Below are 53,350 nucleotides of genomic sequence, written 5' to 3'. Positions count from 1 at the left end.
ACGTTCTTAGGTCTTTGAAGCATGAGTTCAACCTTTACCTTCTGAAATAAGTCATCTCTTAAAGGTTAACCAGAATCACCCAGCCCGATGGGTTTTTCCTCAATCACCACCACTGTTCATTTTTTAATGCTGTTCTTGATCACCCCTTTTTCATGAAACTCTTCTTGGCTTCTGTATCATGTTCTGGGATCTCCCTGTTTTCCTGACCTTGTTAGTTCCCTTTTCATTTACTTACCCCCCTCATACCCATTCCTCTTCTGGATCTGTATTTTCTCTTAGCAGATGCATCTGCTGTCATGATTTCATCACCTTCGTGTGTGTTTTGTAACTGAATTTTTCATGGATTCCTGTTCACATTTCTAACCAGCCACTGATTTCTATGTGAAAATTCTTTTTTTTTTTTTAAGATTTATTATGCATACAAGAGTTGGAGTACAGACAAGAGGTGTGGGGGGTGAGAGGATTCACTGGAGACAGAGTGGGAAACAGAACAGGCAGGCTGACTGAAATACACTGCTGAGAGGAGCAGCAAGCAAGTCAGGAGAGGTTTGCTGTGCCATGTGGGTAGCTCCCTGGCCAGGGATCAAACTTGTGCTGCAGAGGCTGCGGATAGCTTCATAGGTTGCGCCACCAGGGAGGCTACTATGTGAAAATTCTTATCAGTTCTTTGTGCACATGTGATCAGGCTCCAAACACACCTGCCACTCTTCTTGTGTAAATCCCTGATTCTAAGCAGCCAACTTAGAAATTTCATCTTTAAAACAATCTCATCTTTATCACTTAGTTCATTTTGTATGACTTCCTCATATGCCCTTTCTTGCTTTCCAAATTCTCATCATTCGTTAAGGCACAGTTGATATTCCTTCTCTAAATCTTTCTTGATCCCAGGTTTACTATAAATTCTACATTATGAATTCCTGAAGGCAGAAGTCATGAGGTAGACAACACTGTATTTCTCACTTTGGTAATCTCTACCTCCTCTTCCCCAAATCCCAACACTTAGTAAAATTTCAGAAATGCTTCTTAAGTACATAAAGGAAAGGGAAAATGAAGGCAGGATTTCAAATATTTAGGGAGATAGAGAAGAAAATGTAATCTTGACACAGTTCTTGGTTCTACAGGTAGTAATGCACATAGGCATAATATAACTGTTCTTATTAGAGCCTTTAGAACTGACCTGTAAGGGGAAAAGCTGAAAATTCAAATATAAACATATAACAGATTGAAAATATTACGTATAAACATATAACAGATTGAAAATCCTACTGCTTTAAAAGTGAAGATCTGGACCTCCCCGGTGGCGCAGCAGTTGAGCGCTGGGTTGCGAAGCTGCCCACAGCCTCTGCAGCACCTGTTCAATCCCTGGCTGCTCCCCGGCCACTGGAGGAGGGTCCCACATGGCACGCAGACCTCTCCTGCCGCCCGCTGCTCCCCTCAGCAGTCCTTCTGCCTGTTCTGTTCCCCGCTCTGGCTCTGGTGAATTCTCTCACCCTCCCGTGTTTCTGACTGTACCCAGTGCTTGCATAAATAAATAAATAAATAAATAAATAAATAAATAAATAAATAAATAAATAAATAAATCTTAAAAAAAAAGTGAAGATCTGGTAGAAAGAAGATGGGTGTGCAAGTGGGGAGGGTGGGTGAGGGTTGGTTCCCCCAGAATCTTGATTTACATGGCATGGGCTCTGTGCCACCTTCCTGAGCTGTGACCTTAGTCAAACTATTCCCCATCCCTCCTAATGCCCTAGTTTTCTCATCTATAAATTACAAGTGGTTGCTAATAACGGTTGTTATTGTTATTATATTATTATTATCATAGGGTTGCTATAAAGATTAAGATAGTTTTTGTAAAATGCTTAGAACAGTGTCTGGTTCTTAATAAATACGTGATAGAATATAGTCATTAATATTTTACATGTTTGAGCATGAAGAGATACTACATAAAGTCAATGGAATCAGAAACCAAAGTTTACGTGTATTGTATAAAGATTAAAAGGTAACAGAGGAATTTAAACAAAAGGCATAATTAAAAAAAAAAAAACTTGGAGGAGCTGGGGAAATTGAGGGAAGTAGAAATGACCTAAAACCAGAGAGCTGGTGGACACTATTTTAAGGTAGTGGTGCAAAATGTCACTTAGAATTCAGGAACTAACCATCAGAAAATTAAACAAAACCTTTTGAATAATTGTTTCTGGGTAGTATGACAGGTGTGGGCAGGAATAGGAAAGGTTCTGTTGCTTTTTGCTGTAACTCTTCTTACTACTAGACTTTTCACATAATCGACGATTATAATTATGATTCTTAAAATGTGTAGAAACATTCACACACATGCACATACTCGAATTTCCATGACACAAGGTGCTTCCACCAGGAGCAAGAGTTGCTTCCCTCCCTGGTAGCAACAAATATGGTACTTAGCCAAAATGTATATGCAATGAATATCTGTTAAATGAACAGCATTTCCACAATATCTAAGTAAATAATATGATATCTTATGATTGATACATACGTCAGCTAAAAATTTAACTTCTGTCAAATAGATCAATCCTGTGTATCTTTATGTTTTTCATTAAATTGCCAAACATGTGCTTCCTTATTCTCTAAAAATAATGCTCAGTGTTCTGAACACTTCAAGGAAAATGAACATTGAAAATGACATATTCCTCAGTACAGAAAAAGTGATAGTGGAAAATTCTCAGATTTACTTTGCTACCATATGTATACATCAGGGAAATACTAATTTCCCACAAATATTGTATCAAATGATAAACACAAGTCAGAGTTCAGGTTAAAAAAAGGTAGAAAGGATTAAGTTTATTTTTTATAAAATACAATTATAAGGCAAAACATGATAGGTCAATTATATAATTTACAAACCCTTTGAAGGATCAAACACTTTGAAAGGAAATTCTGTTTTGCATTGAACTGTCCTGTGTGGTGGTTTGGATTTGGGCCTCTTGAAAATACAAGTTCAATAGTAATTTCTTTTGAATACAGGAAGACTTGAGAGGTTAAACAATCTTTTTTTTTTTTGTCACAGTGACTTGCTTATTTAAGTTATAAAATTTTTTTTATCAGAGATCCAATTTGGGAAAATATATGTGTATTTGTTGGGAATCTTATTGATAGATATATGAAAACCTAAGAAGTAGTTTGAGACATTCGGGAATTGAGCAGAGAGCTAAGAAATTAAGAAAAATCCTGGACTAAGGTGAATATTTTATTTTAGCTTTTGACCTTTTGTGCATTCTCTTTGTGGGACTCTTTTTATGGTGTTTGAATCAATAATTAACAGGAACACCTGGAGTGCTGGTAGCCTAGCCCTTGAGAAAATACCAGGTTCTTCCCCCTTGAACTAATACTGATCTGCTTCACCCTTCCTGTATCTTCTAATTCAGTGAAGTTCTTATGCCAATAAATGGAGATGTGTCTGAATATTCTTAGACAGGGGAAAATCACTCAAGACTACATTTTGTAGAAAATTTTCTATTTAAAAAATGTGATTAACTTCAAAGCATCTAGCCATGACAGGTTTGGAGGGAGGCCCAGTTCCTCCATTTCTCATGTCTCCACTGATATAATGAAGGCAATAGTACCAAAGCATAGTTATTTAAGTACCCAAATTAGATTTAGTAATGGAATCCAGTGAGTTCTGACCCTTTGTCCTCAACTTCACATATTAGAAATCCAAGCCTACTTCTAAATCTGATTATCTTAGGTCTGGGTTGTACATTAGATAAACTTGTCTAATTACTTTTTGGATTGTGTAATTTACCACAGGATATGTTTGCATAGTTTACTCTACGACAAATGATTCTCTGCATTTACCTCTATCACCACTAGATGAAGCTCCTGCTGCTTTTGCTCTGTTCTCAAGAGAATGTGTTGTTGGGCTTTTAGATGACATTGCTGTGGAATTTAAAATCCTTAACAAGGGTATCTTGAAGTAACTCTGCTCTTAATGTAAGGTGACCATTTTGCTAATTTCAATAAAATTCAAAGATGTGCTAAAGTTCATTTAATGGCCTTAAGATTAATCCATGACTTCTCTAGTTAAGCATTTATTTAAAAAGATAGGCCCATCATTTTCTGCTCTACACAAACTAGTTTTATACCAAGTATTGGCTTCAGGGAGGCACAAAGAAAGGACATCAGTGGAGAAAGCCTCTAGTTCCTCTTAGATATAAGGTACAACTAGCTTACTCAACATATTTTCAAGAGTATAACCATGAACCTAGGCACTTTTATTTAGTTTATAGAGGTATTAGGCAACAGGTAAATCCAGAATTTCCACAGTAGAGCATCACAGGAACAGCATTCTGGCTGGAAGAAGGACTGGGAGTGGGCTTGTTTCATAGCTACATTTGCATATAAAGAACACAGTCAAGTGATTCTCTACGCAATTCAGGGAAAGAACTGAAGGAGATGGTGAACGTTGGCTTAGGGAGGGCTAACATGATTGTGGCAAAAACTCTGACATCTGAACATAATGCCATGGAGTTATCATTAAGTGGTCAGACATCTAGCTGATTGAAATTGTTCTGGTAAATGAAATTGTTCTGGTAAATGACCAGAAAATGTTCTGGTCAGACATCTAGCTGATTGAAATTGTTCTGGTAAGGGCCAGGAACGGACACAGTGCAGGTTTTCTAGGATCCAGCAGACTGGGCAAAGGAGGAATCGGAGTCTTCAGTAGTTCTTCAGGTTTCCATTGGGATCACCAGGCAAATGGCAGGCAGGGGTGCTGGGGGGCTGGGAGGCTGGCAGTCCTCCCAGCCCCCAGCAAATCCTCACTCTATCTGGGCTCACTGGCGTTCCCTCTGCTTCTCTGTTCCTCTGTTCGTTCTGCTGCTTCTCGGCTTCTTCATCGGCTTCTGTTCGTTCTTGGCTTCTGCTGGTGTCCCCGTGACGCCACCCCCAAAAGCAGTCTCAACCCAGGTGAATCCCATCCACCCATGCCCACACCCTACTCTAGGTGTCCGCCATCAGGCATGCATCCAGGACCGCAAGGATCCATCATCTATCCTGATGGCAGGAGGGCAGAAAAGCCTGACATTCTCTTTACCCTACAATGAGTGTCCAGATGAAAGGTCTAGGAAGACCCTTTCTGAGGCTTAGGGAAGTCTCCTGGAGGCAGGAGCAGGGTAAGCTGCTTCCACTTACAATGGCATACTATGCCTTTGGAACAATCCTCTCACTGAGGACAACTACAAAAATGGAGGAAAAGAAATCTTTAAAGCACAAAAGACTAAAATGATAGTAAAGACCATTGATATTCTAGAAAGAACGGACATTCAAGAGGCATTTAAGGATGCATTTGTACCAGGCATTTGCAAGTTTGAAAAGAGAAATTGAAAGGCTAAGGAAACTTTGGACAGTCTTACAAAACAAGAGGCAAACTGAGTTTTAAGTTCTGATGAAAGTAATGAGAGAGATAAAAGCAGCTGTAACATTCAAGAGCTGACCTGGCTCTCCTGTCAGGCCTTGGTGTTCTATTGAACATAAAACAATTTCACAGAACATAACTATCAGACACCACCACTCTGGGACATTAATGGATGAAAACAACAACAACAACAAAACAAGATGAATCCTTAGTTATGTCTAAACACAGGCAAAACATAAACATGATGGAAGTCACAAATATGACCAAGCAATCCTACTCTCTTGTCTATATGAGTTACTGCTGCCCTTTAACAAGTTTAGACTTCTTCCTTAATAAGATACCCAACCATGGAATTAGCCTTATTTTCACAGAACATCTAACCCAAAAGTCCTGTTTCATTAAGCTCTCTCTCAAACCACCTAGCATACCCTATAACAAATCCTTTCCTTCTGAGATGCCCCATGCTTATCCATGGAATTCGTCCTTCCTTTGGGCATTTAGTAAAAATTCTAACTTATAAAAAAAAAATCACTACTTACCTGCTTACCAAACTGGCTGATGGATATCTTAAATGCTATGTGTTGTGAAGCAACCAGGTGTAGAGCAGTCAGAGGGGCTGGGGAGCCAGATACTGGCAGGCCTTGTAGCCCCCAGTGAATCTTTACTTTGGGGGCTCTCTCTGGCATTCTTTTGTGGTCCTTCCTCTCTACAGTCACTTGTCCTCTCATAAAAGTTCTGCTGTAATTTTTCCACTGACTTTATAGCCTCAGTCTCCTGGCTCAGTTGTGCCCACTTACGTATGCCCACACCATACTCCAGGTGTCCACCATTAAGCATGTGTAAGCTGAGCCCTTACTCCCAAATGCTTCCTGCATTCAAGGTCACAGGTGACAGCCATAGAGGCCAGGGTGTAAAAACCTGAGCATCTCACCCTATGCTATGATTTGTGCTGGGACAGTTACAGATACTTGGCATCAGTTTGCTCCTTCTGGATCTTGCTTTTAAGATTTGTTAGGCAGTGGGCCTCCCTGGTGGCCTAGGGGTTGTCACCTACTGTCACCACTACAGCGTGAGTTCAATCCAGCCAGAGAGCTACCCACATGGCACAGCAGACCTCTCCTGTCTCGCCCGCTGCTCCCCTCAGCAGTGTATCTCAGTCAATCCACCTGTTCTGCTCCCCCCTCTGTCTCTGGTGAATCCCCTTACCCCTGCACCTCTGGCCTATACCCCAGTTCTTTTATGCAAAAATAACTTTAAAAATTTTTTAAATAAAAAAAATAAGATTTGTCAGGCAAGACTAAGATAGTAATTTAGAGCTAATTGCTCCTCACTATTGAGACAAAAGCTCTCTGGGTACTTTACCTGTTTGCCCATTTATCTTGAGATTTCCAGTCTGACTGGTAGAGGCAACTACTATTTCTGCTCCTGGTGGACATCACATGCCTCATTCTTCGCTCAGGCTTTTTCTACATCTGCATGTGCTTGATCAGTGATAAGTGGGTTCTTCCAAAGCTTTCTCTCACTCTCCTGCTCCCTCTTTACTCACCCTTCCTTCTCCTTCTTCCTCTCCCTTTCTTTTTTTGTCTTTCTCTACGCTCTTTCTTCCCCCCCTCGCCCTCTCTCTACAGCTCTGTCCCCTCAGGTATTAATTCTGTGAACTCTAATTTCCTTGTTCCCTGGACTCTCAAAGGGAGGCAGGACAGAAAGCCTCAGCACCCCCTTCCTGCATAGCAGGTCTCTCTCAAGGCAATTGTAGCAGCAAGAAGGGCACAGGGCAGGATCTCTATGATTCGAGCATATGGGGTAAAGGGAGAGAGTCCTGCAGCCCTTGGTAGCTTTTTCAGGCTTTTATTGAGTTTACCAGGTACTGGGCAGGCAGGGGAGGAAGGTGGAGGGAGGGTGCTGGGGGAGGGCCCCCGGGGAGGCTGGCAGGCCTTCCAGCCCCCAGGAAGTCTTCTCTCTTTCTGGGCTCTCCGGTGTTCTCTCCTCTTGTGGGCTTGTTCTCTCGCTTGTTCTGGTCTTCTGGTGTCTTTGGCCCTGCTGGCAACCCCGTGATGCCACCCTTATAATCACAGTCTCAGCCCAGGTGTACCCACCTACATATGCCCAAACCCTACTCCAGGTGCCGGTCCTTAGGCATGCATTCAGGACAGCAGATCCACCATCAATCCTAATGGAGGGCAGAAAAGCCTGACAATCATTTACCTTACCCTACAGCAATAAACTGGAATAGCCTCCGCATTGAACTTCTATTTCCTGCTCTTCCATAATCCCTCCCTTCAGTTGCCTTGCAAACTATCTTCTGTCCATTTTTTTTAATTGTGTCAAGCTAGAGGATAAATCCGAGGCCTTACACTATCTTAATCAGACATGAAAGTTCTTATAGATATTTGAGCTAACTCTTTAAGTGGTAGGGAGTAAAACAATACAGATTTTCTTCAATAAGTTGGTTTTATCAATTACTTTCAAAATAATTGACAAAGTCAGAATCATTCTGGTTTATTTTGTAACCATGTTTCTTGTTTGAAATGTGCCGTTAGTTATTTGGGCAATCTTTAATGGGAAAATGACAGAAGCATCAGACATTTTCAATTGGTTATTAAACAAAAAATTTAAATGTGGTACAATTTCAGTTGTCTAACAATTGCTTAGCAGTCTTCTCCACCTTAATAGTGTAAGAGTTTTATCATTATGGTCTTCTGTTTTTCTTTTTTAGTAAATGTTGTGGAAGGCATACTAAAGATACCAATTTTTTAAACTGATTTGAAGTTCTGCTTTATGCTGTTTTAATTTTCTACCGAATGAGTTTAAAAGAAGCTACAGAATGCCTTTACTATCTGAAATTTTTCCTTGCCCTCCACCAACACCTCCTATATTTTACTTAGGCCCTGTTTAAAATTTTTATTTTTAATTGAAAGAATTTAAACCATATTATAGAGTCTGTATTTTCCTGGAAAATGAACAGTAGTGTAGCAATGATTCTGTGAAGTGCTTTCAATGGATTTTTTGCGAGCCTTTGAAAAGAAATGGAAGGCATAGATGAGGAAGCAGTTACTAAAACTGTAAGTTGGCTGGGTATTCAGAGGATGGCGTTGAACACTAATAAAGGCTCCTCTTTTAATAGGAGGAAATTCGGCAGCCCTGGTAGCAAAAAGGGAGACTGGATTCAGTAATGTCTCATTTGTCAGCAGGCCATCTGTCATTTAATTCTTCCTGGACTCTCACCACCTGCAACACAGACAGCATTTGGAAATCATTTTTCAGGCATCTGAGTGCCTGACAGTATTCAACTAGCTTGTTTGCTAATTTCTCATCTTGCAACATATTAGAAGGAATAATCTTAAAGGTGGAAGCTGGGTGAAGATTGGGTAGCTGAAGATAACAACAGAAAGTAAATTAAAAAATTTGATGATAACAGTGTAAGAGTTGGAATAAATTTGGTGTAGTACCCACAAATTCAACATGGGCAACATGGGGTTATTTATTACAGCTCACTTGCCTCACAGCAGCGCTTTATGAGAAAATAGCGTAATCACCCATTGTTATTATGAAGGTAACTGAGGCATGTAAACAACTTTGAACAATGCTTACAAACTGTTTTTCACATGTTCTATCAAGTTGATTCTGAGATTGACAATAATACTCTGAAATAATTAAGGAAGTATTAATGACTCTAATTTGGAAATGAGGAAGTGACTTATTTTAAGAAGATAACTCAGGTCCAGTTCTCGTGATTCCAGGTCCAGTAATAATAATAATAATAACTTGAGTCATTAAGATTTAAATCTGTTGAGAATACCCTAAGGGGATAGAACTATTTGTAAAATATTTGGGAAAGATTTCCATTAGTAAAAATGTTAACAAGTTTTGACAAATGAGTACTTTTCACCTCTAGAAAATTCCTTCTTTCTCACCTGTGTTTTGAGGGCCTATATGCTGTACAACTCTGAGAGGTGCTGGGAAGAGGTAGAGGCATAGTGTTTGCCCGTTGCCTTAAGGAGTTAATAATTTAAGAATGAATTTGGAGCACAAACATGTTAGCATAAGTTAAGGGCCAAGAGAACTATCTCAACAGGTACCTAAAGTTAGGTACTAGAAAAGTGATTGCCTGTGCTGGGTCAGTTGATACCAGTGGCACTGACAAAGATGTGTTGCAATATATTCTGTGCACTTGTATTGCACAGAACCATTGAAGATGAAGAGATACTGAACTCATCTAAAAATGGAAAGTACCTTAATTTGCCTGAAATAGAATAAATGAGAGGAATCCAAAAAGCAGAAAACCCCAACAAATATTGAAAATGCATTCAACCATTCTGTATTTACTGAGGGTCTCTTATGTGCTAGCCTCTGCTCTGGGCTCTGGGCACACAATGGCAAGCAAAGAAGACAAACTCCCTGCTTACAAGGAGCTTATGTTCCAGTGGGGAAACAAATCAAGCAAATATGCAAATAGAGACACAGAACAGTATCAAGAATTGATAAGAAGGAAAATACAACAGGCTAAGAGTATAGTCACAGGGTAGAAGCTGGTAGCAGGGCTGGATTCCACAAAGAGAGCTAATATTTTAGATGGAGTTAATAAAGAGAGGCTGTCTCAGCAACAGAAAGTTCAGAAGTGTGTGATGAAGTAAAAGATTGAACCATATGGATTTCCTAAGCAACAAACACCCCAAAGCCTATTCTCTCATCAGGAAGCAAAAGCATTAAAAGCCACTTTGGGTGAGACAGAGTTTAAATAAAACACTGATCAGTCACCAGGACACCATTCAACTTTCTCTTCTAGGATTCTGTAGCTCAACATGATTGCACTGTTTCCTCACTCTTCATCATCACTTGTGAGTACTGAGAGCACACATACACACACACACACACACACGTGTGTGTGTGTGTGTGTGTGTGTGTGCTGGGCCCTGTAACATGGGTGGCACAGCACTAACCCGTTTCCTTTACTTCCTTCATCCCTTCCCTTCCCTGCTGCAGAATTTGATTTCCAAGAATTTTCCTGTGCTACCTCCTCCTTTTCATCCACTTTCTCCCACTTACCTGTTTCCAGTCACCCCACCCCCCCACACACAGTGCCCCTCTTTACTACATGAAATTCCATGCAGCCTTGGTCTTCCAGTTCTCCTTGATTTCTCCCCCTCTATTTTTATTTATTTATTTATTTATTTTTAAAGATTTATTTATTTTTTATTTATACAAGCACTGGGTACAGTCAGAAGCGCAAGAGGGTGAGAGAATTCACCAGAGCCAGAGCGGGGAGCAGAGCAGGCAGAAGGACCGAAGTACACTGCTGAGGGGAGCAGCGGGCGGCAGGAGAGGTCTGCGCGCCATGCGGGACCCTCCTCCGGTGGCCGGGGAGCAGCCGGGGATCGAACCGGCGCTGCAGAGGCTGCGGGCAGCTTCGCAACCCAGCGCTCAACCGCTGTGCCACCGGGGAGGCCCTCCCCCTCTATTTTATCAAAGTGTTCATTAAGGTCAAAATGATAAAATATAAAAAAAGATAAAAATAAGGCTTGAGAATTAACTAGGACCAAGTCACGCTAGTACTTGAATATTTGGCAAAGCACAGATTACAAAATCGAATGCATAGCAGGACGCAGTAGTTCATACAGGTATATGAAGAGGGTCTGTAAGACAGGAAGACCCAAGCTTATTGTCTTTTACCCAAGCATAATTTCTGTGTGGGTGCTCTGCCCTCTACACTACGGTTTAAACAAAACAACCAAAAAGAGGATAAGGTTGTTCATGTGGCTCAAGGGCTCTCAGCTGCTGCTGTGGTCTCTACATGGAGACCTGCCTTTTTGCATAAATAGTGGGATACCTTGGAGGAGTTTTGAGCAGGGGGGGGGTGGCATGATCTGTAGGGAAAAGGGTGACTTTCTTGACATCATCACCCACTGCAGGGGTGACCTGGAGAACAAAGAGAGGCTCATTTGAAGGCCATTGTATGGAGAGAAGAGACCTGGACTACCTCACTGAGAGTAGGGATTTTTTTTTAAAGTTAGGTAGAATAATATTAAAAAGAAAGAGTCAAGAGAACTTGGTAATCACCTAGAGGAGGTTAGAATCAGAATAATTGCCTTATGCCATCATAGATAATGAAGGAAAGCTTGAAAGAAAGTAAAAACAGAAGCATGTGTCTGGGGAAAGAAAACATTGTTTGAATAGCTGGCAGCACCTCCAGGTAAAGGTAACCCATCCAGCTGTTGAAATTGCAGCAGCAGAATGCTGCAAGGAGAGGTCAGGGGAGAGAAATGTGGGATAAGTGAGGAGAGAAGCGATAGCTCTGCCCTTGAACATACTGTCTGAGGGGAAGAGTATAGAGAGAGAAGCGAGAGGTTCCTCTTTTTGGAAGTCTCACAACCTAGATTGATGAGGAAGAAGAGGCCCCACTCACACTGACAGACAAAAAGAGATAAAGAGGAGGGTGGGATACAGTTTATTTATGCCCCAGATGCAAGAGGTTGCAGCCCTGGAAAAGTCTAGAATAATTACCTCAGATCAAGGCCACAGATGCCAACAGGTAGGTCATGGATATCCTGGGGTTGCCATTTCAGGAGTGGATGAACAGAAAGATCAGATTTCATGGCAATAAGGACACATGAACTCAAGATTGTTCTTAAAATAACTTGGCACTAAAAAACACTAACAAGGTTCTGTAGACTTTACACTTGGGGATAAGCAGGTGGGGAGTTAAGTTAGCAGGAAGGCAGCCACTAAGATGCCGCAGCTGCACCTAGCATCCTACCCTCTGAAACTACTTATTTGGTGTTTTGTTTTGTTTTTTGCTTTTTTTGGATGAAAACTTTTGTCTTAAGTCCTGTGTATACTTTTATGATAATGAGCAAGATGAATGAGTTAGTGCTATAATCAGGAAGTATGCAACCTTCTGAGCTTCACCAGAACAGAAAGTGAAAGCAAAAATAAATTTCCCTCCACTCTGCAACAGCGTGGACTAAGGTAACGTGCACATGTTTCTCTTGGGTTTGTCTTAAAATCAGACTTTCCCAGTGAAAATAATGATGTGAACTGAAGGTATTGAGCTGTTATGTTGAGGAGGTCTTGTGATGAAGGAGGGGGGCAGGGGTGAACATGGTTCTACTGTATCGTGTGCAATTTAGGGTGGGACTTGATTTCTTTTTGCTTCACTGACTCACTTTTTTTTTTGGAGATCTTTTTGCCTTTCTCAAATGTTTGTTGCAATGTTCATATCTTCAGTCCCTGGGTGTTTTGTTCACTGCAGTGCTATTGAAGGTACAGTGCAGTATAGTAGAGCTTCCACTACATCATGGCTCACAGAGCTGTTTTTGAATTAGCCCCAATTCTTTTTTTTTTAAGCTGTTTGCGTAGCAATTTACTGCTTAAAAAAAAAAAAGATTTATGTATTTATACATACAAGAACTGGGGTGTAAGCCAGAGGTGCGGGGTGGGTGGTGGTGGTGGTGGTGGTGGTGGTGGTGGTGAGAGGATTCACCAGAGAGAGTGGGGAGCAGAACAGGCAGACTGACTGAAATACACTGCTGAAGGGAGCAGCCATGGAGACAGGAGAGGTCCACTTAGCCATATGGTTTGCTCCCTGGCAGGCTGGGCATCTAACTCCTGCTGCAGAGGCTGACAGCACTGTCTTTAACCCCTGTGCCACCAGGGAAGCCCTCAGTCATGATTCTGATTCAAACTTTCTTCTTTCTGGAAACTAAAGATTTGTACTACCTGGACTTTAAAGTCTTTGCTAGTTCTAAAGTTAAATACTTTCTTTATTCCTTTAACAATATCTATTGCTCTGCATTAATGTTTAATATTGAAAAATTAAAGTAATTGTATAATTAATTCTGAAGAATCTGTTAATGATTAAAAAAGAAAAAGAGTCATGCATGAGTTTTAGTTGGAACAGAAAAGAGGTAAGTAGATTCAGAGTTGAATCATATAACTTAACTATATTGTTTGGCCTAATTTTACATGTTTTGCAGCTTTACCCTTGTAATAAAAAAAAAATTGTCTTAAGAGACAGTGAGTTCAATTTGATTTAATTGTGTTTTCAAAAGTAGCCCAAGATGAAAAAGACCAAAACAATTTAAAAAATATTCTCAGTTAGAATATTATAAAATCAAATTTTATTTCCATGTCTTTTGATATATTGGAGGCAAACCGAGAGTAAATGCCTAACTTGACAACCATCCTTTATACCAGCAGTTATAAAATTAAGGCCCTTCAGATAATATTATTCGATGTAATATTATTTATTAAATTAAGGCCATTCAGGTAATATTATTCAATGTAGTTATAAGTGATAATATCTTGCATCCAAATAGTATAGAAAATTCTTTATGACTCTTTAAAACAAGACAGACACACCCATGCAGTTTTCCTTTAGGTGTGCAGGCATGCTCTTAACATGATGTAGCCAAATGTTGAAAACAACCCACATACACTGAATTTACTCACCTGCCTTCTGTTCATTGCACAGCAATGCAGAGGGGATCCTTTCAATGCAATTTTAAGGCAGAGTCCTTTTATTTGAGCTTTGAAGGATTTTTATTCATAACAATCAGATGGTAGCTCACTTTCACTTTTTTTTTAAAGATTTATTTATTTATTTATACAAGCACTGGGTACAGTTAGAAGCGCGGAAGGGTGAGAGAATTCACCAGAGCCAGAGCAGGGAGCAGAACAGGCAGAAGGACCGAAATACACTGCTGAGGGGTGCAGCGGGTGGCAGGAGAGGTCTGCGCGCCATGCGGGATCCTCCTCCGGTGGCCAGGGAGCAGCCGGGATCGAACCAGTGCTGCAGAGGCTGCAGGCAGCTTGGCAACCCAGTGCTCAACCGCTGCGCCACCGGGGAGGCCCAACTTTCTCATTTCTTATGTGAACATTGGGTGTGATTCTGACAGAGGGCAGGTTTTCTTAATTTACATGTATCCTTTTATTTTTAACATTTTTATTTATGAATTGGAATCTTTTTCTTCATGCTGGAATATTTTTTTTTTTTCCTTCCAGGTTTAATCCATTCACTGAAACTTATCCTTTGTGACTTAACTGGAGCTAATAGAGTGTGATGGACAAGATTAAGCCTGGATGTTAACTTGTGTTCTACAGAAGACATTTAGCATTCCATTTTCCTGCAATGGTTAATTCACACAGAAAACTAATATTTAATGTTTACATCGGATTTTACTACTCAACAATCATCTTGCCCCAAATATGCCTTTGTTCTCAGCTCTCGATGTTGCCTAATGATCAGCCCAGTAAGAACCCTGGGCCTTTCCATGTATCCACCAATGGAGAACAATTTCCTTGGCATGAGCTAAGGCTCCCAAGAGTGGTCTTTCCCCTACACTATGAGCTTTATGTCCACCCAAACCTCACCACCCTGGACTTTGTTGCCTCTGAGCAGATTGAAGTGTTGGTCAGAGACATCACTCAATTTATCATCTTGCATAGCAAAGATCTTGAAATCACAAAGGCCACCCTTCATTCAGAGGAAGATGTGAGATACAAGAAACCAGGAAAACCACTAGATGTTTTGAGTTACCCTGCTCATCAACAGATTGCACTGCTGGTTCCAGAGAAACTTATGGCTGATATGAGATATTTTGTGACTATTGACTTCCAGGCCAAGTTAGCTGAAGGCTTTGAAGGGTTTTATAAAAGCACCTATAGAACTCTTGGTGGTGAAACAAGGTAAGATATTGTTCCAGTTGTTTAGATTCTTGTAATACTTTCTTTCTGGGTTACAACTCTGCTAGGAGCAGGCTTCAGTGGTCACTTACAAAAACCCAATAAACTCTAGAACCTTGAAAGAGAAGCTCTACCATCCCTTAAGGAAATCACAGTAAAGTTGGGGAGGTAGGATGCAAAGGAATAAACAGCCAAAGGGTAAATAACCAGGAGGAGAAACCAATAATTGTCTGAGAAAAGACATACATTTTTGTGCTGGAAAAGAAGGTCTGTGAAGAAAGAGTTGAAATGGGGAAGGCATCTCAGTGGAGGTAAGTCTGATCTGGGACCAGAAGGAAATGTAAGTGAGATCTGGGCTGAGAGGAAATGAAAACATGTGCTTTGAAATGGCATACCTTTGATTCAGAAAACAGGAACAAGTCTGTATGAAGAATTGAAAACTGTGCTCTCTCCAGCCAGTTCAAGTTTATTGAGCACATGTTGTGTGGCAGGCACTGTTCTGAGCACTGAAGGTACAGTGGTGAGATATAGTGGGAAAATAAGTTAAATGGACAAGGTAAGCAATAAATGCTGTGAAGGAAATAAAACAAGGTGTTGAGCTCAAGAATAAGTATAGCAGGGGATTGGTACTCATTTAGCTGAATGGTCAAAGGAAGTCCTTTCCAAGGAGGCACATTTAAACTAAGACCTACCTAAATTTTATTTTAAAGGAGACAATCATGATTACATCTTTGGAAAAGTGTCTCCAGAAAAGGGAGCAACAAAATGCAAAGGTTGGAAGGTGTGATTGATTGAGAATAGAAAGAAGGCTGGCGTGGCTTGAGGAGAGTGACAAGGGAAATAAAGAGTAGAAAAGGGTCAGATCATGCAATAACTTAGGGCCTCTTGTAAAGAATTTAGGTCTTTACTCTAGTGGTGTATAAAAATCTAGTGTCTACTGAGGGTGCTTTATTAAAAGGAAAAATAGGGCCTCCCCTGGTGGTGCAGCGGTTGAGTGCTGGGCTGCGAGGCTGCCCGCAGCCTCTGCAGCGCCGGTTCCTTCCCCGCCAGCGAGGGTCCCACAAAAAAAAAAAAAAAGGAAAAACAGAAGAAAGTATCCATTTAGGAGTCCATCTCAGTAATTCAGGCAAGCAATGATCATGGCTTGGGCCGGGTTAGTGCAATGCTTATGGAGTGAAGTGATTGAATTTGGCATGTGTTCTGGATCATGAAACAGACAGAATTTGATTACATATTGGTAATGTGAGGAGAGAGAAGGAGAGGAATCAAACATGCGTTCTCATTAAGGGTCTATTCTATAAGAGAAGAGGTGTCTGACTTCAGGGCTTTCCCACCTTTTATCAGGTGTTTTCAAGTGTCAGTTAAAAGAACCCAAATACAATAGTTTAACCGTGTAGGGGGCTATTTTTCTTATGCATCAAGAAATTCAGAAGTAGGACAACTCAGGTTTGTTACAATGCTCCTTAGCATTAGCAGATCCCAGGCTTCATCTTTCTGCTCAACACCCTTTGCATATATATAGCTTTCTTCTTAATACATGATGATTTCTGCCTCTCTCAGCACTCGGTTTACATCCCTCACAGGAATAAGAGGGAATGCCAAAAAGAAAAGGCAAAAAGATATATTCCAGTTGAGTCTACCTCCTTTGATTAAGTTTCCCTACCCAGTAAGTTCAACTAGGCCAGAAAGATAGGCTACACTACATTGTAAGAGAGTCTGAAGCAGTGATTCTTCTATGTGGACAGATGCCTGTCCAGATTCTGTGAGATCTGAGAAAGGGGAACGGATATTGGTAGGCAACTTTAGCAGTGTCTGCTGCATGCTACTATTCTCCTCCCACCTTAGATACTTACTGCCCATTGGGGGGTCACAGGCCCACCCTACAGCCCTTGGCAGTCTACTTTGGACAGTCCCTTGCTGAGTTCATTCATTACCCTCCCTTTGGGGATGTTCTTGCTCTCTGCAGCCTCAGTTCTCAGGGTCAGCACAGATTGGATAGGAAACTTATTAAGACCTTCGCTAAGTCACCTTGTAACCAGTGGTGACTTCTTGCATTTTTTCAAGTGATAAAGTCTCCTTCCCAAGGAAATAATCTTTAGAATATCATTTTGGGAGGCATGAGAAACTACAGGGGGAGATTTTTTTTGGAATAAGAGCTGGAAGACTTTCCAGAGTGCTTCCCAAATTAGCCACAGGCCATTTTTCACTCTTAAGATTAGTCAGCTCTCTTCATACCCAGTCACCTGGTAAGTCTAGCATGTAGGATGATTCACAGGACAATGTCAAGTGAATCTTGTGAATCTCTCTCACATACACATACATTATATACATATATACACACTATATATATATATACACACACACATATACATGCACACACTACCTTAATCTAAAATACAAACATAATTCAGTTAATAATAGTTCTTTGAGAAGCAGGTCATTGTTTTGTGTGCAGAGCTAAAATTACTTGTGTAAGTAGCAAAGAAAATCTTAAAAATGTTTGGTTTTGGGCCTCCCCGGTGGCGCAGCGGTTGAGCGCTGGGTTGCGAAGCTGCCCGCGGCCTCTGCGACGCCGGTTCGATCCCCGGCTGCTCCCCGGCCACCGGAGGAGGATCCCACATGGCGCGCAGACCTCTCCTACTGCCCGCTGCTCCCCTCAGCAGTGTACTTCAGTCCTTCTGCCTGCTCTGCTCCCCACTCTGGCTCTGGTGAATTCTCTCACCCTCCCGTGCTTCTGACTGTACCCAGTGCATGTATAAACAAAACAAACAAACAAATATAATAAATAAATAAATAAATAAATAAATAAATTAAATAAAATAAAAAAAAGAATGGCTGAGCCTTTAAAAAAAAAATGTTTGGTTTTTCCAAAGACTTACTATAATCAAAATTTTAAAGTCGTAAAAGTTATTCCATACCCTTGGAATTCCTTTACATTTGTACTACCTGCTTCCAGATCCAAATAAACCCCCCATAAGTCCCAAGCAAATCATTTAGCTCTTTAGTCTCTTTTCTCCGGTCTCTATTATAGAAAGAAAGTAAAACTGAGCAAAAATTTCTTGATAGTTCTTTTTCCCTTTTGACCCTTCTCATCCTTTTTCTGACCTTCAGCCTTTCTATTTTTCCCTTCTTCTCCAAGCAAAATCTGCTTCCCAGATTTACTTCTTAATTGAAGTTTTAAGTCCAGAGAATAAATGAGTAATTTTACATTTTTGTGCATTATCAAAGTGATGAAGTATAGAGATTTGCCAGAGTACCTATCTACCTGCATATTTTAAAGCCTGGAGCTGCCTTGAAGAGAAGAGAGAGCTATTAGTGTTTGGTCCCCCACAAAAACCAGGGGCTGAGAATGGTACCAGGGTAAGAGTCAAGAGTGAAGCCCTGCCTCCTCCAGTAGGGAGAACCTTAAAGGTGTCATTTCCAGTCCAGAACTTCAAGGATCAAGGTGAAGTAGACACCTGGTCTGACTTCTTCTTTTTCCCTGCTCTTCTTCCCTTACTCCCTTACTGATTTCTCTTGGCAACATGTTCTAAATCAATCAGTGTCTGCTCCCTGGGGGCACAACTTAAGACATCACTCATATGTGTAATTTTTGAATGTCTGGTTGAGACCCTCTGGTTTAGAGATGGCACTAACTGATAATTCATGATCAATTTTGAGGTCAAAGGGACTGGGCATGCTTATCTTAATTTACTGGCTAAGGTTACTAGTAATTTACTGGCTAAGGTTACTAGTAAGATAACCAAGTTCCCTGCGCCTCAACATCTTTGTCTGCAGAGAATCAAAAGAGAGTTGCCCTCTAAGTTATTAATGTTTGGCAACTATGAAATACAATTTTCCCTTCATACTTCCATAGAGAGTCTGGGTTCTTTAAGATTATAGTTTGAGCAATAAAATATATTACCTACAAGTAATATTCCAAAGGCACAAGTTCATTTTTTCTTTGGTTTTGTTTTGTTTTTGCTTGTATATTCTGACCAGGGATTGGGATGGGGTTGCATTTTTTTACAGAACAATTGCAGTAACAGATTTTGAGCCAACCGAAGCACGAATGGCTTTCCCTTGCTTTGATGAACCATTGTTCAAAGCCAACTTTTCAATCAAGATAAGAAGAGAGAGCAGACACATTGCACTATCCAACATGCCAAAGGTATTGCTAAATTGGGGAATCACCTTTAAGTTGAGCTTTGGTCTTTGTCGTGGTATTTTTTAATATTTCTTCTGTTTTCAGGATGTAAGCCATTAATTTGTTTTATCCATCTATATAATATATAATAATCCCCATCCATCTATATTTTAACATGAGGTTTTGTTATACAAGAATGTGACTTATATTTTTGTCTGTTTTTATGGAAACAGTGTTCTTTTAAGTCAGGGTTACTGGGCCAGCAATGAAATTCAGAATCACCTAGAGCAACACTTCTCAAACTATAATACTCACAATGAATCAAGCCAGGATCTTGTTAAAATTCACATTCTGATTCAGTAGTTCTTGGGGTGAGCTAACAATCCTGCCTTTCTAACAAGCTCCCAGGTGCTGCCACTGCTGCCAACTCAGGGAATGAAATGGAAAGTTCCTTGAGGGTCCAGTCTGGTGCACACTCTGGGAAATTTTGATCAGGACTCTACAATGAAATTTAGAAATCCTTCTTTTAAGTTCCACAGGTGCTTCTTAAATTTATTTATAAAAATTATTTATTGTGGTTATACATTTTTTAGTTGAAAGAGACCTTTGAAACACTTGGTTCGTATTTGTAATTCAAAAATGCAGAAACCCTCAAAGACGTGGCAGAACCTGAGCTTTATTTGATATTCACTAGTGATGCACTTGCCATTTGTGCTGTTGAGCACAATGTAAAATATTTCCCCCATTGCTGCTTGGAAAGTAGGACAAAAATAGAGGCTCTCCTGAGTCTTCATAAGCCAGCAGGTGGCCCTATCCTATTGTCCTCATTGCCTCAGCAGTGACCCCTCCATGGAGGAAAGGGAGAATTGAGCTGAAATACTAGACACTGAATTTCCCCAGATGTTTGTTTAATGCTGGGAAAGGTATTTGCTTTGAAATACAGGCAGAGCAGATCAAGGGAAAAAGGAACAAGAGTCCCTGTGACGCATACGCCAGTTTTTCCGTGATTGTACAGACAGCAATTTTATTAGCCCTCTCGTTTTCAGGTAAAATGATCTCCTGACTTAACTCCAGGTCTTTTTTTTTTCCTAACTAAATGTGAATTTAAAGGCAATTTAGTTTCTTTCCTTGCAGCTTTTTATTAATATAATTTTTCATATGATAATCTTGGAGGGTAATGTGAAAATTTCATTGGTAAAGATTTTTAATTAAACTGATGCAAACACAAGTTACCATTTCATTTTTGTATTAGAATTGAAAATTTCTAATTTCAGAAACCTCCAAACACTTTTTATATTTAGGGAAAAGCAAGTGAATACTTCAGAAATATTTTATACAATCCCTGAATCTTTGCATTGCCTTGTTGACCAGTTCTCTGGATCATACTTTTTCCCCAGCAAATACTGGGTTAACTTTCTGCTTCTCATTGACATACCCTACCCAGGCTTTCATGGTTAGCCAAAAAGGCAGCACTGGAGTAAATATGTAATCATACTCCCTGGATAATAATCATAGCACATCAGATGGGTTATGGACTCATGGGGGGAAGCAACACACACTCAGTTCTCAATGTCTAGTTAAGAATGCAACATTTAAGGGCAGTGCAGTAGCCACCCAAGCACTGGTAAAGGCAGCCTATCTTCTGGGCATGTTTTTGCTCCCTTCATTCCTTAAGGGAACTCACACCTGCTGGGGTGACACTTGTGATGCAAGCACAGTCCTGCCAGCCTTGAGAAAACAGCTAAATCTTTGTCTTGCAACAAATGTTTTATACTTGGAGCTTACATCACCATCCTGAAAAAATGTATACTAATACCCCATACGTTTCCATTTAAGGCAGTGTTAATCCACATGGATCACTCCAGATCGCTATACAAAATGCAGTGTCCATCTTTATGGGGGTGGGGGAATTAGAGGGAATTTCCATCTGTCTCCTAGCCATCTCCACCACCAGTTGTCTAGTGTCATAGATTGTTGTGTCCGCATAGTCCAAGTCTTCCTCCTCCTGTCACCCTCCACACACTTGACTAAGTGGTTTTGTTGCTGAGTTTGGTCAGAAGAAAATCACAATGCTCTTTCCTCAGCATTCACCACAAGCACTCTCCTCTGCTGGAATATGTGCCCATGTAACTCTGATTGAATCAGACTCCTAAAAAAAAGGATTTTGCAGTTGGTAAAATTAATTTGCTAAACAGGCATAAAAATTACAGCCCTCTATATACTCCTTATCTTTATTAGAGTATTCAGTCAGTATCTTCTGCTTTATCAGAACTTAGGAATTGTTTTCTTTAAATAGAATTCTGTAGAATTAAAATCTGTCAAATTTAATTTGATTTTAATTTAATTCTATAGAATCTAATAGCACAAAAATGTGCCACTTGGCAGTTTATGGTCATGCTTCAAGCTGTTTTCCCTCACCAAAGCAAACTAATCTTTTTCAAACACAAAACACACTCAATAAGCTTGCATAGCACTGTCACAATAAGCTTGGTTAGCACTGTCACACACACCTGAAATGTGTGTGGGGGGGTGGGGAGAGGGGTGGCAATGCAGGACGAATGATGTAGTCTAAGAGTTGTTACCAATTTGAAGAAAGTGATATGTTCAGAATAATTTATATATATATATATATATATATATATATATATATATATTAGTAAGACTATTGTACCATGGTGGAGACCACCCATAGGAAGAACCATCCAGAGTAAATAAAGGCACAACTTAGTGATGACACAGTGAATTTGATGGCTAAAACTGACTAGTCTGTAGGTTTAAAGCCTTTTGCTTCCTCAGTAGATAGGAGAAGCTTAAATTACTAATGACCTCCTTGGCCTGACCGCTCTCATTGCTGAATCAATGAAGCAAAGATAAAATAAGACTATGACTCAAGCAGTCACACAGCGAGTGAAGAATGAGCAATGCCTTTGCAGTCACACGCTTACATCCTGTCTTGGTTCTGCCATGGAACTAGCCGTGTGACTTGGGGCAATTGAGTTAGCATTACTGAAACTGTTCCTCACCTGTGAAATAACACCTACCTCATACACAAATAATAAGAGGATTAAATATAATGCAAAGCATCTAGCACTGGGTTGTTTCTTGTTTCCTTCTGCAACAGAGATCACTGTTTATTGTATAACAAAGAGAAAGGGACCGTTCTCCTGAACTTTTACTTAGAAGCATGGAAATTGAATTTATGCCAGTGTCAATAATAATTACATTCCTAGAAAGAAGAAACATCCAAAATGTTTTTATGCTTTAAAGTGATAAAATAAGATTTATCATTTTGGGATCCCAAAGCACTGCATTGTGTTTTTAAGGAAATTCAGGGACAAAGTAAGGAGGGAAGGCTACAATGTGTGAAAAGCCATTAATCTCTTATTAGAGCATTCAGTCTCCTGGGAGTGCCAGATTTTCCTCTAATTTATCTGTCTTAAGTCATTGGTGTAGTTGTGAAATATTCCAATTTTTAATTTCTATTCTTTCCCTTCTTGTATATAGGTTAAGACAATTGAACTTGAAGGAGGCCTCTTGGAAGATCATTTTGAAACTACTGTAAAAATGAGTACATACCTTGTAGCCTACATAGTTTGTGATTTCAACTCTGTGAGTGGCACAAGCTCTTCAGGGGTTAAGGTGAGACTGAGTTCTAATTTCAAACACGTGCAAAAGGGCCTCCCTCGTGGCGCAAATGGTTAAGATGCAACCTATGAAGCTATCTACAGCCATTGCAGCACGAGATCGATCCCCAGTCAGGGAGCCACCCACGTGGCGCGGCAGATCTCTCCTGTAATTTTCATGTAATATATGGTCAATATACCTCTACTGACTCGCCCACTGCTCACCTCAGCAGTGTATTTCAGTCAATCTGCCTGTTCTGTTCCCCACTCTGTCTCTGGTGAGTCCTCTCACCCTCCACAACTCTGGCCTGTACCCCAGCTCTTGTATGCATAAATAAAACAATTGTTAAAAAAAAAAGTGCAGAAAAGGACAGTGGACTCCTCTATTTTCTTCAAGCTTTTTTGCTTACTATAAGAGCATCATGCTTATTTTACAAAATAGAGATAGGCAAAAAATAAAATAATCACCATCACCAAAATATAGCTTCTGATATTAGTGTAAACCTTCCACCTATCTTCTATGTTTCAATATAAGAGGCTATATACAGTAACAGTAACAATATATACTAAATGTATATATTGTTTTGCTCAATTTTCATTAAATTATGCCACTATTTTTAGTATATTATAATTGCATGATACTATATTACATGGAAGTACCATAAGGATTTTTTAATCAGCATCTTATTTAAAACAATCTTATTTTCTCTAATTTGTTCTCTATAAGTTTTTCCTCAATGACAGGAGATCATCATAATTTTTAGATGTTTGCAAATGGCACTCAATGATTATTAAATGTCAGTAGAAACACTGAAGATAAAAAAGAATTCCTTCTTCCGAGGAACCAAACAATAAATATAAAATCATATTCAAAGAACTATAAAATAATGCTTATAAAAATAATTCTAAAATAGCTGTTGGCATTTTAGGCTACAGAGAATTGACATATTCCTGTGGATATGCAGATATATATATATGTGTATGTGTGAGTGTGTATATATTCATATATACACACATATATATTATGAGCTTTGCATAATAAATGCATTAGGAGCTTTACATATATATTATGATCTTGGCACTCCATAAATATTGAGGCACTCCTGCACTTGGCTATTTATGTGCATAGATAAGGTCTATAACTATACATGAGTGATTTAGAGGACGTTACCTAATCTCCTTGTGTTTCCATTGTTTCAACTCTAAAATGAAGATGGTAACACCTACTTCATAGGACTGGTGAGAAGATTAAGTTAGACTTTACATGTAAGCATTTAGCACAGTACCTGATAAACCACTGAAATATATATTCTTATTTTACATGTTCTATGGCTCTTTGGCTAATTCAGGGCATGAAAATGGGTCATGAAATGAAAATACTTGAACCAAGAAATTTGGCATCTAATGGTTTTTTTCCCACATTGTGGCTAGTTACTTGGGGTGGGAGAGGGTCACTGTATAATTCAGTAAATTCTTGAAGGTTCCCCACATCATGGACTTACATTATATTTGAATTTGTGTTGGTGGTCATACTTTTGGAAAGCTAGTTCTCAAGTATTAGGATATATCAGTGATGGGTTCAAGGGCACGCCTGGTATAATGAGTTCATATAACTGGAAATTTATCAATCAGCACCTAGGCAATAGATTCTAATAGAAGGTGGAGGGCCAGTTGTAATTTTCCAAACACACGTATGATTTCATACTTTACTTATGCTTAATGGTATCTAATAATTTCTTGAAAAGTGCCATCTGCCTTTCTTGGATGAGGGTTGTTAGAAATAGAATTATGCTGTCATAGAGCTGTCACTTAAGACTATTTCTGATCAATATTTCTCAGGTGTCCATCTATGCATCCCCAGACAAATGGGATCAAACGCACTACGCTTTGGAAGCATCACTGAAGCTACTTGACTTTTATGAAAATTACTTTGATATCAACTATGCACTCCCCAAGCTAGGTAGGTTCAAATTCCACATCATTTCCTTTATTTTTACTTCTAGACTTGCTTTGCTTTCTTCCCTCTCTATATGTGATTTAAATGAAGATTGAAAGGTAAGCCGAGGACACAATCATTTATAGCTCAGAATGGTTTTAAGTGCAGAAAATAGAGTATTTATATGAAACCTGAATAGTGAAATTCTTTTTTTTCTATTATTTTATCGGATTGATATTAAAATAGCAGCATTGCCTGCTAGGTTTAATTGGATGTGTTTTCTGGAGCACGTATTTTTTCGATACCATATTTGTATAGACCAGCAATCTTTTACATAAGTATATATAAAAAAGGATTATATAAACTGCTGAAAATTATTCCTTTATATGTTATTAAGAATGCATTGAGAATGGAAATTAAGCCAGGGAATATAAGACTCTAAGTATTTTTGTGGAAAACAGATAACATGAATATGGCAGTGGTAGATCTTTGTAAGAGAAGATACAAATAGCCTATCTTGGTTTTAATTTTATATCCCAAAAAATAAAAGTTGTGATTTTTAGAATGTTGCAGAACATATAAAAAGCATGACAAGCTTCATAATTTATGTAGATTAGTTTTTATAGTTTCTGACAATCAAAAACCTTTTTTTTCCTTTGGACTTTAGGACATACTCCTTATCATATCATTCCTTTCCTTTCCTCCCAACTTCCATACAGCTTTTCTTAGAAAAATTAAAAAGGACCATTGAAAGACATCCCCAAGGGCCTTATTCATACAATTCCTGAGTCTCACCATATTATTATAGTGTAGATTCTATAAACCCCTTAGTACAGATTTACTTAATTCAGTTTACCCATAATCTACTGCTTTCCTCTATGTCAAAAGTCAAGGAAAAAAATCAATCAACAGCTATCAACTATGCTATATTGCTCATGAAAAATGCAACCTTGAAGATAATATGAAATGTATTTGAAAACTAAGAAGAGAAAAAACTAACTTAAGAAAAAATAGAATAAAAACAAGCACCTCTAGTGGTATGGGCCTCTAGTATAAAATTATCAATGCAATTTAGAAAGGAGTCATTCCCACATTTGAAGTGTTAATGAATATGAATCTTTAATATTGTTTATTTATTTTTTGACCATATTATAAATAATTGACTTTATTCACTAGACTTAACCAGTATTAATTCCAGGCAAAGTGATTACAAACCAAATGCATTGTTTCATTACAAACTTGGAAAAACTTACCTTCCTTTTTAGCCAAATAGTACTTCTTACACAATGACCTTGCAGAATAAGAAAAATGAATTTCAAGATTAAATATTAGTCATAAAATTTCTAACCTATATGAAGTCTTTGCAAAAAGTTATACATACACACAGAGATATAATGTAAATATACCTTATACCTGAGTTGCTCAAAGGTGATTAAATTTTACTTCCCCCTCCCCAGACTTTGTTAAGAAGTAAAGATCAATACTGAAAAGAAAATTGAAACCAGAAAGTATTAATGCCCATGGCTTTCCCCCTCTACTGTCCTAGGACACCTGTTCAAAAAACAGGCCATATATGCTTGAAATATTAATTCAAATATTCATTAATTGAGTCAATATCAATTAATTGAATTAAAAATTAATTCAAATATTTTTGGAGATTCCTCCTCAAAGGCATCTTTTTGTTTTGTTGTGTTGTGTTTTTTTAATTGTTATTTTTAATCCCTGATCCCTTATTTTCCCACCTATATTCCTCCTATAAGTGAAACCATCCAATATTTTTCTTTTTGCTTCTGACTTTTTTCATGGAGCATAATCCCTTCTAGCTCCATCCATGTTGCTACAAATGGCATTAGTTTATCTTTTTGATTGCTTAATAGTATTCTGTTGTGTATATATACCATCTTCTTGATCCAGTCATCTATTTTTGGGCATTTGGGTTGTCTCCAAGTCTTACCTATTGTAAATAGTGCTGCAATAAACATAGGGGTGCAGGTATCCTTTTGAATTATTGTTTTTGTGTCCTTTGGATAGATCCCTAGGAGTGGAATTGCTGGGTCATATGTTCCATTTTTAGTAGGCTGAGGAAACTCCACAGAGCTTTCCATAGTGGCTGGACCAGTTTGCACTCCCACCAGCAGTGTAGGAGAATTCGTTTGTTACCACATCCTCACCAACATTTGTTGTTGCTAGTTTTTTTAATATGTGCCCTTCTTACTGGTATAAGGTGATATCTCATTATGGTTTTGATTTGCATTTCCCTGATTATGAGGGACGTTAAACATTTTTTCATATGTCTGTTGGACATTTGCATTTCCTCTTTGGAGAAGTGTCTTTTGAGTTCTTCTGCCCATTTTTTGACTGGATTGTTTACTTTGTTTTAACTGATAGTCATGTGAGCTTTTTGTATATCTTTGTGATCGATCCCTTATCAGTTGTGTGGAGTGCAAAAATTTTCTCCCAATTAGTAGGGTGTCTCTTTGTTTTGGTTAATGTCTCTCTAAAAGTCATCTTTTAAAAATATAAAAATCCTTTGTCTTTCTTTTTTGTAGAAATTAGTTCATCATCTTATGATGAATATCAAACATTTTATAAATTATTTGATACCTTCTGTCTTTAAAGTTTTTAGCAGTACTTATATAAAGTACAACATGAATATTTTAGAATAAATTATTTTCTTAGCAGTGATACACACAGGCTATTTTCAGAGTTCAGTACTTTTAGAAAAAAAATGATTGGGGTCTCCCTGGTGGCCTAGGGGTTAGTCTCAGTGCTATTACCTATACAGCCTGAGTTTAATCCCCAACCAGGGAGCTAACCCACATATGGTATAGCAGACCTCTCCTGTCTCACCCACTGCTCCCGCAGTGGTGTATTTTAGTAGATCTGCCTATTTTCCTCCCCACCCTGCCTCTGGTGAATCCTCTCATCCCCCCGCCCCGCACCTCTGACCTACACTCCAGCTATTCTATGCATAAATAAATCTTAAAAAAAAAAAAGATTGAATGTCTATATGTTACTTCAGCTACAACAAAAACTGCACTTATAGAATTTATTCTCCTTGGTAATGGGTACTGTTTATTTTCAATACAGCCACAAAATAACATGCCAATGTTAAGAGATTCTTGGTGTTTTTGGAAAGTCTGCTTTCGTATATTAAAAGATATTTGAGGAGGAAGCAAGGCCCACTCCTGGCATGGATGCCACATGATCAAGTGTCATTGTTCCTTTTTTTTAGATCTAATTGCCATTCCTGACTTTGGATCCGGAGCCATGGAAAATTGGGGGCTCATCACATATCGAGAGACATCACTGCTCTTTGATCCCAAAACCTCTTCTGCTTCTGATAAACTGTGGGTCACCAGAGTCATAGCCCATGAACTAGCGCACCAGGTAACTGACACCTACGGCATTCTCTTAATATCATTCCAAGAGACCATTGTCCGATACCGCTAACCTTTATGAAACAATGTGTAGTCATGTCATCTCACTTCTAGAGGGAATCTTAGGGATTAGCATACTAAATACAATATATGAAGTAACGGAAGGCGCAATGTCTAGACTATATGACATTTTATCAGAAGAGAATTTTATCACACTAGAAGTGGCCACTACATCCTTTAAAACTCTTTAAAGCAAAACCTTCAAATACCTCTTGGAAAGAAGGGTGGACTATAACTCTGCAGATATGTAAGTTCAGCTTTGGAAACTCAAATAGAAATTTCTATTTAAAATATTTCTCCTTACACCTCCTACGGCTAGAAGTTCAGGGAAAAATTAATCTCCCTTCAGTTAGGAAGAGTGAGTAAATGGCCATAATGAAGTACTTCAAGACCCAGTAGTCACAGGCTGCTGACCCGGCAAACATAATCTCTCTAAACTTCAATGTCTTCATCTGTAAAATTACATTAACAATAGCTCTTGCTTCTAAAAACTGTTGTGAGGATCAGAAATAAGTGTTTGTGCCTGTCATATAGTAGGCACTCAAAAATGTTAGTTATTAATAATGACACCCACTACTATTACCATTTCTGCAGAAGATTTCTAAGACCCCTCCACACTGTATTACATACAAATAGGAAATTGTAAAACTAGCTCTATGGATATCAGAGTCTATTTCCTCTCTACTTTGTTTCTGAAAATTCCCAGTAATGCTCTGACTTATTAAAAGCACTAGAAATTCTCCTTTACCATGTGGTAAAATATTCCATTGAAGAAAATAGTAAAAATCTCCTATTTTTTAACTTTCAACTTTATCATTACTATATTAATTAGTTCCTCTTTAAAAAAAAAAGTACCGACCTAAGCACCCAATTACATTGGAGCCATACTTAGAACTATACTTTGAGAACGTTGAGCAGCTTCCTTTGGTTTAGAATCTACCTGCTGGCCCTTTTTAGGGGGATTGATCATTAGTCACTGGGGACTCTAAAACACTTAAGAGAGTCTGGGGATTCATAATCTTGCTACCCAATGTTTGTAGGGAAATGATAGGAGAGATGTGGCTCTGACAATCCATGCTCCCTCTGGGTCTTCCATTAATAGCTTCTCTTTCATGAATATTTCAAAGTCTAGGACTGAAGTAGCCAGCAACTTCGAAATTTTTGCTCTGACTATTTTGGCATACCACTGGTCTCCATATAACTATGTCACTCCTCTGTGTAAAACACTGGTAAAGATGTCCAAGGTCAACTTGGTGAACATCAGAACATCAGGATTCATAGGTTGGCATACAAGTCCCCCATGACCTGGCCCTTCTCCACTGCTCCCGCCTCATCTCTTACTAACACCCTAAGCTTTAATCATGCTGGCCTGCCTGCCACTTACTGAACATGCTAGGTTGTGCCATCCTTTGTGTCTTTTTCTTTTTAAAGATTTATTTATTTGTTTATTTGTTTGTTTGTTTGTTTATGCATAGAACAATTGGCGTGTAGACCAGAGGTGCGGGGTGGGGGCAATGTGAGAGGAGCCATCAGAGACAGAGCAGGAAGCATAATAGATGGATCCACTGAAATACACTGCTGAGGGAAGACGTGGGTTGACTCCCTGGCTGGGGATCAAACTCAAGGCACAGCACAGTGATAGTGTGATAGCACTGAGACTTAACCCCCTGAGCCACCAGAGAGGACTCTCCTTTGTGTCTTTGTTTTAGCTATTGGATCTGCATAGAGCACACCTCACTTCCAACATTCCTGGAGGACCCCTTGCAAGGCTCAGGGAAATAATAATTTTCTGATTTTCCTATACACTATGACATTGAGCTGATTCTTTACTCCTGGAATCCCCTTTGTACAGGCAATGATCACAGTGTCAGTAGTGCTTATTGCAAGTATTTGTCTATTGGTTTACCTCCATCATTTGTATTGAGGCAATGACTGAATTATATACATCTTTGTATTTCTGATATATAGTATGGTACCAGGATCATTGTATGTTCTCAGTAGATATTTAATGAATGAATGAAAAAATAAGTCTTACTAAAGTGAGTAGAATCATCTCAGCCTATGCTTCTCAAACTCATCGCTTCTCATATCGAGTAAACATTTGTCCCTTCTCTCAGATGCCCTTGAGAAGATTGGCACCAACTTGTGCAATGAGCTAAGGGTTGCCAGAAAAGGAATAGTGCTTAACCAACTTCTAGAAATGACATATCTAGTGTTTTCTGCCTTCTAAGTGTAGCGAGGCTCTTCTGAATCTTAGAATCTTACTGTTTTAAGTTTTCTATCCTGGCAATTGCAATCCTAAAATAGATGAACTAGAGGCACAATATTGGGCACATAGACTAAGTAAACAAACAAAATATTAAAGTACATGAAAATAACTTAGTATTTCATTTGTATTACAAATCAAATATAGGTCATGGGTAAATTTCTGTTCAGATTATCTTTATGCATACTTTAAACTTTAATTATGATATTTAAAATGTCAGCACTTAGGGGCCTCCCCGGTGGCGCAGCAATTGAGCGCTGGGTTGCGAAGCTGCCTGCAGCCTCTACAACACCAGTTTGATCTCCGGCTGTTCCCCGGCCACCGAAGGAGGGTCCCACATGGCTCACAGACCTCTCCTGCCGCCCGCTGCTCCCCTCAGCAGTGTATTTTGGTCCTTCTGCCTGCTCTGCTCCCCGCTCTGGCTCTGGTGAATTCTCTCACCCTCCTGTGTTTCTGACTGTACCCAGTGCTTGTATAAATAAATAAATAAACAAACAAACAAATAAATAAATAAATCTTAAATAAATAAATAAATAAATAAAATAAAAGTATAAAAATCAGCACTTAATTCTCTGTAGTGGCCAAGTTCAATCCTGAAAGTAAGTTAGGAAAAGGTTAACACTGTTTGCCCATCAGTAATAATATGTAACAACAATAATGTGTCCTAAATGTGTCTTAAATGAATTCTTATGATTCTCTTAAAAACACCTGCTATTCAATATAAAAGGTTGACTTACCCAACAGTGTATTTTGGTTCATATTCTCCTTAAATCCAAAAATCAAGGATAAAGTAAGATTATCTGAATTGTTTCTAATGCACAAGAAATAAAAAACACTCCAAAAATATTTCATTTCTTCCTTAATATTAAATCTAATAACTAGGAAACACTGGGAGGAAAGATGAAATTGTAATATTGGGAGCAATAAGGATACAAAAGAAAGAAAAGTGAAGCAAGCAGAAGTGGCAAGAAGAGAAGGCAGGGAATCATTTCAAGAATTTTTGCAGAAAGGGGGGCCTCCCTGGTGATGCAATATGTAACTGAGTTTTTACCTTCTAGTGGTTTGGCAATCTGGTTACAATGGAATGGTGGAATGATCTTTGGCTCAACGAGGGTTTCGCAAAGCACATGGAACTTATCTCTGTTGGTGCTACATATCCAGAGCTACAGTTTGTAAGTTCAGAATTTCATACATCATACCATAAGTCCTAAGGAATCATTAATTTCCAATTACAATTTTCAATGAGTGCTAGAGAAAAAACAATATACTGTTGTCTTTGAACCTGTGGTGTTTTGTTTGATTAAGATTCATACTTGTAATGGCTTGTCAAGGCTGCCCTGACAAAGCACCAAAGATTTGGGGGCCTAAGCAATGGAAATTTATTTTCTCTTAGTTTTGGAGAAGTCCAAGATCAAGTTGTTGGTAGGTTTGGTTTCTCCTGAGGCTTTACTCCTTAACTAACAGATGGTGTCTGTGTCCTTACACGGTCTTTGTGCCAATAAACCCTGGTGCCTCCCTAAAGGTCTAAATTTCCTTTTCTAATAAGTCAGGTTGGATTAGGGTCAACCCTAATGCATTCATTTTAATGCAACCCCTCTTTACAGGGCCTGTCTCCAAAAACAGTCCTATTCTGCGGTACTGTGATCTGGGTACCTCAGACTCAAGTGTGAATTTGATATGTGGGGACATAAAGAGCAGTAAGCATAAGTCCTTCAGCCAAAAACTGGTGGGCAGAAAGCTCAAATAGTACAAATATATAGCTGTGTATAGGGGTGAAAGAAAAGAATATCACCATCTACATACATCGTTATATGCATCTATAATACACCTGTATGGCATCAGACAAGGTAAATGCCCATGACTATAGATCTATGCTCAGTTCTTGGCATTTAACTTCCACTGAGCGTGATTTCAAGCTTATTCCTTTAGCATTTCCAGAGGGCTTGTTTATATCCCCAAAATGTGTAAAAGATTTCTTCAAACTTATCTTTTCTAATAAGCATAATGAGGTCTGAACGCCACATATCAAGGCAGTTAACAAAGGTTAATTAGGTCTTTGGGGTGAACATGTATTGAATACAGTATAAACAGACATGGACTCAAAGTCAGTATCTTCTTATTTGCTACATGCTGAATCCAAGTTTATTTACACAGTTTCACATATTTTCACTTGTAAAATGTATATAATGTACCCCCTTGCATGGTGTCGAAGAATTGGTGATGATGGTTGTAAGATGGGAGCCATTAAAAGCCATTAAAAGTTTATTTCTGTAACGGGCTTGGTACATGGCAAATATTCATCCAATATCCGAGTGAATGTTGGATTCAAACCTTTATGAAGTAGAGAATTGGTGACAGGGAAATATATAAAGGGAAAGAAATGTCGTGCAAGACTATTGATTGAATATTTACTTCTAAGAATATCTTACTAAGCCAGCATGTTTTCTGTGGTTTTGAGGGTATCAAATGGAATTGAAAATTTTTTCTCTCCTGTTTAGGATGACTATTTTTTGGATGTGTGTTTTGAAGTAATTAGCAGAGATGCATTAAATTCATCCCGTCCTGTCTCCAATCAAGCAGAAACTCCTACTCAAATACATGAAATGTTTGATGCTGTTTCCTATAACAAGGTAGTGAATGCTATAACTAAAGGAAGCTCTACTTCACTAGCAATAAAATGTTGACCAATAAAGTCAATAGTTTAAGAAGTTGTTTCCAGGTTACTGCTACATATTTCCCTTATTGTTTTACTTGCTGATCATTTTTCACATATTACACATGTTCTATAAAATTTAAGCTTTCTCTAAATAAGGGAAAAAGAAAAAGACAAATTATAATAAAGGAAAAATCACAATCAACAAGCAACTATAAACCAGAGACATACTATGGGGAGGGAGGAGGAGAGATTAGGATCAAAATAAGGGGGGTGGGAATTATATGGGGAATATAACCAAGATGAAAATGCATACATTGTGCAAAAGTGAAAAATGATGTTAAAAATATATAAAATAAAATAAATCACATCATGCTATGTTTTCCTTATCTTCTTGCTTGTGTGTATATGTATTTTTGTTTTATAGGGAGCTTGTATTTTGAATATGCTCAAGGATTTTCTGACTGAGGAGAAATTTCAGAGAGGAATTGTTTACTACTTAAAGAAGTTCAGCTATAGAAATGCTAAGAACAATGATTTGTGGAGCAGTCTGTCAAATGTAAGTCATAAAATGGGTTACAGTAGACTGTTGTTAAACCTAAAAAGTCACAGACCAATTATGAAGGTTTATGAATAATCACATAGTCAGTCAACTGATACTTATTCCTCTTGCCACATTGCCAGGGTACCTAGAAAACAGCACCTTTCTTTGTCCCCTGGCACCACACTAAACCAGAATGCGACCCTGAGTTAGCCACAGGAGATGAACATTTGGTCTCCTTTTCTTTGGCTCCCCTTCCATAGTTAATTCAACACTATTATCTGCTCTTTTACCAAAATCTTTAATGACTTTGTAATTCTTACCATATAATACCTAATCATCTCTGCCTAAAATTTAAGGTTGAGCTCTTCTGGCTCAATTTTCCAACATTGTCCTCTGCTGAGTGAAACACATCTTGTTCCCCATAGAAAGAAATCCTGCTCAAGCCCTGTTTTATCATACATTTGTTTCTAGAGCCTTTATTACCTGAAGCACTCTTTCTTCTTTGCAGCAATTCAGCTTCTATCCATCTTTCCAGATCTAGCTATTTTACCTCCTCCTTACAGACTGCTTCAGACTTCACCAGTCTGTGTGGGTGCTGGTGGGGATCTTGTGGGAGATAACAAGGCCTTTGTAGGTCTGGACGAACACTTGTGGGGTCCCAGAGAAGTCCTCAATGTCTCTGCTGGCTTGGGTAGGGGCCAGTGGTGTTTCATGAAGGCTCGGATTGCTCTGGCACCCTCTGCAGCATGGGTACAGGGTTTCACCAGTCTGAGTGGTTACTCATAGGATCTCATAGAAAGTTAGGAAGTGTCTGCCAGTCTGGGTGCATGCTGGAAGGGTCTTGTGGAAGGTTACTAGGTCTCTGGCCCTTCTGGCACCCTCCCTGATGTGCGTCCAGGCTTTCACCAGAATGGATAGGCACTGGTGTGGTCTTGCAGAAGCTCACAAGGCCTTTTCTGGTCTGAGCAGGGACAATAGGGTTCTTTAAGGCCAACTGTGAATGCCCCTATGTTAGTCTTTATCATGTTTATAACCTTATGGTAGGCATTATCATACCATTTTTTTTTACAAATGGGAAAACTAATACTAAGGGAAAAATTTGCTCATACTAAATGAGTGTGGAGTCATTAGTTAAAACCTGTATTCTGATTTTAAGTCCAGTATTCATTCCTTCGGTTGCATCACAGCTTCTCCTATTTATCAGGAAAGTCTCCCATCTAACCTTCTCCTATAGTGCTAAATTATTGTTGATCCCTGATGCCAAATAAAACTGTGGTATAAAACTGATAAATTCTTGAAGATATTTTACTCACCATTGTGTCTCATATCATTAATTTTCAGACGTATCAATAGCAACTTGAGAATCAGAAGAATTATTTGTTATTTTTTACAATATCATTTAACAGCACTTAGGGAGCCTTAGTGAGTATATATGTCATATTTTTCATTTATAGTTAGAGCACCAGCTCCTGGTTATTCAAAGGTCAGTTGCCAATTTGTGGATTAACTTAGGTCACATTTCAATTCCATTCATTTCAAGATGTATTGTTCACTTGCTATATACTACTGTGGTAGTCATTGAGAATACCCAAGTAAGGTGTTGCCCCCACTGCCAAGGAGTTTACGATGTGCTGGGGAAGGTTAGTAGGAGACAGAGTTGTCTACATGCTAATGAGGGGCATAAGTAACATGAGCAATGAAAAAACAGAGTAGGATCTTTTCTAGGGGAAAAGGAAGAAATAAAAGGAAAATTCAACAAAGTAAATCATCTCTAAGACAGTAAATCCATTTCTTTAGGAAGTGTAAATATTTTTTTATTTTTTTAAAGATTTTATTTATTTTTATACAAGAGCTGGGGTACAGGCCAGAGGCATGGGAGGATGAGAGGATTCACCAGAGACAGAGTGGGGAGCAGAACAGGCAGACTGAGGAAATACACTGCTGAGGGGAGCAGCAGGCGAGACAGGAAAGGCCTGATGCACCATGTGGGATTTTCGCCAGCCGGCCGGGATCGAACCCACACTGCAGAGGTTGTGGACAGCTTCACAGTGTGGCACTGAACCCGCTGCACCACGGGGGAGGCCCAGCAGTGTAAATATTTTTGATGAAAAGTTAATTCATCCCAATCTGGTTATGATCAGAGAATTCATGAGAATGAAAAGGCCTCTTCACAGTGACCCTAGGAAGTACCCCCAAAGCTACTCATATATATAAAACAAGAAGAGTAACTTTGGGTTATTTTCTAGGCTCACTGGGAAGATGCCTTTTATTTTCTCAAATTGCTAAGCTTGTTTCCATATCTAGATGAATTGAATTTTCATATAGTTACGCTAATAAATGGCTGCACTTAAGTCTAATATTCATATTCAGCCAACTATCAGTGCCTAATGATAGTGCTCATTTTACTCTTGTTTTTATAGAGTTGTTTAGAAGGCGATTTGACATCTGGTGGATTTTGTTATTCTGATTCCAAGACAACAAGCAACACAGTAAGTATAAAGGGACTTACAGAGTAGAGGAACCCGGGCATGTCACCAGATCCCATGTAAGTGTGGCATGTAAAGAAGCTCAGCTGTCCCTTTAAATAACTGGAGAGGAAGAGGGACTCCACAATTTTCCTTGAAACAGAGCTGCCTAGAGAAGGAAGGTTAGGGCCATTCAGTGGATGATGTTGTTACTATTATATTTTTATTGCTATAACTCAGCTTTCCCACAGCCCAATGCCAGCTAAAAATATCTCAGCTCAAAATTCTTCTGAGTGGTTCCTGCTGCATTGGCATTCTCTAGGCTTGAAAAGTGCCAAACCAAACATGTTGTTAGGTTTGGAAACAGAGTGAATGGCTTTCTTAAGCCTTTGTCTTTTTGTTTCTCTCTGGGATATAATTGAAATACTTTAGGAAAAGGACAAAAAAATCATTTAAAAAAAGACAAACTTAAAGAAAAAGAGTTATAAGTTGTGGCTTTTAGAGGAATATTCAGCACCGCCCACTGACCAGAAATCCAAACTCTAAGTTAGGAAGCTAAAGGTGTTATTTTCCAGTCATTGTACCTCTAGTGATATAATATTGCTCTGCTGAAATATGTAAAGCTTCCCCAAAGACATTTCCTTCCTCAGTCCCCAGGATTCCACAGTTGTTAAAATGGAGAGGTTTTTTTTTCTTTTGTTTTAAGGATCAGAAGGGAGCCTCTAGTCAAGCTCTTCCTGTTGGGTTAATGGTTCCTGCCATGTGCTAACACTCAAGCTCTCACACCCTCCTTCAGGTACTTTGCAGAGAGCAGCCCTGGGGTCAGCCTGAGTTCTCCTTTCTTCCTCCCCAAGCCTAAGGAGGTCAAAGTTTCTGCTCTTTGATTTCTCTCTTCTGTCACTTGTCATTTCAGCTCAGTTTTTTAGGAGAACATGTGGAGGTCAAAGAGATGATGACTACCTGGACTCTCCAGAAAGGAATCCCCGTGGTGGTGGTTAAACAAGAAGGCACTTTCCTCCAAATACAACAGGAGCGCTTCCTGAAGGGGGTTTTCAAAGAGGACCCTGAATGGGGGGCCCTGCAGGAAAGGTGACCAATTTTCTTCTCTCATTTAGTTTCCCTCCTCTTGATTTGCTCATTATTTAACTAGTTTTCTATTAGCTTCTCTGGCAACTTGGTGGGATACCATTTCTACATCGAACTCCAAGGTCTGCATCTATCTTGATCTAAGCTAAGTCTTTAACAGATTTGAAGAGTTTCAGGAGGTACAGATTGCATTGTTCAGCAGCCCTAGTTTTAGTAATTCTACTGCTGCCTTTTGAGCGCTGGTGCTAATGCAGAGGGTGATTGGTTACATTTCTTTTATAATTTACCCTGACTCTTCACTATGACATTTCTTGGCTCTAAAAAGTGACAGGTCCATATCTAGGAAGTGTTATGACATCTAAACATCTTATCACAAGAGAAAAGATATTCCCTGTGTGATAAAGACCTCCTGTTGCCTTTTGTTATTCAGTAGTAGACTAAAAATATAATGTCTTCAAACATATGATGTTCTTGGTAATGATGAAAACAAATCCAATTAATCATACTGTCAACTTATTTACCAACCCAACCTGAGAAAACTTGTTAAAGGCTTTCCTGAAATCGAGAAACACTACATTGTTCATATTTCTCTCATCTTTTATTAGTCCTATCAGTAAGATAAATGAGGCTATTTAAAATGTAATAATGCAAGTAAATCGGTGCTAGTTCTTATGATTATTTTTCCTTAGAAAGACAGGATCTAGTGTCTAATGACAATTCTAGAATTTTTCTGAGAAGCACAAAGCAAATTCAAGGTCTGTGTTTCCATTTATTTCACCAGGTACCTATTTCCAATCTAACAGCAGCTCTTACACCATTTTCTATGCACACACCCTTCTATTTTTCTATAGGTCCTTTTGAAGTTTGAACCTCAGAGAACTCAGACAATTTGTAACTTGGCAACTCAGCCTGGAAAATTTAATATTTGATTCATTACTGGCAAAGCAGGACTTACCATTTTGAAACTTACCAAAATGTCACAAGAGAGTTGACTAGTATGCAAGGCCCAGAATAACAAATTTGTGTCATAATGATCTTTTTCCTCTATCTGCTCTGATCTGTTTTGATTGCTATTATAAAATTATTACCCTCTGATTCATATCTGTCCAAACTCATGAAATGCTACCGACCCTGTCTTTATTCCTAGGTATGTTTATCCGGAAAAATCCCTTTCCTTCTAGAGTCAAGATTCCATGCAGGAATCTCAATCCATTATGTTTGTAAGGGCAGGAATGACCACAGTGCAGGTTTTCTGATCCCATGCAGACTGGGTAAAGGAGGAGTCAGAGTCCTCAGTAGTTTCGCAGGTTTTTTATTTGGGGTTCACCAGGCATATGGCAGGCAGGGGTGCTGGCTGGGGGGCTGCTTCTCGGCTTCTCTTTCGGCTTCGGCTTCGGCTTCTGCTGCTGCTGCTGCTGCTGGCGTCCCTGTGACGCCACCCTTAAAAAGCACAGTCTTAGCACAGCTGAATCCCATCTACCTATGCCCACACCCTATTCCAGGTGCCCGCCATCAGGCATGCATTCAGGACAAGGATCCATCATCTATACTGATGGCGGGAGGGCAGAAAAGCCTGACATTTTCTTTACCCTACAATGTTATAGCAATATCTATGTTTCTATTTTTACTTTTTTGTATAAATACTTCAATTGCTTTGTTCATTATCTGAGCTCTGTGGATTAGCAGATTATTTCTGCTGACGCTTTATGATAGAGAGTTCATGTACATTGTTTACTTCATTAATTTATATTTTTCCAGAGAATTAATGGGTGCTTCCTCAATTACTTTTCCTTCTGGTTTATATCTGTTCGTGTTATCAGGGACATGATTTTACCTGTGCAGGCTTATTACAGTTAATATGGACTGATGTAATAGAAGTGAATTTTAGAAGCTACTAGAAAGTTAGAATAAAAGGGCCATTTTCTGCTTACCATAGTAGGACAATTGAAAAAAGATGGAGGCAGTTTCACCTAATCCATTCTGCTTTTCTGTTCCCTGAATTTGGCCGACCTGAAGATCTCAGTCTGTAGTATTGTTAACTGCTTACTCATAGTCACTCACAGTTGCGGGGTGGATGTGTGTTGTTTTACTGAACAAAAGGGTAAGTGGGAAATTATACTGAAGTAAGAGCCTTACCTCTTAAGCTTTTCCTACCACTTTGGTTTAGTTATTTGAATTAGTATTAGGCTGTCAGTTTTTGGAAATGTGAAAGGAAGATTATATGTTTTGTTTTGTTTTTTATTTTACTTAGAAGAAAACAGAATTTGTTGTGGTATGAGATTTGGAGATCAGATGGCCCAAGTAATTGTGACAGTTCAACTAGATATATATTGCTGGACCTTCATCATCATCATGGAAGAATTTTGCATACTCAAGGATCTGTTAGTCTAAGCTATAAAATTTATAAGGCTATGTCTGACATTGTGACGTATAACTATTCATTTAATCTGTAATGTTCTTCCTAACACAGTTATCTATGGCATATCCCATTGACCTACTCCACCAGTGCCTCTGATGAGATTCACAGACATGTTCTTAAATCAAAGACAGGTAATGATCTAATTAGCCGAATAGGTGTTTTCCAATGTTGAAATTAAACATGTTCTGGACTACTTGGAGGAAAGATAGTGTAAGTCAGTCTAATAATAAAAGATTAAAATCTTCTAATAATTGAAAGAGTAAAAGATTTGGGAAGTTCTCATTTATCCATACACAACTACTAAAAGAATCCTACAGCTGGAAAGCCTGGATTTTTCATTCAGTGGGAATTTATGTCCTTCTAGCATTTAGATACAGGTTTGTACTTATATCAAGAAATGATGGCATACTATCTTATGTCTTCTTATGTTTTTTAATACTTACAATCCAGCTCTTACACCACAAGGGAAAAAAAGTATAGTGAAACAACATGTACATTGGAATTGATTCAAATCCTCACTCTATCATCCATTGGATGTAAAGAAAATTTCTGAATTCTTCCTGAACTTCCATTTTCTTCTCTTATGTTGACTGGGGACTACATCTCATAGTGTTATTGAAAGAATATGATAATTATAATTTTTTTTACCACTTTGTATAGTGTCTGTTGTATTGAAAAGGCATAATGTAATACTTCCCTAAAATTTGAGAGGGTTTTCATCAGAATGTCATGTCCTCCCTATAGTCTTTAATTTCACCTAAATAAAGACTGAATAAATGAGTCATTTCCATATACATATTTTTGTAACCAATAACTAAACCATGAGCTAAGGCTGCAGTAAGTCAGATCAAATTCCTGTCATGCTCATCATCTGACTTACTGAACTCATGCATACCTCTTAGAACCTATACACTGTTTTTGAGAACAAATTTAACTATCCTTTCCTATAAGTTTATTTATTCATTTAATAAAACCATCTTTCTCCAAAGAAACCACCCAATGGACTATTAAAATTAATAGCATGATTCTTCTAAAACTTTGTCTTCCTATAGATTTATCAGTAATAGTTTAGAAACTAAAGGTTTGGTAGATGTTCCTAGTTTGTCTGCTGATAATGAAATGTCTCTGTCGACTTTCTCTTCTTAGATATTCTGGATTTACCTGAAAAGACCAGTTGGGTGAAATTCAATGTGGATGCAAATGGCTACTACATTGTTCACTATGAGGGTCATGGATGGGACCAGCTCATTATACAGTTGAATCAGAACCATACACTTTTCAGACCGAAGGACAGAGTAGGTCTGATTCATGATGCATTTCAGCTAGTAAGGTAATACAAAATTTAATCTGATTTCATTAGGAAATAACTAATCCATAACAAGATATGCTGGATTTCAAAATCAAATCTTCTGGGTTGGTCATGCATATGATATGGATCTGAATGGAGGTAAAATACTGGTCACTAGGCCAAAGTGTACACACTGATAAGGTATTTTGGACCATGTAGTGTTTTAAAATTTAATCCAACCTTTTAAAAGGTAGAAAATTTACATAAACATTCTAACTGCTGGGGTCTCTTTAAACATGAGAAGATTTGGAAATTGTAAGTCTTCTTTTCCACAGGGAAACTGAAGGGTGCTGTGAGCAGAGTCCCCTTTAAGCCAGGCCTGCTCTCTCATGCACCTGCGTCCCAAATTGTTCACAAAAGTGACCCATTTCACTTACTTAGGGTGAACTCCCTAGCCATTTAAAAAAAAAAAAACTTTTGATGTCAAATTTAAAATTTGTTTATACTAGTAGCTTGCTGTTTTACCAAAAATCTATGTAATCTGTCAAACCAAAAGTATAAATACAATCTTAACCTTTTCATTTTCAATGAGTTATTAGCCTAGTGCATAGCCCATTCATTATTTTGTTCACATGAGAAATCAATAGGAAATGGATAGGAAATGAAAGAGGAATTGGCTGCTTATATTTGTTCTCCTTTGGCCTTTCCTGAGAGACAAATATTTCCCTTTCTTTTTCACTTATCATCAACAGAAAATTATGCAGAATAAATCAGGTCACAAACTTACCAATGTGGGGGAGGGAATTGGGGTTAAGGTAGAATATTATGTATCGTAAGATTTCCTATTCTGAGAATTATTGTAATGTACTAATTTTTATTCACTGTGATATGTATTTCCTTTCAGATGCTTATTTAATGAGTGAAAGTAACTAGTAGGACATCTCTCAGGCAAAGCTTCTCTGTAATGCAAAATTTCCTTGTTAGAAAAAGGAGAGGAGAAAGGAGAGGACTGAGATCTTAATCCTCAGTCTCATAGGTCTCAGGAACATCTTGGTGGCAAAGCACATCAGAAACCAGGATTAAGAATAACACTCTTCTATGCATGAGTGGTACATGGTAGACTAGAGAAGTAGGCTATTGTTAGTTGATGGAGTTTTGTCTGCTTAAAAGACAAACTCTGAGTACATTACAGAGTAAGTAAATTAAAAATATAAGACTAGGAAGAATGAAGAATCAGTTTCAGGTTCCCCTCACTATCCAAAAGTAGGGTGTTCCCTGTGAAAATGTTTGTAAGTAGAACTGGTGCAAAGTGAAAAAGCAGTTGCTATTCACTTACATGGAATTTTTTTTCAAAGAAGTTTTTCTCTTTTTTTTTTTTTGGTTAATTTTTATTTATGCATACAAGAACTGGAGTGTAGGCCATAGGTTTGGGGTTGGGAGGGCAGTGAAAGGATTCACCAGAGACAGAGTGGGGAGCAGAACAGGCAGATCTACTGAAATACACTGCTGAGGGGAGCAACGGGCCATTCACGAGAGGTCTGCTGCGCCATGTGGGTTGCTCCCTGACTGGGGATAGAGCTCCTTTCGCAGTGGCTGGAGATAACTTGATAACGCTGAGACTTTAACATCTGGGCCACCAAGGAGGATCTGGAATTTTTCTTTATAGTTCCCAGCCCCTAAAATAGCATATCAAATCATACTAAATAGCACACAATCTAAGATAACACTAACATACAGTTAAAACGAGAGTGATAAATGCACAAACTGTATAAAGTAGTTCTGGGGAAGGAGCTTGGCATTCTCACTGTGCTGGGTACATGCAGCCTCTATAGTGACTGCTACAAGGTAAATGAAGACTTTTCACTTTTTGGCTTTTGTTGTAAGAGGGAAAAAAAATCCTCTTGACTTTCTTTCAGTTGCTTAAAAAGGTACTAATGTAGGTCTTTCATTAAGTGAAGTGGTATATTTCAACCTTTAAAAAGTAGGGACTACCTATAGTTGAAAGTTTTTGGTTTTTGTTTTGCTATTTCTAGCTTATAAATTTATGGGTAGTCTATAATTAAATGAAAGAAGCCCTATGATTATTGATACAACAGTGAAAAACCATCTTTTCTTTACTTTGCACAAGTTAATGAATCTAAGGTACAAAATTTCATTTAAAACAGATGAATTCAAGTATTACCTCTTCAATTACTTAACTGTTTGAAGCCTATTTTTTTTATTCTTTTAAATTCCAGTAATGATAATATATATCATTACAGGGTTGTTTTGAGGATTGCTAAGATAATGTGGATAAACCACTAAGTATTGTACCTGGTCAATAAATTTCAATTGTTAGTGTTACTAGTATTACATAATAAACATTGTCTTAAAAATCTCATGTTGAGTAGGAAGGTGAGACAACATAGAAAACTGCATTTCAAATAATGAGAAGCTGCAAAAAAGCAGAATGTGACTTTGTATATTACTATGTTTGCAATTACAGTGGAAAAAAAAATAAGTTAGTGTTGGGGGAAAAAGCAGAAATATTCCAAAGGCTATTAGTGAATGTGTAGGGTAGTGAAATGATGATTCTTTCCTTCCTTTTCTCTGATTTCCAATTGTTTTGTAATTTGTTTATATTATTTTTACATTAAAAGTAACTTCATAAGAAAAAAAAGTAACTGCATAAGGAAACAATTTAAAACTCTCATATTAGATTTAAATATGTTTACCTGCTTCTCTTCCTCCATAATACATGTTTCTTTCCTGCCGAAGTTGTGAAATATCTACTTAAGAGTTAAAGGAAGTAATCAGTGGTCACATATGGTTTGGAGACAAAATTTGACCCAGGCATAGATATTTATTTTAATTTGGTTTTCATACTTTTAAAATATAAGACTTGGATTTTATCTGAGTTGAGCAGAATTAAAATGACAAGTTTAATTTTATTACAGAAAAATTGTTTTCTTTAGTAAATCTTAACTTTATTTAGTACCACATCTTAAGTTGATTGCTTAGGAATATGGCTTCTTATTTTTCCTTCACAAAATGCCACTTAGCTGAGACTGTATTCAAATAAGTAGATATAGATTTTTTTTCTTTTGGGCTGAAATGTATGTTTACACATGTGTTTAATCTTTAAACAAACATTCACATAACATTTTGTACATTGATTGAAGCATAGGGGCAGGTGGTAAGAAGCTGTATTTTAAACAATAGCTATTGTATATAAAAAGAAGAGTCCTTTTTTAAAATGAATATTATGATTAAATTTTTTCCAAGTTGACAAATATAAAGGTTTCTAATAATAGTACTGGTTTTAGTTAGAAATAAATTAGGCTGGGCAAAAAGAAAAAACAGGATTAACATGAATTTTGTGAGTTAAAATATTTTAAAATTGTGAACCTCAAATATAATATACAATTTCTTCCTGTTGCTGATCCACTAATGTATCAACTGTATCATATTTTATACATAACCAATGTGGGAAGGAATAATGACATGTTATGGATTTCTTCCTTAAAATATAGCAGGCTATGGAATCATAGAGCACCTGGTCCTGTCCTTGGTATTCACATGAAATTTTTGAAAAATTTCCATAAGTCTGTTTTAAAGTAGTACTACATTGTGACCAAGAAGCATAAATTCACAATATAAGTTGGTTCTTTTTAATTTCACTTCTTTCTAATCTCAGTCCCTCTTTAAAAAAGAATTAAAATATTTTATTTATTTATTTGTAATTGAAGTAATATTTGTATTACCCCCATCATGTTAAAATATTTTAAAACCCATAGGAATTATGACATTATGTTCATGAAAAATTCAACAGAGACATCATTTGTTCTGGAATCTGTTTCCATATTAAACTATTACACTTCACCTGGGAATTTGTTGCTGGCGTGAATGGCTTAGATATCCTGTAGGACCCAGGCGCTCTCTTGTGAAGGCCACTAGACAAAACCAATGCAATGGTTTATTTTCTCTCTAGAAAGACCCTAACACTTTGCTATTCTGAATAATAGCTTTGTTGTTTGTTCTTCTTATTAAAAGAAAATGTAGAGAAGGCATATAATTTTAAATCTTGATAGGAGGGAAATACTTGTTTTGTCCTTCCAACAATAATGGCTGCTTCCTTTAGGCTCCAGGAGTGACATCAAAAAAGAAAAATCCTGGCACCTGTCCTTAAAGTTCCAAATCCACTTGGAGAACTAATTCAAAACCACAAATGAAACAATTAGAGAATGACATATGTGAAAATTTTACTTTTATTTGGTACTAAATGATATCAGCTCACATTTCATTTATAGATCTCTTACTGTGCGTCACTTTTATTAATTTATTAATTCTTAGAGCAATAGAAGATACTATTATCCTAATTGCATAGGGGGAGCAACTGAGGCACAGAAAGGTTAGGTGGTTTTTCTGAGATCACACAGCTAGTCAGTGGTAAAACAAGGATTTAAACCAATTGACCTGGAAATAATGAACTGTTCTTGGTATTGCTTCAATATTAATAATCTTATTATATTTCAATATTAATAAAATGAAAAACTGTAAGGTAAGTACAAACTTCTGACATATGTTTACAATTCAGTGCAGGAAGGTTGACATTAGACAAAGCCCTTGACCTGACTCGCTACCTCCAACATGAAAGAAGTGTTCCTGCACTTCTCAAAGGACTGGGATACTTAGAGTTGTTTTACCACATGACAGAGAGACGGAATATTTCAGATGTCACTGAAAATCTCAAGGTTTGTGTTACTTTCAGAAAATTCATAAAGTAAATACACATTCTGGAGGATCAGTGAGACTTGGTTTGTTTTGATTGAACTCTTGGGGTGAACTGTTTGAGGAGCTGAGGATACTGGCTGATGGCACAGTTAATATCCCTGCACCTAATGTCTGAGTCCCCTGGCTCCTTGTCATCTCCATCTTTAGAGCGAGGTGCCAGAATCTGGAGCAAAATATCCCTCCTGAGGTGATTTTATCTTTATCAATTGGTATTGCCCTCTGAAAGGAAATTTAATCATATGTTTTAATGCAGAAACTAACTCTTTAAGTATGGTGGGTGGGGGGCAGAAAGAGAGCTATTAAGATAAATAGTTCTGTTCACGTACACAGTTTAGAGTTCAGCCCTTTCAGTTGGATGAATAAGAGCTGTGGTAACTAAATTTAGCCTCTCTGCAAACCATCCTGTGCTTTCTGCAGCATTACCTTCTCCGGTATTTTAAGCCCGTGATTGACACGCAAAGCTGGAGCGATGAGGGCTCCATCTGGGACAGGACACTTCGTTCGACTCTCTTGAACCTGGCCTGTTACCTGAATCATGCTCCCTGCATCCAGAAGGCGACTGAACTCTTCTCTCAGTGGATGGAATCCAGTGGAAAATTAAAGTAGATATAGACTTCTGTTCTCTCCTTTGTTCCTTTAACTTTGATGTTATAGCCTTTGATCAAGCAAGACATTAGATCTAAAACCTTTTAGTGAGGACAGAAAATAAAAACCATGCTGGGAATTATATACACATGTGTCATGCTCCCACATAGAAAGTGCTCAACAGATTTTAGTGGGAAGTAAGTTTTAGGTCCCTATAGGGGGGAGCTAATAAACAATGACAGGGGAACAGGAAAAAAAAAAGGGTGGAAGTAGGGGAGACCAAGCTCCAAAAGCGATGCCTTTTAAAGATAAAGAGAAGTTTGAAGAACAGTGTAAAATATACATGAAACTAAAACACCAGCAATCATTTGTGAAACTTACAAAAATAAATATGGGAGTACTTTAAAAAAAAGTTCACTTTCTCATTGACAAATACCACAGGCTAAACCTTGGCCACAAGTTTCACCTTTGATGAGAAATGGGTGATTTGGAATATCTACAGGCTGTGTATGGTGGCAAAATTGACTCTGGTGGCTATTATTTTTAATTTTTATTTTGATTGAGGTAATATTGGTTTACAATGCTACGTAGGCTTTGGATGTAGAATTTCTTATATGTAAATATCACACCACTTTTTTAAATAGAAGAAAAATTCATAATTTCAGTACCCTGTAATATAAAGGTATAATATAATGGTGTCAATTTTTCCTGTGCCAAATTAGTATGATATGCCATCATAATTTCCATGTAAGTAAATCTTAGCGAGCTTTTTGAAATCCTTGCTTGAATTCTTTTTTAAAAAGTAATTCTAGTTTCTACTTTGGGGGCTTTTCAGCTCAAGGAGATTATAAGGCAAGAAACTGATTTTAGAAATGATATCTTTTAACTATTATTATCTTCTTTTTTCATATTTAATTGGGTAGTATGAGTCAGGCTAAAAGTATACATCCTACTGTCCTATAACAAAAAAGAAGGATATTCCATTTTTAAGCTAATTACAGGAGGGATGACAGACCTACAGTAACTATCTACGGTAAACAGGATGGTTCAACATGTTGAATAGGATGTTATGCCTCTAAAAATAATCTGGAAAATATTTACTTATACTGTGATTCAGAATATATAATTAAATATAGGTTTTCCACTAGACTCCAAAACTGATAGTAGTTATCCTAATGAGGAATTATCTTACAGAGATTAATTGATTACTTCATTAATTAATCAAAAAATAATTCTTTGCATATTACTTCTGTGCCCAGAGCTACTGTAGGGAGTAACAAATAACTATGTGTCATACCGTCAAACAACTTAAAATATATGACTATCAATTTTCATAAATGTATGTGGTGAACTACACAAAAATCAAAACAATGTGGATTATAATTGACTATATTTATACACATTTATATGTATAGTAAATAGCATAAGCATTATCATAGGTTTAAATTCCATCTTCAAAATATCTAGTTATGTCACTTCATGTAATTTACTTAAACTTTTGCAGTTTTATTTCCACTTAAAAACAGTAAGGTATCTCATTGCATACCTTGATAGTTAAATAAAATGTGCAGGCGCTAGTACAATCCCCACCATGTGGTATGAATAATTTTGTATTTGCATAAATGCAAATTTCCTGCCCTGTCTTTACTTCCTCTATTGGGTTTCTTCTGAGTCATCAGTGTGAATACAAGTTATTATCTATCTAACAATACTTGGAATTAAAAATCAAAGACCAAGTTAGAATCAAAAGTAGTTAATATCCTGTAGGAAAATAAAACCACACAAACTTACTGTTTTCTTTAAGTGGACAGAAAATAATCTTATTGCATCTTATCTGCTTTTCAGAATTATAAATGACTGAAGGCTAGGTAATTAGTGCTAAATTACAATTATTTAGACCGAGAGAGTGAGATGATCTTCAGACAAGCCATTAGAAAATACTTTTTTTTTTTTGAAGATTTATTTATTTACTTATATAAGAACCAGGGTACGGGCCAGATGCCTGGGAGGGTGAGAGGATTCACCAGAGACAGAGCAGGGAACAGAACATCAGACTGACGAAATACACTGCTGAGGGGAGCAGCAGGCATGACAGGAGAGGTTTGCTATGCCATGCAGGACCCTCGCCCTTCGGCCAGGATCGAATAGGTGCTTCAGAGGCTGCGGGCAGCTTCACACACGGTGCTCAACAGCCTGCGCCACCAGGGTAGGCCCTAGAAAATACTCTTAACATGACATTAAGGCAACAAGTACTCATCATTCTTTCAAAATTGTATAGCACCAATGAAAGTTATTTAATGATAGAATTATGTGTAAGAAGTACTTTTATATAGGGCCTCCCTGGTGGCGCAGGCAGTTGAGCGCAGTGCTATGAAGCTGTCTGCAGCCTCTGCAGTGCTGGTTCGATCCCCACCTGCCTCGGCGCAACCCACATGGCAAGCGTACCTCTCCTGTCTCATCTGCTGCGCCCCTCAGCAGTGTACTTCGTCAGTCTACCTGTTGTGTTTTCCACTCTGTCTCTGGTGAATCCTCTCACCCTCCCATGCATCTGGCCTGTACCCCGGCTCTTGTATAAATAAAATAAATCTTTAAAAAAAAAAAAAGTACTTTAATATATATTTTAGAGTCATAGCTCTCATTGATTCCATCAACTATTTTCATCTCAGGTTAAAATTTTATGATTTTTCTGCTTGCTAATATTGTATCATCAATAGGGAAAAAAAATAATTTGCAAAACAAAATTACATAAAATATTTTTATAAAAGTTTGGCAAAAAAAAAAGGTCTGTTATGCTAGGTACAGAAAATAACTCAGGGATGATTCTTTTATGGCAATTTAAAATTGTTATAAGCAAAGGGAGGTTTTTCTTTCATAAATTTTTTTCTTCATTTTTGTGCTTAATATTACAGTCTTCCTACAGATGTCTTAAAGATTGTATATTCTGTGGGTGCTCAGACCACAGCAGGATGGAATTACCTTTTAAACCAATATGACCTGTCAATGTCAGGTGCTGAAAAAATCAAAATTCTATATGCATTGTCAACCAGCAAAGACCAGGAGAAGTTAATGAAGTAAGTGCATTAGTTAACTAAATTTTTAAAAATTAACTGATACAAATTCAGTGAAGTCCCCACATTTTCAGTCACAAATTAATTGAGTCAGAATTTGAATTGCCTTGACTTTGTCTCCAGAAAAATATATTGACAAAATGCAAACAGAGAAAACAGTTATTTCCTAGTAATTAATCGTTTAATTTATCAAATAACTGTGCTCTCTTTTCAGAATCGTAAAGGAAAATTATTATTGTAAAAATATATTCTTGTATGTAAGATGCTAATTGAATTTTTTTGAACTAATGAATAAATAAGATTACTGCTAGAGGGTCTTCCTGGTGGTGCAAGGGATTAAGCATGCACTATGAAGCAATCCGTAGCCTCTGCAGCACGAGTTCGATCCCCAGCTGGCCAAGGAGCAACCCTCATGGTGCAGCAGATCTCTCCAGTCTCACCCACTGCTCCCCTCAGCAGTGTATTTCAGTCAGTCTGCCTGTTCTGTTCCCCACTCTGTCTCTGGTGAATCCTCTCACCCCCTGCACCCCACATCTCTGGCCTGTACCTCAACTGTTGTATGCATAAATAAATAAATCTTTAAAAAAAAAAAGATTACTGCTAGAAAAAAGTAACTGCAATGTTTAAAATATTAGCTAATAGGGTATTTATTAATGTTTTTGGTAAATCAAATTTTTATGATTACTCTTTCCATTTTATTCTTTTACTATATTGGTAACCTCTGTTAATTTCCATTACAAAACACATGCCATGAAAAATCAAATGGTTTTTATTTCTTCAGATTAATTGAACTAGGAATGGAAGGAAAGGTTATCAAGACCCAGGACTTGCCAGCTCTTCTTCATGCAATTGCCAGAAATCCAAGTGGGCAGCAATTAACCTGGAATTTTGTAAGAGAAAATTGGGCGCATCTCCTAAAGAAGTTGGTATTCTTTTACATTCAACGTGTGCTCTTCCACCTAGATGTCTCACTTGCTTAAGACTTAGTGTAATCAAATGTCCCCAAGGCATATAAATGATACCATTTTTAGCCCAATATCAAGATGAAGTCTGTCAGCTTTAAAACTCAATTTACCAATTTGTCCTATCCAAGTGTAAGAGAGAGGAATGAGAAGAGGGGAATAAGAACAGATTTGTCTCATTCAGTCCAGGCAAAGACTTCCTGGGAGCGAATATCAGCTGAGTTGTCACCAGCCTTATTCCCTTGGAGGGCTTTCCCCAGTCCAGAAAAAAATCCAGTGAAGTCATATTTGGTGCCTCAAGTTTATTTCACTTGTTTTGCTCTGTTAATATAGTTTTGATCTGGAGAAAAAATATGTGGAATTTTGTTGAGAGCTAATCTCCAGCCCTGTTTCTCTCCACCTCTGTTTCCTGAGATGAGGAAGGAGAGACTTTGGAGTAGCTAAAAGAAACCCAATCAGAAATGCTGGGGGAGACCCCTTCCAAAATTGATGGGTTCTGCATTTCTCTGGGTTTCAACTATTGGAGAACTAGAGTTCACTTCAGTATATGCTCATGAGCCTAAAATGTTCCTGGAGAGAACAAACATGATTAATTTCATTGGAATGTACAAGATGGCAGTGCTTTCTCTTACAACAGAACTGTTGCAAAGGTGCTCAATCATTCCTTTTCCAAATCTAAAATGTTACTTGTGAACTACCTGCAAAGTATGCTGAATCAGAAAGCTATGCCATTTGTTCTGTTTATCTTAGTGTCAATTGGCATCTCTGATGTCAACTAGCCTGTATAATTCCTTCTTCCCACTCATTTCTAAGTTATAAAGGATTCAAAGTCCCTTCAGAAGAGAGCTTTGTATTAGCAAAAAGCACATTTACTCCCTCCTCCAAAACTTCAAAAAGTCCACATGAGACCAAAGGGTTAGAAACTGCTTAAAAAAAAAAAAAAAAAATATATATATATATATATATATCCTTAAAGAAACTAATGGAATGATTGTTTTTTTTTTCGTTTTTTTGTGGGTTTGGTTTTTTTTTGCATAACCATCAGTTCCCTTTTAAAGTGATCAGAATTTTTCTGCAATGCTGTAGATCTGCTTTGTAACTGGAGATTGTGCTCCTGCATGACCTTGTGCAGAGCCTGGACTTGCAAACTTTTTTTTGAGGTGTAGCTGTGCTTTGTTTTTTCATCTTGAATCCCTTTGACCCCACTACAAATTCTCTGTTTAAAACACTGGGGTGAAGGATGCAGTCTGGTTGTGAATGATAGCTTGACCTTGTCACAATGCCTCAATAAATACATTCAAACACAGTGGTGTCCAAAATGAGATGGGACAGGGTGCAAGACAACACTTTGGCAGACAAGGAGAAAATTTTATTGTTTACCATATGTATTTTTTCTTAGGCTATTCAATTTTCTTTTTCATACATAACATAGTGTGTACATATAATTCATAAAAATAAAATATATTGGGAAGTTCTTATTCAAAAAATCTTTCCTGATGGCGTGCATAGTCAAAAAAGTCTAGAGAACACTGCTTTGAACACAGACATCAATATAAACATGAATATAGCTGAAAAGTTAGGAATATTTCCTAAAATCCTTATCTCCATTTTTATTTTATGGTCAAATTTGATGAATTTCAGCATTGGAATTGTATTAGATGAGTATAAGAGTAATTCTTATGCAATTAGTGGGATCTGTTACAGTGCAAAATTTTTATCATAGGGCCTCCCCGGTGGCGCAGCGGTTGAGCGCTGGGTTGCGAAACTGCGCACGGCCTCTGCGGCGCCGGTTCGATCCCCGGCTGCTCCCCGGCCACCAGAGGAGGGTCCCACATGGCGTGCAGACCTCTCCTGCCGCCCGCTGCTCCCCTCAGCAGTGTACTTCGGTCCTTCTGCCTGCTCTGCTCCCCGCTCTGGCTCTGGTGAATTCTCTCACCCTCCCGCGCTTCTGACTGTACCCAGTGCATGTATAAACAAAACAAACAAACAAACCAGCAAACAAATAAATAAAGCATGCCTCTATAAAAAAAAAAAATTTTTATCATAGATCTATTAATGTTACATACTTTAAAACTATAACATATGGTAATAAATGTAAGGCTGTTATATCTATTAAATCTGTGGGGTTCCTTTTTTATTTTCAGATTTGACTTGGGCTCATTTGCTATGAGAATAATCATCTCGGGTACAACATCTCACTTTTCTTCCAAGGATGAATTGCAAGAGGTTCGTAACTATCGCTAACTGTTTGTTTAAGTTGTACAATTGAAAGTAAACTTGCATTTGATCTGTTTTGAAATTCTCATTTTATTAAAAGTCAGTAAGCTCTTTGTCTAATGTCACACAGCAAATAAGTGGGACAGGACTAAAACATGACTCTTAAATTATGGGCATACATAGCATTCAAAATGAAAATTACACTTGAGAGTTAAGTCCTTTCTATAAAAATTAATAATTACGCAAAGGAAAAGAAGAAAATAAGCTTTTAAAGGTTGGCAGAGAAATGCTTGCACCTGTGTTTGTATTATTTGAAAGCTGTCTGAAAATTTTTTGTAAGAAAAAATGTTTTATAAACCATGTCAGTGACTCTTTTCTTGCCTTATTTATTTATTTTTTTTTTAGGTGAAACTATTCTTTGAATCTCTTGAAGTCCAAGGATTACACCTGGATACTTTTCAAACTGTTCTAGAAACCATATCCAAAAATATTAAGTGGCTGCAGAAGAATCTTCCTACTCTGAGGACGTGGCTACTAGTTAACGTTTAAATAATCAATAGAAAGGACACATCAGTTATGGTCTTTGACAGCAAGAAGTGAGCAAAGTTCAAGTCAATGGTCTGGATGTTTTGTCTAACCAATAAGAAGCCACAAAAAAATCAGCCAATACAGCTGTCTACTCTCACCTCGCAAGTTAGTTCAAATTTAAAAGTAACTGAGATATGTGGAGATACAGAATCAACTGTATAAATATAGGTATAATAGTTTAGCCGCAACACAAACCTTTTCCATTGCTTCATAGGATTTTGTTTTAATGCTTTTTTAAGCTTTC

At 37.9% G+C, this 53,350-nt stretch overlaps 1 protein-coding gene across 1 annotated transcript; it reads left to right on the top strand.

Moving 5' to 3' along the window:
• Positions 1 to 14,477: 14,477 nt before the first annotated feature.
• ERAP2 (endoplasmic reticulum aminopeptidase 2) lies at positions 14,478 to 53,067 on the top strand (the record flags this gene model as incomplete). Its single annotated transcript, XM_084232919.1, has 18 exons — positions 14,478 to 15,070; positions 19,079 to 19,217; positions 22,698 to 22,832; positions 24,656 to 24,776; positions 27,988 to 28,142; positions 31,517 to 31,630; positions 32,957 to 33,088; positions 33,539 to 33,670; positions 36,076 to 36,144; positions 37,034 to 37,209; positions 39,677 to 39,756; positions 40,772 to 40,955; positions 45,490 to 45,646; positions 46,104 to 46,288; positions 49,181 to 49,342; positions 50,121 to 50,261; positions 52,446 to 52,527; positions 52,924 to 53,067. Exons 1-18 carry the CDS (start codon positions 14,514 to 14,516, stop codon positions 53,065 to 53,067), a joined length of 2,865 nt encoding a protein of 954 aa, XP_084089045.1. The 5' UTR covers positions 14,478 to 14,513.
• Positions 53,068 to 53,350: the final 283 nt, after the last annotated feature.

The sequence above is a fragment of the Talpa europaea genome (assembly GCF_964194135.1).
Source record: "Talpa europaea genome assembly, chromosome: 5".
NCBI lineage: Eukaryota > Metazoa > Chordata > Mammalia > Eulipotyphla > Talpidae > Talpa > Talpa europaea.
This window is presented reverse-complemented; position numbering and strand designations above follow the sequence as displayed.